At 36.4% G+C, this 72,089-nt stretch overlaps 1 protein-coding gene across 1 annotated transcript; it reads left to right on the top strand.

The window, feature by feature from the left end:
* The first annotated feature begins 13,142 nt into the window (after positions 1-13,142).
* LOC118851101 (protein piccolo-like) lies at positions 13,143-54,881 on the top strand. Its single transcript, XM_036760652.1, has 3 exons — positions 13,143-13,840; positions 20,721-22,029; positions 53,454-54,881. The coding sequence occupies exons 1-3, from the start codon at positions 13,581-13,583 to the stop codon at positions 54,879-54,881; spliced, it is 2,997 nt and encodes a 998-aa protein (XP_036616547.1). The 5' UTR covers positions 13,143-13,580.
* Positions 54,882-72,089: the final 17,208 nt, after the last annotated feature.

Raw genomic sequence — 72,089 nt, 5'->3', positions numbered from 1 at the left:
ACCACACACATTAATGGAGTATTGGTCAGGGAAGGGGTGTTTTGGTCTGGAAAGTTATAGTGATGGGGGTGGGGGGAGGTGGTTATAGTGAAGTAGATTGATATACTCTCTTCCTTTAGGAACACTAATAGAGTAGATCTAATCAGACTTTATGCTTCCAGAGCTGGAGAAGATGGCTATGGAGGAGTGTCTAAAGAGGAGGGAGTGAAGTGAAGTATTTATGTGGCTTTCCTGAAATTGGGTTCACAAAGAACCAATCACTAATAAGTAAAGCAGGGCACTAGTGTAGACATTCCCATAAGGTATGGTTGATTTTTGGTGTGACTAGCATGGGGGAAATACTAAGGGAGGAGACATTGAAGAGAAACAGAATCTTTCCTGAAAAAAAACCAAACAACATACTGTACAGAGATGCTATTTTTATGACAGCATGTATCCCTATTTTATAGAAAAGAAAATAGAGGTGCAGACTACAAATAAATGTCTGAAGTGGAATTTGAATCTAATTCTTCCTGATAACAGGTCTTGTGCTCTATCCACTACCTTATCAATAGAACATAAGAGTTTGAAGGTACCTTTATGGTTTATATCCTATGATCTGATGTAACCCATAATACTGTCCCATAGTATGGCCATTGTTAGAGTAAGTATCTAGTGTATGTTAATAAATCTTACAATGAGTTAGTCAGTATGTAGTTGATTCTTTCTTATGATGAAGACTTTTCTGGAGTATACAAAGAAACATAAAATAATCTGTGTCCTACAGTAATTTACAATCTAATTGGAAACCCAAAATATATATCCATGAAAATACTATCAACCATACAAAAGGATATATAATCAGAGGAATATAAATGATATCAACAGCAAGAGATAATTTATTAATTTTACATTTAATTTTATTTTTCTCAATTACTTGTAAACAAAAAATTTTACCATTCTTTATTTAAAATTTTGAATTTCAAATTCTTTCCCCCCTCCCTTTCTTCCCTCCTCCTTGAGATAGCATGCACTTTGATATAGATTATACATGTTCAGTCATTCATAATATTTCCATGTTAGCCATGTTGCAAAAAAAAAGCAGACAAAAAAACAAGAATAACAAAGAAAGTTTAAAAAAAGTATGTTTTATTCTGCATTCATACTCCATCAAGTTCTTTCTCTGGAGGTGGATAGTTTTTTCATCATAAGTCCTTTGGAATTGTTTTGGATCATTATATGAATAGTTAAATTTTTCACAGTTGATCATTATTACAACATTGTTATTAATGTGTACGGTGGTTCTGCTTATTTCACTTTATATCAGTTCATGTAAGTCTTTACAGGTTTTTCAGAAAGCATCCTGCTTGTCATTTCTTAAAGCAAAATAGTATTCTATCACAATCATATGCTATAACATGTTCAACCATTCCCAATTGATGGGCATCCCTTCAATTTCTAGTTCTTTGCCACCTCGAAAAAAGCTGTTATAAATATTTTTGTACATATAGGTCCTTTTCTTTTTTCTTTGATCTCTTTGGCATATAGACTAAGTAGTAGTATTGCTCAGTGAAAGGGCAACAGCTAATTTATTAAAAATAAATTTGACCTGTGATAGTGAGTGAAGGCTTAATCTAGGAACCAGCATATGAGATAGGCACTGAAGAATGGTGAATAAGTAAAGGAGGAAGAACATTCTAGTTATAGGGAAGGATATTTAAAAAGAGGTAGAAACATACAAGGTATATTTGGGAGATGTTGAGCGTCCTTGTCTGGTTTGATAAAAGGATTAGGGCATAGTGGGAGAGAAAGCTGGAAAGGTAGTTTGGAACCAAGACTTGTGGATTTCATGACTTAATGAATTTAAGTAAAAACATTACTTAATATTTGAAACCTATAATGAACATAGAAGATTAAATGTGGTTATTTGGGGAACTTATTTTGAAATAATTGGAGATAAATTTTAGTGTCTTAATTCATGCTAATACCATTTCAGTTTAGTTATTTAAGGGATTTAAAATATTGCTATTTTCCTCCAAAGATAAAAGTGCCAGTGAGATTATATAGCACAGAAACAGAAGAATACAAAGGAAGACAATATAATTGTTATTTATGGAATTTGGAACAGGTTGCTGCATAATAAGAATATTTGTATATGAGATTTTCATTGCATTTATTAGAAATTATGTTGGAAATATTAAAATGTGAAGAACTAAGCTAACTTTGAAACCAAGGGAAATTATCCAACCTCAAACTCCAAACATAAAATCGAGATTATTTTGTTTTTAACATCTCAATTATTTTATACAGTGATTTTAATTACAACTTTGACACATCCAAATGCAGATGTAATCCAGTTTCTAACTTTATAAACTAGTTTTATAAACTTAAATATTTAGAAGGAAGTCAATAGTATCACTCAGAAGAGATGCAAAGGAAGAAGCACCCAGTGGTAGCCTCTTAGTATGTTGTAAATGTATACAAAACTCATTAAAAACTTCAGAAAATCTCATTGAACTATTAGATGCTATAGGTATCAATTATTGCTAGTAATGTGTGTGTTGTGTTGAAACTGGGCAGGTAAAGGCAAAGGTTATAGATTCTTGGCAGAGCTATTTAATGCTTTACTTGTGAGATCTTGAAATGCTAGTTGAGGGGCAAGAAGGGGAGACAATTGCAATGGAGAGTGATCTCCTGAGAGCTTGTTAGACACATGAAACAACTTCCTTAGTTACACATAAGGACCAGGGGTCTAGGCCAAATATTTTTTTCCAAGTGAATGTCTTGGAAATTAAATGTGGGGAATAGATAAAGCAATCCTCTCTTTCTCTCTCTCTCTCTCTCTCTCTCTCTCTCTCTCTCTCTCTCTCTCTCTCTGTCTCTCTGTCTCTCTCTCTATCTCTCTCTCCCTCTGTCTCCATATATGTGCATGTATATAATTTTTTTTCTGAAAGAAGAGCAATTGCCCTGATGAAAAATCTCTAAACAAATCCCATTTCTCTCTTTTCTATGTCACATTAAAAAGACATAGGCATTCCACTTCCAGAAACTTTAAGAAAAACAATAAAAAATCACCCTCCCAACAATGTTATATATTTGATTTACAAAACTATTTTTCTTGCAGGAGGTCAAGTATTATGTCTGTAATCAGTGAGTTCTTTATTTTGTGAGCTAGGAAGATGAAAATGAGAATGAGGATAAAATTTGTGAAAAGTTAAAGCCCTGCTATTGGCCAAAGCAAAGGACTCAATAATTACTATGCTGACACTTTCTTGCTGATTTACTCCAATAGAGAGTATTGTTGTGGTAGTTACAGAAATATCAAAAGTTTGAGCTCCTTTTAAAAGAGACTGCTATAGAAGGTGAAGCATTACAATTATAGGCAAGTTATAGGCCATCTGCTAATAGTCGACAATGATGTTTTTATATGAGTAGTAAGTCTACTGGGAGAAGACTTAAGAAGCCCAAGGCAGAAATAACTCAAATCCTCTCTGTCTTCAGATTACTCATCAATAATTAATCAGACAAATTCAGAACTTATTTGGAATAAAATTAAACATTCCTCACATAGCTTCCATTGTAAGAGGAAAAAAGGAAACTAGCCTAAATGCAAGTAAGCAAATCCAAAAAGGCTTCTCTTGACCTTTGTAGATTTCTTACAGAATTGTTTTAGTTTATGGTACAGTCTTCCTTTCCACCTCCACCCCCACCACATCCCCAACTCCTCTTTCATGAGAGGAATTGTGGCATAGTGAATAGAGAGCTGATTTTGAAGGAAGGTCTTAGTTCAAGTCCTATCTCCAACAGGTATGACGGAATGGACCTGAGCAAGTCCCTCAAGCTTCTGGTGCCCCAGGCAACTCATTCAATTGCAAAGAAGCTGATTGCATTTGAAGAGGAAATCTCTTCATCCTAAAATTCCCTGTACCAGTGAAATTGTAGGTCTAAATCCTTAACTCTTTATGTACATTCAGAATTTTTCTCATAAACACATTTTAAAATCTTAAATGTTCCATTTTATTTTATCAAATGAAATACAGATTAACTTATTAAAGATCTATTTAGAATTTTGGGCAAGCATTATTTCATCTATGAAAAGACTGTATCCATTCACATACTAGTGTAGGAGAACTTCATAAGAGGTCAGAGCCATGGCCCAGACAGTCCAGTATGTTCTCTCTAATCCTGATACCCAGGGATTCTCCCCATCTATGTGTGAAGCTTTTTGAGAACAGCAAGGTTTCTTGCCATTGTATCTTCTTGTTATATATCTATTTTTCTTTAATTTACTTTGCCCATGTTTGGAAATTTGATTTTATTCTTTCTTGGATTATTGTTGTCAGACTCAAATAGAAACTACATAAGTATCACTGCAAGACATACGTTGACTTAGAAAGAAGCATATTAACATTAACTCTGTTTGAATGCATTTTTATTAATTTTGTTAAATATTTACTGAATTGCGTTTGAATCAAGTGCAGCTGCACTGAGGAGTGTTGTGGAGCCCTATACTGCTAGAAGGCCTCATATTTGACACCTCTGCCCTAAAGCATCTAACGTAGAGCCTGGAATGAACCTGTGTACCTTGTACAAAGAAAGTATTTTAATAAATGAAAAATACTTATCACACACCTACTTTGTGTTATGTACTATTAAGTACTAGGAAAACAAATTTCTCATATTTTGATTCAGTTGGGGAATGGGTCTAAGGCCTTCAAAATTTATATGAATTCTCTATAAATTTTTAAAACAGGCTTCCACCAATGGTGCTTAATACAAATATACTCTGCTATTGCATAGATATTCTTCATATTCTAGGTGAATTAATTTTGTTTATGCCAAGTATTTAAAGATTAAAAAATAAAATTATCTATTTTGTCTTTCATAATACCCTCAATTTTTCATATAGTTATGAATTCTTCAATGATATTTGTGAAAGACACAACGTCCCATTTTTAAATGTGATCTCTGATATTTAGAGTGTTTTTCTGTTTATTTTTTTAAGATTAATTTATTTTTAGTTTTTTGTTTTCAACATTCATTGCCACAGTATTTTGAGTTACAAATTTTCTCCCCATCTCTCTCCTACTCCCCAAATTCTCTCCGTTCTTCCCTCACCTCCCACCCTCACTGAGAAGGGAAGCAATTCAAAATAGGTTATATATGTGTCATTATGCAAATCACTTCCATAATAGTCATGTTGTGAAAGACAACTATATTTCCTTCCATCCTATCCAGTCCTCCATTTATTCAGTTTTCTCTTTTGACCTTGTCCCTTTTCAAAAGTGTTTGCTTCTGACTACCCCGTCCCCCAATCTGCCTTCCCTTCTATTATCCACCCCACTCTTATCCCCTTCCCCCCTACTTTCCTGTAGGGTAAGATATCCAATTGAGTAAGTATGTTATTCCCTCCTTAAAACAAATCCAATGAGAGTAAGGTTCACTCATTCCCTTTCACCTCCCTCGTCTTCCCTTCCATTATAAGAGCTTATTCTTGCCTCTTTCATGTGAGATAATTTATCATGGTCTTCTCTCCCTTCTCTGTTCCTGCTGGGTTGGTATGAAGGCAGCTCTCTGCTCTCACTCCAGGGCTCCATTCCATCCTCTCACTGCTCTGGTCTGGCTTCTGAATAAAATACCCTTTCAGGGCATTCACCTCTCCAACACAGTCCAGAGCTGGGCTAATCCACTTGAGCCCTGGCTCCAGCCATCTCCAATTCCCAAATGTTTGCTTTACTCCCACAGCTGTTGCTCCAACCTGTCTACTCAGAAGTGCTAGTGGTATATAGAGGGGGGAAGGAGAGGTTTTCTCTCAGGGGCCCTGCTCTGGGTACCCCAGAAGCTATTCCTGTCACTGCCTCACCAACTTCCTCTCAGCTCTGTTCCAACTGTTCAGCAAGCTCCTCTCACCAGAGGCTTCATGTCATCACATAGACCAGAACTCAGGTGCCTACCATTGGCTCCAGTTCTAGCCACTCCCCCCAGGACCCTGAGAACCCTGCCCTCAAAGCCCACTCAAATGGGCCTCGAAGATATTCCCATTTACTAGTTGCCTTTACATGAACCAATGAGTCTCCAACTCTCCTTCTGCTAACGGTAGGTCTATTGGGATTTTACTTCTCACTAGCTTGTTCTGACAAATCCTAGCATGGACTCCATCTCCTGGACTTCTTGTGTATTGCTTTCCTGACTTTTCAGATTTCATAAGGTTATTGTCATCTCCAATTTCCTGCACCAAACGCAGGAAGAAATTGACATAATAGTTACAGCATCAATGATAGTACCATGTATTCACAGGCCACATTGAATTGGCCACATTGGATTGATACAAGTCTGAGGTTGAGTCTTGTTTCAGTTGGACATGAGAGGCAGGAGAAAGCCAATGCCAAGACCTTGGCTCTGACTGTTGCCTTTTTAATGCACTCCAGTTGTGGCTCTGCAGCCAATTGATAACCTATCCTTTCATCATATGTTTAGTAGAACAGAACTAGGTACAAGCATGTGCACATATTCCAAACTGACGATAAGCAAATTTCCATTGAATGTTCATATGCCTTTCCAGAAGCAGGACTACCAGATCACCATATTATTCCAAATGGGTTTTGCATCAGTCTTTTCCCCCTAGACATATACTAATATATTATATAAAATATAATAGTTTTACATAGACATACAAATTTTAAAAGCGTGAGACAAAGATGAAATGAATTTTAAAATATTTGTCTTATTTATCAATGCTACAAAATGCCCTTTTGCTCTAATTAAAATATTAATAATAATGTTAATAATAATATTTTTAGTTAGAGCAATGTTACTGAATATGCTTCATTACTTTAAATAAATCCTTGTTTATGTCATGAGGGATTGCACTGGCCTGTAAATGATAATTGTTAGTAATTATGTATTCAGTTTATTTGATCAATATAGCTATCCAAATATGTAAATTTATGTTGTTCAAAATATATTTTCATTGAAATATATACAATGCAGCAATCATATAATAGGTCATAATTGTCAGTGAACATGTGATTTTCACCAGGATACCTTTTTCTCTTTGTGTAGACATTAACCACACTTGTTTTCAATCTGAATTCCTTGCTTTTTCTGTGGTCCTGCTTGATTGAGTATAGCCATCCTTATTTTCCTTGTTATGTCTAGATATTTCAGTTGTATTTTTATATAGGAGTGCAAGAAATTGTGAAAGCGTCAAATTTGACCATTGCATGTAGTTGGTTTGGACCAGGTTGTAAAATAGTTGAATGTCAAACAGAGAAGTTTATAATTGATCCTGGAATTGATATGGAGTCACTGGAGTTGACTGACCAAAGGGCTGAGATGGCCACATTTGTGCTTTAGGAAAATCTCGTAGGTGGTGTGTGGAGGATGAATAGGAATAGAGAGAGACTTGACATAAGGAGACCAGTTAAGAAAGGTATTGTTAACAGTCCAGGCAAGAGGCGGAAAGGGATTGAGCTGGGGTGGTGGCTGTGCAAGTGAAGAAATGAGACATATGGTTCTCATCAGCTCCTATGGATTCAACTACTATCTCTATGCTGATGATTCTCATATCTAATCCTTGAGCTCCAACCTCTGGGTTGACCTTTAGGCTCACATCCCAAATTCCTTTTAGACAGCTCAACCTTGATGTCTCATAGACATCTTAAACTTAACATGCCCCCACATTGGATTCATTAGCTTTCTCTTCCAAACCACCCTCTCTTCCTAACTTCCCTAGTACTGCTGAGAGTCAGTCACTCCTCCCAGTCACAACCTAGGTGTCATCTTCAGTTCTTCAGTTCCTCATTTTCTCACCCCTACCCCACATATCTAATCTGTTTCCAAGGCCTAGGAATTTTACCTTCTTAACATTTCTCAAATATGGCCCATTTTCTCTTCTGATACTGCCACCATCCTGGTTGAGGCCCTCATCACCTCATTCCTGGGCTATTTCAGTAGCATATTGGTTGGTCTTCTTGCTTCAAGTGTCTGCTCACTCTAATCCATCCTCTACTCAACTGCCAAAATGATCTTGCTGAAGCGCTCCCCCCTCTACCGCCCATGGTTAATAAACTTAATTATCTCCTATCACCTCCAAAATAAAATATAAAATCCTTTAGCATTCAAAGCTCTTTCATAATATGCCCTCTCTTTTCAATCTTACACCTTATACCACCACACATACTCTAATCTAGTGACACTGGCCTCCTTGCTGCTCCTTGTGCAGGGCATTCTATCTCCCTAAGTGCATTTTCCCTGGCTGTCCTCCATACTTGGACTCTCTCTTCATCTCTGTTTCCTGGCTTCACTGGCTTTCTTCAGTTTCCAGCTTAAGTCCGACCTTCCACAGGACCCCTTTTCCTTACCCCCTTAATTCTCTCTGTTAGGTTTTTTCCATATGTAATTATTCATGTGATAGATTTCCAAGTAGGCTCCAAGCTCCTTGAGAACGGGGACTTCCTTTGGCCTTTTACTATTTCTCCAGCACTTAGCCCAGAGGCTGGCATATGTAGATGCTTAATAAATGACTGACTGCATGGACATAGCTGAGAATTGAGGAGACATGGGATGAGATTTGACAGTTGATTAGGATATGTGGGAGAGCTGAAGACAAAACTTCATGACTGGAAGAATGGTGATGACTTTGAGTTGAAAAGTTCAGAAAATAGGTGGCTTTTTGGCCTGCTTTCATGGGTACCCAACAGAACCTTGAGATGACTTGGGGGGCCAGTGTGAGTATGCTTGGGAGTAGGAAAATACTTAGAAATATCGTTACACCTAGTTCTGCTATGAGTGTCCTGGTCAAGGTGAGGTTATAACTATCCTGAGGGATATATACCTATGGTGGAAGGGGGGTAGTTGAAATGGGATATATTGAAGGAATATAGGGGGATAGTAGGTGAAAAGTAACTGTAGTTGTATTTTAGACAAGCCCTAGGATATTTACAAGAGGAAGTTGGAAGGCCACTTACCGTTCTATTAGTTAATTCCATACCTCTTGGGCTCATCATAACTCTCCCACCCACCTATATTATGGCACAACCATCTAAGGGACCAAGAACTTTGAAAACTTCACCTCTAGATATCAAAAATAAGATTAATAGGTAGAAGTTAGTGGCAGCTATGTTTTGATATAATGTAAGTAAGAACTTCATAACCATCTGAGGTGTTAAAAAATGAAATAGGCTACTTTGGGAAATATTAAGTTCCCCATCACCAAAGTTTTCAAAGACTAGATGAACACTTCTCAAGGATGTTGTTGAAAGTATTCATATATTGTGTGAATCAGAATTTGTACAAATTACCTCTGAAGGTACTTTGAAAATTAAGATATTTTTAAATTAAGAGAGGATATTGTTAGCATTAAATGTTAAGTGTAAACAGGCTTTTCTTCCAGGCTTCCAATTTTTAAGCCCAAGCCTTAATGGATACTCTGAGATTTATTGATTCATAAATACTTGCTTATGGCATGTTACATTCTTTTAAAAGGAGCTGAAGGAGCAGAACCTGACCATAGGTATGTAAGCTAGGCATTCATTCACCTTGGGGTAACGTATTGGGTGGGGGTAGCATACAACAAGGAATACTTTGTAATACTACTTTTTTGATCACTTTAATAGAAATACTAGACAATTCCACTCTGATTTGCACATAAATGTTTATTCATGATAAGTCAAAGTGTATATCTTAACCCCAATACACAGGAGAAGTCTCTCCAGCCATACTTAGGGCAGACAAATTTCTTGACCTGGCCCTGGAAAGGACTCACCCTTCTGAACAAAGTATAGGAAGTTAGAAAGTTACTTCTTTTTGTAAACTTTGTTGTAATTGTGTAAGCTTAATTTTTTCTACCTCAGTATCCATAACTTCAAAATTAGAATAAATTTTTATTGCACAAATTAATGCTTTATAATTTAACAGCCATCAGTGCTCCAACTAAAATGTGCTTTCTAGTGGTATAAGAATTATAAATCATTTCTCTATCTTAACATCACAAATTCATGTGTCAAAAGAAACATGTAGTGTAAATTTTAGTGCATTACCTTGTGATATGAAATGACAAATCTATTTTTTGATGCTTATGAAGGGAAAGATGTCACCTGATATTTAAGATGTAAGGAGACAAAAATAAATTCCATCAGCCTTTAAATAGACATTATTTTTCTTTAACACTTTTTCCATGTGATTCATGAGTTGAGAGGCCTGTTCACAATCAACTGTGATCTCACTTGAATTCCTTCCACCATAGCTGTGAATCCCATTTTTACACTCTGAAAACAGAACTAAGAGAAATGGTTGAAAGGAGCAATTCAAAAGCAGTGCAATCATGTAAAAAGAAAATAAAAAAGATGTCTTGATCCTTGTTACAGCAGCATCCTGATCAGATAGATAAATTCTAAACTGTTTCAAGTTAGACTGAATAGAAGAACTATAACATAGTCTGAATACAAGTGCAAATGCCTTACATGTAAATGCATGTAGAATAAAATTGGTATAATCTCTGTTCTGAAAAAAAAAAGTGTGATGTATGAGATTGGGAGCTGGTAACTCTTTAAGACTACAAGCTGTAAATGAGTTGCCAATCTGCATCAGTGGAAGGACTGTCCATACATGGAGTTTCCTCCTCTGATGTAATTATATACCCAGATGTCCCCCTTATTCCCACAAAAAGGATGTTTCAATCATCAACATTCAAAATGAACAATCATAGAATACAGACAAGCAAGCTATGTTTTCGTTTCATTTTTAGGAAAATGAGTATTTTCTCAAAGAATGAACATTTCATTTTTGTTTATTTCTATGATATATAACTTCTTGCACATCAGCCTTATAATGTTGAGATCTTCCCTCTAAGGTTGATGCTTTTTTCACTTTTGCTTTTTAACACTTATTCTTAAGCAATAACTAGTCCTGAGGCTTAATACTTATTTGAATGATGTGTGTGAAGATACTATCAAAGGGTTACCCCATTCTATGGAAGCAACCTCTAAATGCTGTGTAAGTGCTAATAAACAAATTCAGTTTATGATTTTCTTCAGAAGTAGAACCATAGCTAGGTAAGGGGAAAATAGAGAGCAGTGAAGCTGAATCAGATCACTGGCATAGGTAAACAGGGAATTTTAAGATCAGGTTATCTAGAGATGTAGGTCAATACATCACTTGGATAGGAAGGTGATGAATAAGACAAGGTGAGACTAAAAATAAGTATTTTTGGTCAGTCAACTGTTTAAGTCCTGGTTTTAATCCAAGTTTCATGGCTAATGATTAATTCTGAAAAATGAGCAGGAAACAACTGAGATTTGGAAGCTTTCATCCTGAGAGTATTTGCAATTTTGAAAGAACTATTGACAATATTTGTGGAAGGAAAGAAAATGATATGTATGGTGTGGTGATTTTTCAGCCTGTTCACAGTAAAGCTTAAACAGGGAGAATAAGACAGAGATTTGCTATACAATTTTGGAGACTGGATTTGATTGATGTGGAGATGGGAAACAATATGATTCTTTCATTTTTTGCCCCCTCTTCCACCTTCTTGATTCTCATTCTCTTCACTTGGACACATATATTAAATTCTGGAAGTTCTGGGTATGGCTCAATTACATAGTGTCCCAAGGACTTGAAAGTGTGTCCTTGTTTATTTATATTTGTCTGCACAGAAGCCTAAGCCAGAGCTAAAAATCCTCTAGGAACGAAAAAAGGAATTGTGGTATTTTCTTACGACTGTGGTCGAAAGGAAGCTAAGTTACTTGGTTTGTTTAGTCTAAAGATTTATGATTCTATTTGTTTCTGATTTCGTCAATAATTTTTATCCTTATAATTATGAAAGTCACATCATAATACGCTTAAGAATATAATGTGTGATAGTAGTGGTTGTAAATGTGGTCCTCTTGTTCTGCTTTGTTGATGTGAAAAAAGTACAAAGATTTTTAAAGAAGTGATTTTATATTGTTAACTATCAAAACTTTTTTTATGTGGTGCAATGATTGTACCTTTAGAAGAGTATTTTGCTTGGAATGTAGATTACACTGCCAAGTGGATCAGATGTAAGTCTTGGTAACTTGATGTGCTCTTAGTTAAAAATGGCTGCTCTCCTAGACACCTGATCCCTAGGACATGGTTTATGCTGTGATTTTATTTTTAAACTGTAGAAAAAATTCCCCCTGCAGAAATTCAAAATGAATTTGTTTGAGGAAATGGACATTATGACAAAGTGTGTCAAAGTGGTTTTTAAAGTTTTAGGAAAGCAGGCAGGCAGGGCACAAATGATGAAACCATTTTGGAACCACTTGAGAAAGGAGGAATTATTACTTTTAAAACTAGAGGTTCATTAAGCCACAACTCTAGCTGTTCACCTTTCTCGGTATTGTCTTGTGTCTAATGTAATATTGTAGCAATCTTCCAAGGAACTATTTGAATAACACTTATATTTTAATTTTCATCTGTATTCCTTTGATAGTTATCAGACTTTTTCTTCTCCTTGACCATGGACCCACCTGGCAAGGAGAACACTTGGGGGCCTAATAGAGACAGCAGACAGGATTAACACCTAGCACCAAAGGAAAATATGTTAGCCATGACTTCTGTTTTAGCAGTCAGCAATATAAAGAACAGATAATCAAAGTCTGTTCCTGTACTGTGCTAGTATCACATTTGGAACTACGATTCCCACAATTCTCTACAAATGGGAGAATCCACAGACCTGGGAAATAAGAGCATTTATAAATATTCAACCTTGTTTGGTTTACCGAAAGTACACCATTTAAAGCAGCTCTTAATTAATGTGCTAAAGAGCTTGAGTTAAATGGACTAATTTGCATAATATTTAGAAACATAGTCCCCAAGAGGTGCTAATCTCTCTCTACTAGCCTCTTAGCTAATAAGACTACAATTACCTGAAACCTTTTCAAGGGTCACTTAGACTGAGTCCTTCCTGGGAAAAATAAACTACAAATCCCATGAGGCAAAGCAACCCATAAAGCCCCTAGACTTCTTCCAGTAGGCTAAAATCCAGATTAAGGCACCCTGAGCAATGCCTTAAAAAAAAAACCGCTGGACTTTTCCCCCTGGGCTGTTTCTCTACTAACTCCCTATACCTTTAAAAGCATTAGTGTGAGTTGGCTAAAGAAAAAAGGAAAATCGGAGTGGGAGTGGCCGGGGGGGTGGGTGGGTGGAGAAATCACCTGTTCTGAGAGGAGCATGCTCACTGAAGAGGGAGGGAGAGGAGGAGGTGGAGGAGAAAGGGAGGGAGGGGACGGAATCAGCCTGGCACAGCTCAGATCTGTTTCTTCTCTAGCTTAGGAAGCAGGAGCTGCAGCAGCCAGGAGGAATCTCTAGCAAACGTTGTTTGATACCGGCCAACATGGAGGAACCAATAGCGGTAGTTACCTGCGAACTGGACTAATCCACTGGCTTCCGCTCCCAGCCATCCAGCTGTGTACTAGAAGAAGGGAGGGAACCCTGATCCTTCACCCGTGGAGTCACATCTGTCTGTCTACACGCCCGACAGCAGGAGTAGGGGGTTATTTTCCCCTTCTGGCTGCCGGCATCTAGGCTAAGAGGCACAGGAGGGTGGGGAGCTCGCCTCTGTGGAGCCTCCCTGAGCCATGGGCAACGAAGCGAGCTTGGAAGGGGAAGGTCTCCCTGAAGGGCTGACAGCTGCTGCGGCGGCGGCGGCAGCAGCCGGAGGAGCGGACGGCGGGGCGGGGAGCACCTTACACACCATGATCCCGGCCGGCATGGAGGCGGATCTGAGCCAGCTGAGCGAGGAGGAGAGGAGACAGATCGCTGCTGTCATGTCAAGGGCGCAGGGGCTGCCCAAAGGAAACGTATCCCCCGCCGCAGCGGAACCACCTTCTATGCAAAGGCATGCACAGCATTATATGTATACATATATATGTCTATGCATACGTGTTACAGCTCCATAGGCACATATGTGTGAGCACGTATGTGTGAGTAGAGTGGTGCATAGATGTAACCTCCCTTTATTTTATTCTCACTAATGGGGTGGGGATACAGTGATCATATGCCATCTGGATGGGTGAGGGAAAAAAAAAGGATTTGTAGTAGAGTTTCGCTGAAATAGCCAAGCATTACATTATTGTGGGGTTTTAGTGTGGTTTTAAGTTGTAATTCTGATCTTTCAAATTCTTCTTATCCGATGACATCCAAAGACGTTTTTTTAAATATATTAATCTAGAAGTATTCCATTAAAACAACACGGAATGTGTTGAGCTAGAGTAGTATTTTTGCCTGTATCTTATCTTTGGTAATATCAGAAATTTCTTCCCATTGTACATAACAGTTAATGATATCTTTAATAATACCTTCCGTTCTCCTGGTGGCTGTTTCTTTTTTTTTTAATTCTTAAAGGAAATCAGGGGGTATAGTTCAGGTATAACTATTTTATGAGAATGATGAAGCATCCTGTAGCATATACGAATCAGTAGGTTAGTATTTTTCTAACATGTCTATTAGTATAATTTTAAATCTTATGAATCTACGCCTTGCATATGCCAAAGTATCACTTTATTTCATAGAATTACATGTTGTAACTTTTATTAAATTGGAAATAATTTATATACGTTGTGTAACATACAGTATGTATTTACAAGAAGGTTACAAACTCCTTAGTTACCTTCCTTAGCAAATGCAAGAGTTAAGACGATTAATAGTAACCTGCTAATATTCTCCCCACTTTCTTCCTTCCTATCTCCAATAAATTTTTTTTTCTTAATTAATAACAGTAAGAAGTGTGCACAATCATGGACAGAATGCTTGGCCAGTCCTCATTATTGTAAACAGGATCACCACCTCTGGGAAGAGAAAAGGGACCACTTCCCTATCCATGGTGCTGAAATGAGTCTTCCTCTGTTATCACAATCTAAGAGGAAAAACATTGGGGCTTTTTTTTTTTCTTTTTTCTTTTCTTTTCTTTTCTTTTTTTTTTTAGGGAAGGGGGCTAAATTTGAAGGGGAAAAAAATAAAAACCAGGGCATAAGTTCTTATTTACTTATCTGAAATAAATAATATTTAATTTACTTGAGATAATATGGGTTTATTGAAAGGATAATTAAAATAGGCAATTAATATATGTGTGTTTAGGAGATGTTGAAGATATTTTATGAAAATTTTATTGTTTTAATATTGAACACTTCCTTTCAAAATTTATTGAGAAGATTCCTTTTGATTAAAAAACCTTAATGTACCAAGAGAACTACAATTCCCATTAAACTTGTGACTCCTCTAACTTTGTAAAATATGTGATTTCAGCAATATTTCAAAATATTGGGAAACTGTTTTTGAAAATCATTCCAGTTTTTTCTGTGTCACTTTTATTTATCGAAGACTTGAATTATTAGAAATTATGAATTAGGATTCAATATTATTTCATAGACTAAAAATGCCACAGCTTCTTAGGAACATAGAACTGGAAAGGAGCTTCTTAGTAATTCACATCCAGTTCCATGATTTTACAGATGAGGAAATTGAGGCCCATCTGTCTTTCAAAAATAATTGTTAATACTAGCTGTGATTTTTATTTTTGCTTCTAATTTATTAAATCTTAAAGAACAGCATGTTAGTCTATGAATCTGTATGTAATAGATATGTTTTTGCCTTAGCCACAGTCACATAATTATTGCTTATACAACAATACTTTTCAGTCCCAAGATCTTAGTGTCAGATAGAATCCACAGAGAAGAAATATATAAGCTTTCTTATAACTACATTACATTTCCATTTTTCAAAGATATAGGCCTCTGTAAATGTCTTCAATCTGTTTCTCTTTTTTTGGAAGCTATTAGGAGACCACACAGTTTCTCTCAATAATGATAAAAGAAAAGAAACAAGTGTACATGTGCATGCCTGTGTAACCAAACTCACATGTATTCACACCTCTGGGTTCCAGATTGACCGTCCTAAGTTGTCCATAATAAATTAGAAAAATCACCTAATATACCAGTGCCATAGCATTTTCATCTATTAAATATATTTGATAATATCAGCCTCAAAGTATTATTTTTGTGAAGGTAAATTGTAATAACATCTACAAAGGTGTATATTGAAAAAGTTAAGGCAGTATGTTATTAGTAAGTGATATTAGTTGTATTCCAATCAGGTATGATTATGTTTCATTTTTTGGACTTAATACTTTAAGCATTTTGTTTACTTCGGTTTTTCATTGTCATAGTGGCTTGTTTTGTACTATCCATATATTTTATCTTATGTGAAAGGCACATATTCATTGACTTATGAAGAAGCAGCATGATCTCATGGAAGGATGTCTGGAGTTGGATTGAAGAAATTTAGTTCTAGTGCTTATTAGCCATTGAGAACTTTGGGAAAAGTCATTTATTCTTTCTGGACTTCAGTTCCCTCAATTTGGTTATCTCTAAAGATCAACTTCAATTCTCCAATTTTATGTACCTCAGCACTCTGCTAAGGAAAACTGGGAATTTGTAAATGGTATTGGATGTTTCTGATGGTTCTTTTATATCCCTCTAGCTTAAGACAGCTGCTATTATGTCTGCTGCTTAATATACCAATTCAAAAGATATGTATATTTATTAAAATTATTGTAAGATATTTTCTCCCTGTAATTAGCTGTCAGGGGAAATAATTAAAATCTAATGATAAAAGGGAACTGAAATCAAAAGAAGGGCCAAGTATCGGGAATTAGACAGCATGGTAGAAGATTATAGGTGGCACAGGAAGTGCTCCTGGTTCTTTTGATCCCTTATACACACATGAGAAAACCCAATTTTGTTACCTTTCCTTCTTAATATTTTCTTCAGCTACAGATGGGTAAGTTCCAAAGTACTTTCCTGAGAGTCACTTCTAATTAATAGGATATTGTGTTAGAAATCTGAGGTTTTCACTGGTACTATTCTTCTTTGATATCGTGTTGAGCATTTCTTTCAGCCTCTCCTAGGCAATGACTATAACTTGATTTCTCCTAGAGTGAGATAACATCCAGGTTTTAAGAGGAATATAGTATGTACTTATTTTTTTTATTTCAGCAGGTTGAAAGTGGACCTATGGGATTGGAGTTTTGATCACAGTAGTTGAGGAAAGGTTATAACACAGTATATCATTTATAATTCAATAAATTTTCTTTGTATTTTTTATTTAACTGCATAGGTGCTACATTAAGAGATTATTAACCACCAAACTAGGATTGGCCAAGATGTATCATTTAAAGATTTTTTTCTGGTCATATAATTGTATCTCCATTTCATTTTCCCCATATTTTACACTGCAGTAATATCACCTTTGACAGTTATTAGGCATTAATCACTTTGGTTCTTTTGCTGTCCATAATTATAACTATTAATAGCAGTGAGGTCAATATAGTGGTGTATATATTTTCTAACAATGAAGACTCTTAAATTTCACATAATTAGTGTTTCTTTTTAATTAATGCAGCTATAATTGCTGGTGAAAGTAACTTTCAGTAAGAATGTAGTCATTGTTACAAACAGGTCAAAATTTCACCATGGCTCTTTGTATCCTTTCTAGGTAACACACATATGAGTTGGATGTTACAAAATAATCTAGCCATAAGAAAATAAAGATTCATTTGTTAGAACTTCATTATAAAACTCTTTTGTATGAGAATATGATTCTGTATAATGATGGTTTGTCATGTATTCTGTCCAAGGAATTTTATTTACTGAATTACTAAAATAATTTGTTTGAAATTGGTATCAACTATAATGCAATCCCAGGGTATGGACCCTGAGAATATCATGAAAGCTCCAAAATATTCTGAATGAATACCTTTTATCTGTGGTTTTTCTCCCCTCAGAGCAGAGCAGCCAGAAATGTTATCTACATTAACACAGAGAAATTGCTATTTGAAAATACCTTAAAGTTGAGAATTTCAATTCAGTAATTGTATAATAATTTGCTCTAGGAAATTGCATTCCTTGCCAAATACTCCAAAAAAAGGTCAGTCTTACCCATAACTTGTACTCTGAGCTGAATATGATTTGTATTATTATATCAACTAACAATATTTTTATACAGTGGCCAGTGTAAAATTTGAACATTTAAGTTTTGAAATACTAAAGCAGTTTAGTGACCTATTAATTTTCCTCTTAATTGTTTTCAACTATTTCTATAAATTCTTTCAACTTTTTCTTGTTTAATTAAAATGAATTAGGACATTATCTCTAAAACGCTTGGAGAGCAGGCAGTTAAGTCCCAGGGAAAGGGATAGAGATGCAGTTGCTAACAAGGTGATGTTAATCAAGTTGAAGAAGGTGGTTTACTCTGTATTGAAGTGAGTGATGTATCCATCATAAACTCAGTGATTAAAGTAAATTAAAAACCCAGGTTTTTTCCCCTAAAAGCTTTAGAAGCTCTTTGACTGATTTTATGTTCATAAAGTGGTGAGATAACCTCCATTTCTAACTTATATTATGAGTTGCATATCTTTTTAAAAATATATCCCTTTTGGGCTTGTACTCTGATTTCTTGACATCTATGTAGAATGATAAATGATAAAAATAATGGTTCATAATTATATAGCATGTTAAAGCTTATAACAAAAACTTTTATCCCCATTTAAGAAGTAAGAAAACTGAGACTCAAAAATACTAAGTGATTTTCTCACAGTTTTTTTTTTATTTCTAGGAAGTATTGAAATGAAAATTGAATGTGGGACTTTAAACTTGGAAGTTTAGTGCTCTTTCCATTCCCCCAATCTGTGTCAATGAAAAAGAAAATAAAATCCTTTTTAGTAGATATAGTCATATAAAATAAATTTCCATTTCTTTTAGAAGTAAGTTTGTAAGTTGCTTTCTATGTGTATTAGATTTTCTAATTGTGCCCAGCCTTCTACATAGTGAAGTAGGTAATTTCTTGACAAGATGAATTTGAGCTAACTACTAAAATGCTCAATTCAAAGCTCACAGATTTATCACTCAACAAGTAAATCTTATATTCAACTTTGGCATCCACAGAACTTGAGGTTTTTTTGGTCCCAAGTTTTGGCTATCAGTAAACCATATTTGTGTGAATATACCACTAAACTGAGAGTAAAGAGATGTGGGTCCCAGCCTTGGCAATGACAAAGTTAATAACTTTACTACACCGGGACAAATCACTTTTCTCTGGATTGCATTGTCTTCTTCATTATCCTGCGATGGTTGGACCAGGTAATGTCTGAGGTCCCTTCTAGCTCTAAAATTCTTTGATTCTAAAATATTCTTTGATCCTAAGTTTCTTTGGTTCATTTTTAATTAGTCTTTCTTAATCAAATAGAACAGTTATTTGCTGAAATTAAAAGGCTACTCATTTACAAAGTGCATATTTACAATCTAATTTATTTCATGAGAATGAGTGTTTTTCAGTACAGCATGTTCTGGTAGCATCTTCATCAGTAGAATATCCATTATTTAAAAAGTTAATGTCATGGATCACTGTAGGAACCAAATGAATTAGGAAAAAAGATCAACCATTTGAAATATATAATTATAGATGTTTGAAAATGCATCATGTCATCAAAAGAGTCAAGTAAAATCCATCTTTTATATCTTTCTGTGCCCTGGAAAGAAATGTTAAAAATGATAAGGAAAGGAGAAATGGAAGGTAATTAACTAGGAAATTGCTCATCATCCTTTAATGCCAGCAAGCAACAGGTATCAACCATATTGTAAACATTTAGGAAAATGTTCATTATGGAAGTTCCTGATTCTAAGCAACTCATAGAGCCTTTTCTAGGGATAGATTGCTTAAACTCATTCTTCAGTATTAGCTAGACTCCAGGAGGCAGCTCTGAGATTTTTTTCTTGCTCATGACTTATATAGGAACAACTTTTTAGAAATCGTCCTCAATTAGTGGCATTGTCATGGGTAAAATAAATATTTGTAAGAAAGTTTAATTGTGAAAGAGCTTGTATAGGAACTCTAACTGTTTTCTGGAGATAATTTCAGCACAAAATGATGGGTTGCTGCCCCCCAGAATTTCTGAATGTTAATTTTTGATAAGTATATCTTGTGGGAATACTGTGTAAGAGCAACAGAACATCATGCATATGTTCCTGTACATATGTACATGTGTGCAGGCATTGTAGTCGACATATGTAGTCCCCATTTTATTTTTACTAAAGATGTTAGACATTCATTTATTAATACCATATAATACCATGTATGGGAATTAGCATCCCTCCTTTTCTCTGCAGCTAATTGGGAAATGGCCATAGGCCTTGTAGACACTTAACTACCTCTTTTCTGCATTTCATAGGAATCCTAGGATTTTACAGCTGGAAGGGACGTTAGAGATCATCTAGTCCAATGACCTCATTTTGTAGATGAGGAAACCTCAAAGTAAGGGCATGACTTCAAAGTATTTGATAATCTAGTCATTGATATGCAGTAAATTAGAAGAAGTATCATGTCAGCTACAAAGCAAATTTTGAACATAATCTGAATTCATCTAGTTATTCAAATTTACTTATTCAATTGTTTCTGTGTTGTAAATATAGTCTGCCATATTTTAGGAATGTCTCCTCCATCAATATACTTAATATTAGAATTGCTTATGTTTCTTAGAATCCCATAAGAATATAAGCTTCTTCAGAATAGGGAATTTTTCTATGTTTACTAATGCAAATTTAGTATTGGTATGTCCAGTGACTGGCACAGTGCCTGGCACATAGTAGGTGAGCAATCAATGTATACTGATTATTTGATTGGTAAATTCCATTATTTTAATTTCCTTTTCTCCTTTACTGTCTCAGGAAACCAGAGTTTGATACCAGTCATCATCCAAAGCAACCAGGGAAACCTCCAGATCCTGGGCGTCCTGGACAACCCACTCTCAGTAAAAGTAGAACAACAGACACTTTGAGAACTGAACAGAAATCCCCTGGAAGGAGCCCTTCTACTACTAGCTTGAGAGAATCAAAATCTCGAACGGATTTTAAAGAAGAACAAAAGTCAAGCATCATGCCTAGCTTTCTCACAGATTCCAACCCATTAAGTGCTGTCTCATCTGTTGTAAATAAATTTAACCCATTTGATTTGATATCAGACTCTGATGTAGCCCAGGAAGAAACTGCTAGGAAACAGAAAGTTACTCAGAAGGAACAGGGGAAACCTGAAGGAATCACAAAGCCCGCCTCTCAACAGCAGTCCCCTAAACCAGGTACAAAGCCGCAAGGGCCTCCCAAAGTTACATCTCAGCAAGTTGGTACTACCAAATCAATACCTCCTCAACAACCTGGAAAAACTAAGCCTCAGTCTCTTGGGACAGGAAAGCCAACTCAAGCTTTAGGGCCTACAGAAGAAGACACTTCACGATCAGAACAGGCAAAACCACCACTTCAACAACGAGGTCCGACCAAATCTCAGCCAGACCCTGCAAAATCAGATCCTGCTAAAACAGTATCACAAGGCCTGTCTAAAATATATTCCCAGCAACCAGGGCCTACAAAACCACCTGCCCAACAGCTAGACCCCACAAAACCACCTGCTCAGCAGTCAGGCCCTACAAAACCACCCACTCAGCAGCCCGGGCCAACAAAACCTCCCACTCAGCAGCCTGGGCCAACAAAACCTCCCACTCAGCAGCCTGGGCCAACAAAACTTCCCACTCAGCAGCCAGTGCCCACAAAACTACCCACTCAGCAGACTGGGGCTTCAAAGACCCTCACCCAGCAGCCAGGGACCACAAAACCATCTACCCAGCAGCCTGGCCCTTCAAAGACCCCCACCCAGCAGCCAGGGACCATGAAAACTCCTGCTCAACAGTCAGGACCCACAAAACCCCCCTCCCAACAGCCAGGACCAACAAAATCCCTTGGTCAGCAGACTACAAAACCATCAAGCCAACAAGCAGAGCCTGGAAAACCTTTGCAACCACAATCAACTTCATCTCCATCTACAACACTGACATCAGCACAGGGCCCCCCAAAAACCTTTTGTCCTCTTTGCACTACCACGGAACTTCTGCTACACACTCCAGAAAAGGCCAATTATAATACTTGCACTCAGTGTCAAACAACTGTCTGTAGCCTGTGTGGGTTCAGTCCCCCACAAATAACAGAGGTCAGTACATTTAATATACTCTCTCTTTCTAGAGTTAGTGAATCTAGATAATGCTGCCTTTATCATGAAATGGTATTGTACAAAACTATCTCATGGTTTTAATGTCAAGTCACTCTTTATTAAACACAGGATAAAAAGATGGAAAGGACATTAGATACTATCTAGCTGAAACCCTTTCCTTTGTATGTGAGGAAAATGAGGCCCTTAAAAATTAAGTGACATACTTCAGGCTATATATAGGTGGCATATAGCAAGTTAGGATTCAAATAGAGATCATGTCTAAAAATCGTTGCTCTCTCTTCCACTCCACTCTGCTAGGCACATTTTTTTTTTTAACCTGACATTTGTCACGAAACAGTGCATATAGTTCTTAGTCACATTAATGTGAACTATGTTCTCGGCATTATTGGTACCAATTCTGACATTTTTTTCCTGAGGTACTCTATGATTTTCAGACAATTTGACAGATGGTTTTGTATCACCAATCACGAATTTTATTGAATACTGTACCTACTGTGTATCTAGCACCATGCTAAGTATTATTTCTATCTAAAAGTAAAATGATGTGGTTTTAGTAGGTGGCAAATCCTTACCAGAGGAGAACATATTACATAGTAAAGTCATGAAGCCAGCCATTATGACATAGCAAATTGTGAAGGTTGTAGTAGTGATGGTAACCTAATTAAATAAAAGAGGGATGCTACTAACTTAGAGCTGAAAATATTGGGATCTGAGGTCTAGATTGTGGACAGGACCCAATTTATTTTCCACAGTGAATGGAATACCCCTGAAGGAAGGCAATGACATTACCTAATCAGGTTGGAGAACAGCTGGTAATGGGGCAGACACTGCATTTTGGCCTTGGAAACCAAGTGATGGATAGACAGTGGAGTGGATAAGTCTGAACTTATGTGGATGTTAATTTAAAGCCTTGTACAGTTTAAATATCCCCTGGAGAGAAGGCTCATGCACTATGGTCATAATGAATAAAAATCAGTAATAATCATAGTGTATGTTCAGAAGGTGCCCCCTTAATATATTACAGTCTCATCAGTATATTATAATGTAGATGACTACTGTCCATGCTGTTGTGTCTTAATACTAATTGTTAGTAATAAAATGGTGTTTATATAGTGCTTTAAGGTTCATGAAGTACAGGACTCTCCCCAAAACAGATAATGAAGTAAATGGTACATGTTTTTATACCATTTTTACAGTTATGAAAATGGAGTCTTAGAGAAATTAAGAGTGTTGCCTATATTCACAGTTATATTGTGTTAGAACCAGGTTTCCTGTTACCTAACTCACTGTTTTTTTTCTATCATGTAGCTAATCAAGCCAATAATAATTACTCAATCAATGCATTTTGGAACTTGGGACCTATCACATATTGGTCACAAGATAAAGATAAATGACACATTCTTGACCAGTCATGTTGCTTCCTAATTTCTGGTCGGGTTTCTGTTATTTCGTTGGCACTCCTATTGCTAAGTGGCTACTGCCATTAGTGAGTGATATTACTGACCATGTAGAAACCTCCCCTCCTTAAATCAAAATGTGAAAGGGGAAAAATAGGATTTATAAAATATGAATTTTTGCTACTTTGCCACATCACTCAGAAAAAAGAATATTTCAACTTGATATTAAGTTCATGCCCAGAATTTGTAAGACATGCCTTTTCCTCTCAAAAAGTTATGTATACAGATAGCAATATAAAGTAGAATGGGAAGCAGGAACTTGATTAAGGATTTTTGAGCTGAAGAATGACAGGTCTAGTTGTGCTTTAGGAAGATTAATCAGACTGTAATATATTGGATGGATTAGAGAAGAGAACAACTGGAATTTGGGTGACTAGTTAGGAAACCATTGTATTAGTGCCTACTAGAAGCTGTTGGATGCTACACACAATTATTTGGAGGTAGGGGATCTGGGTGTAAATCTTAGGACTAGGTGTGTGACTGTCTTCAATCTTTATTCATAAAAGAAGGCACAGGACTTCTATCCAGTCCTAAATCATATGATCTTAAGATGATACTGATGGAAATGTAGAAAATAGGACTGATGTGAGATTTCTTGTCAGTAGATTTATCAGGATTTGATGGTTGATTAGATATGGGGGATAAGGGAGAAGTGAAGAATGACTTTCAACTCTGGGTGAAGAAGTGATAAGTTTGTTAGAACAAATGATTATTTCTTCAAATGATTTGTATTGTCATTGATATGGGTACTTTTTCCAATGCAACACACCCACAATCCACTCACATCTTATTCAGGGAAGCCTTTACCAATGTTTTTCAATAAATCTGTCACCAGGGGTCAGTCCAATATGCTGGAGGCCTTCCTCTGGGTTCCTTAATATCATATACATATTTGTTGAGCAGATGAGTAGTTTATCAGTCATCCTCTGCTCTCACCACAAAATTGTCCCCCCTTATATTATGGTCATTCATCCTATTTGTGTGGCTTCCTGCATGCAAGTCAACATTGGATAAAATGCTCACCACATCTCCCTACAGTGACTTCTTGATAACCCCTAATTTTGATTCTTTAGAGATTTTGTGTAGGCTAAAATTCATAATCTCATAGCTTCACCAAAAGAATATTGGTTTTGAAAAGATGAGTTTTTGTTTCAGGGAGAAGCATGTATTTTTGAAAGGGCCACCCAATTCCTCAAATGCAATTCAGCTTGTTCTCTTTCTCCTCCTTAATTCTGGGCCCATAGCATTGTCCATTTTTGCAGTCACTGCCTGGAATATATGTATTAATATTCTACCTCACTAGATCATGTATATCTATCATAAATATCACGGTATGGATAATAGGTACTTTTTTATTCTCTTGTTTTTCATGGTAGCTTACCCTGAACTTTTTTTAATGGTTGGAAATCTCATTCATAAGTCTTTGTACTAACCTAGAACTTGCTGTAGTCAGCATGATATTATTTGTAAACAGCATCTGGAGAACTTAATCATATATAGGGACTTTCTCTTTCATTTGGACTCTGCTGTTCCCTTTCCACCTTTGGTGAGACATCTCTCCCTCTTTTATATTTTACTTCATCTTAATAATTGGGCCATTGAGGAAAGCTATCTTTGCTATGTCTCTCAAGAAATCCTATATAATGTCAACAGATGCATAGGAGACACATTTGAGAAAAGTCTTTAAAGCTTCATTTTTCACTATGAAATCAGATGTGATATTATATTTAATAAACAATAAATACTGGGGGATATTTTAGTCTCTGAACTATTAAGTCAGTTATATGACCGTAAATCTAGACTACTGTAGAAGATTATTTGAAAAAGACCTCATTTTTCGTCAAGTATGTGCTTGAATTCACATGTAGATTTTACTCATAAAGATTTTTGTAGAGGTGGAAGATAACTATGTTGGCAAGTTGTTACTGGCATCTTCTGAATTAACTTTTTGTTCCTTTGATTGTAGTATTATTTGAATTTTTCTAATAATATGTGGTCTTTGCCTCTTTCATATAGCTTGAGAGGCATTTTTTCTATGCATATATTAAGTAGGCATTATTTACTAGACACTGTGCTAGGCAGTGAGTATACAGAGACAAAAATAAAACTGCCTGCCCTCAAGAACCTTACATTCTCTCAGGGGAAGCAACATCTCTCCTGAAGAGTAAGTATAAATTAGACACAAAATAGATGTAAGGTATTTGGGAGAGGGGAGGGCTGAGGGGAAGGCTACAATCTGGATAGATTTTGTGTAGGAAGCACGACCTTGAGCTTTGAATGACAGTAAGGATTCTGAGAGGCAGAGAGGAGAGGGCTGTGCACTGTAGAGTGGCCTGTACAGACTAATGGAGAAGGAAGATGAGATGCCACACGTGGTAAATAACAAAGAAACCAGTCTGGTGAGAACATAATGGATGTGAAGGAGGTTAAACTGAAAGAAGCCTGGAAAGGTAGGATAAAGCCAAATTGGGAAGGGCTTTAAAAGTTAAAAAGAAGAAGGATTTAAAAAAAAAATTATTAGAAGCAAGAGAGAACCACTAAAGTTTCTTGAGCAGGAAAGTGGTATGGTTAAGGCTTGCTTTTTGAATATCAACTTGGTGGCTATGTGGAAGATTGATTAGAAAGAGCTGAGACTGGAAGCAGGGAGACCAAAAAGAAGGCTATTGCAATTTTGTAGGTGAAGAGTGATGAGGATCTGATCTAGAGTAGTGTCTATATGAGTAGGGAGCAGGGGATGAAGTGAGGTATTGTGGAGGCAGAGTTTACAACATTTAACAACTGACTAAGGAGCGAGGTAGAGTGAAAGTTAGGCATGAATTTAAGGTTTTCATCTTGCATGGCTGGAAGGATAGTGAGGCTTTTAATATAAACATCAAAATGAGGAAAAAGGGAAGGAAACCTTGAGAAAAAGATGAGTCCAGTTCTGTACCTATTATTTGTAAGATGTTTATGGGATATCCAGTTGGATATTTCCTATTTGCAGTTAATCTTGTGGGACCAGAGTTCAGAAAATAGATTAGAAATGGATATGTAGATCTGGGAGTCATTTACATCAAGATCATTAGTTGAATCAATAGAGGATATTATCACCAATAGAGAGACTATAGAGAAAAATAGAGGGCCCAGGAGAGAGCGCTGGGGTGCAGCCACATATAGAAAGTGATACATAGGAGCTGAGGCAGCAATGAACACTGAAAGTGAACAGCCATATAAGGCTGAGTATGTCACCAAAGGAAATCAGGAGAGAGGGGTGTCACCAAAATCCAGATTGGAGACTATCTAAAAGGCATGGTCAGCAGCCTAAAATGTCAAAAGAATCTACGAGGATGAAAACTGAGGGGAAAAAAAAAACTATTGTATTAACATTGTAAGCAGTCTTAGAACAGTTTCTGTTGAGTGATGGATGAGGTCAAAAGACAGTTTAGAAGGCATTGAGAAGTAAATGCCATGTGAGAAAGTTTAAAGTGCAAGTGGGGAAGCAATCTTTGCAGCGGTAGCATGGTGTAGTCATTAGAAAACTGTTTTCAGACTCAGAAAAACCTGGGTTCAAGACCAGCCTTTGGCAGTATGATGCTGGGCCAGAAATCCACCCTCTCAGTGGCCTCCAGTTTGTTCTCAGAGCTGCTAACTTATGCTGACAGTTAATGTTGCTGACCTGCATTAGTGGAGAGATTTTCCAAACTGGTAATTACCTATGCCAGTGAAATAACAGGGCTGTACCCCCTTCTGCCTTAGACCACATGGCATATTTTTTCAATTTAAATATTTTGAGAACCAATCCTTTAACATCTCCAACAATTTTCCTTTTAGCACCATCCTTCTCTGTCTGTACTTGATCTGGTTCAGCAGTTCTTGTTCTGATTTCCCTTAGCAGAATTTTCATTTTATTACACAGAACATGTTAGAGTCTAAATCTGGTGATTTTATTCTCAGCTGTGAAGAAAATTTTGATAGAAATATTGATAGCTGTCTTCCATTGTTTTGGTGTTTTCTTTTTAGTTTTCTTTTTAAGTGCTCTTGAAATGATTAAATCTTGCTTTTTGCAATCTTTATCACTCTACCCTCTGTAATTAGGTGTTACTGCTCATAATGTTCCAGCGTTCCTCTCCATAAAATTTTGAAAATGAGTTTATATTCCAAACTTGTTTTGCCTTAGATTAACATTTCTCCCTACTTAGCAAGGAAATCAAATAAATAATTTTTTTAGACTTCTGTTAATTTCCAATTTTCAGCAACAATAGCTTATTTAAGTAGGTTAAGTTGGTTTTGTTTTAATCAAAACCCGTATCTTGTCATCTTTACCCTTCTAATGAGCTCTGATCCAATAGGACAGTGGTCTATTCAGAGGTGGAGAACCTGCAGCCATGAGGCCACATGTGGACTTCTAGGCCTTCAAGTGTGACGCTTTGCCTGAATCTAAACTTCATAGAACAAATCTCCATAATAAAAGGACTCATTCTGTAAAACTTGGATTCAGTCAAAAGGCTGCACCCAAGGACCTGGAAGGCCACATGTGGCCTTGAGGCTGCAGATTGCCCACACCTCTAACTGTATATGAAAAGGAGATTCAGACACTGATAATTGTGTTTCCTGTCTATTACTATGTAGTCAGTTTTATGGTTTAAAAAATATTATTTGGCACTTTCATTGTGTAGCAATTTCTGACTCTTTTCTCAAAGAAAGCATTGATCAGATAAAGGTATGAGCCTCTGGGTAAATTATGTCTTTTGTTTTAGAATTTTGTTTCTTGATAATGAGCCACATAACTTCTAGTTAACAAAGTATTCTAACTTTGTCTACTTAGGCAGGTTTATGCCTGGGGGTGTGTGTGTGGGTGGAGGGGGGGGGTTGTAAAGGATGCTCACAATGGGAAAAAGGGATTATAAACTCTGAATTCCTTGTGATAGCTGCCTGATTCTAAAACTACAGGTTGTTTGGGGAGTCTGTTGCTGTTAATTAAGTGGATCAGGAATGCCAAAAGATAAGGTTGCATGACCCACTGTCTCCTACATTTCAATATGACTGTCATTTGTTTGTCCTCATAGTTTTGAAACTCTTTGTGTAATGGGATAATTATTACAAGAATATCTTGTTGAATATTATACAACCCAGGCTAATGTAACTACATTGAAAAAATAACTTTATTAAGTACTAACACATGCAAGAAATTGTGCGAAGTACTAGAGGATACAATGGATACAAAGAAGAACAAGAAGTGTCCCAAGATTTACATCCAGTTAGTAGGATACAACAAGTGCATTAAAAATTACAGCACAAAATATTATCTCATTAGTATATTAGAGAAGTACAAACCAGATGCCCTGAGGGATCTGGAGAGGGAGAACTTATTTCTGGCTGAGGCTTAAGGAGTAGCTTTGTGGTAGAAAGTAATGAGATGGGCCTTGAGCATAGGATATCAAGAGGAGAAGAAGGTATAGTGATGTGGCATAGCAGATGTCACAATGGATGATTTTATTCTAATAGAATATAACCTTGTTAGGGTTAGGGCTGTTTTCATTGTCATCCTTTTATCCCCAGCACTGAGCACAGTGCCTTATACATGGTTGTTGTTGTTCAGTCATTTCAGTTGTTTCTGACTCTTTGTGATGCCATTTGGGGTTTTCTTGGCAAGGATACTGCAGTGGTTGGCCATTTCCTTCTCTGGCTCATTTTATAGATGAAGAAACTGAGGTAAGCACAGTAAAGGGACTTGCCCAAGGTCACACAGCTAGTAAGTGTCTGAGTCCACATTCAAACTCAAGTCTTCCTGACTACAGGCCTGGTGTTCTATCCATTAAACTACCTTGCTGCACCAATTATACCTGATTATGCTGCAGGTCCTTAACAAAAATTTTCTTGAATTGGGTTGATGGATAATAGTCTAGGTTAGTAGGAATGTAGAGTAATATAGTCTTAGAACTGGAAGAACTTTAGAGATTATTTTATAGATGATGCAAATGAGACCTCTAAAATTGAAGAAACTTGACCAAGGTCACAGTTAGTAAATGTCATAACCTGATCTGAACCCAAGTCTGTTGACTTCTAATTTAATATTGTTTCTGCTCTTATCACATGGTAGGGTGGAGCCAGATTGTGGAGGGTCCTCATTTTAATTTTTAGTGAAGTTTGAGCCATATTTCTAAGGCAGTGGGGGTACATATTTAGGGCTAGATTAGGGTGATATGATCAGACATTTGTACTAGATATATATATATGGCAGTTGAGTGTACGATTGGTCAGTGTTCAGGGAGATTGGTAGTAACAGAGAAATATTAGGTGGTTTTTTTTTTTTTTCCATTTGAAAGAGTTCTTTTTTTAATAGTTTTCATGTAATTTTATAATCCGTTTGTCCTTTCTCAAAAAATTGAATAGTATTTATTTTTTTTTTTTCATAATATTTCTTTTTTTTTTTTTTTTTTTCCTTTATTTATTTTTAGTTTACCAAACACGGTTCTACATAGTTTTGAGTTCCAGTTTTTCTCCCCTCCCTCCCCTCTCCCTCCCCAAGACGGCATGAAGTCTCATATAACTGTCATGTATAACTTCGCATTGAATTAATTTATGCTCTATTCAAGTCGTGGAGAAGAATTTTGACTAATGGAATGAATCATAAGAAAGAAGAAACAGAACCAAAAAAAAAAAAAAACAACAACAACAAAAAAAAAAAAAACCCAAAACCAAAAACAAAAGAGAAGCAGAAAAGGCTAGCATGTAGTGTGCCTCAGTCTGTATTCAAACTTCGCAGTTCTTTCTCTGAATGAAGATAGCATTCTCCATCGTGAGTCCCCTGGATTTGTCCTTGCCCCTTTAGGTTGCTGAGAGAAGCGCAGTATGTCAGGGTTGGTCCTCACGGAATCCACATATCTGTGGCTGTGCACAACGTTCTCCTGGCTCTGCTCCGCTCACTCAGCATTATGTCGTGTAGGTTTTTCCAGGTTGTTATGAAGTATGCATCATCCCCATTTCTTATGGCACAATAGTATTCCATCACCTTCATATACCACAGCTTGTTCAGCCATTCCCCAATTGATGGGCATCCCTTTGCTTTCCAATTCTTGGCTACCACAAAGAGAGCTGCTATAAATATTCTTGTACATATGGGTCCTTTTCCCGCTTGCGTGATTTCTTTGGGATACAACCCTAGAAGTGGTATTACTGGGTCAAAGGGTATGAACATTTCTATAGCCCTTTGGGCATAGTTCCACACCGCCCTCCAAAATGGCTGGATCAGCTCGCAACTCCACCAGCAATGCAACAATGTTCCAATTTCCCCACATCCTTTCCAGCATTTATCATTCTCCTGATTTGTTATTTTAGCCAATCTGACAGGAGAGATGTGGTATCTAAGAGTTGTTTTGATTTGCATTTCTCTAATCAGCAGCGATCCAGAGCATTTTTCCATATGCCTGTAGATAGCTTTAATTTCTTCCTCTGAAAACTGCCTGTTCATATCCTTTGACCATTTCTCAATTGGGGAATGGCTTGTATTCCTATATATTTGGCTTAGCTCCCTGTATATTTTAGAAATGAGGCCTTTATCAGAGATACTAGTTGCAAAGATTTTCTCCCAATTTTCTGCTTCCCTCCTAATTCTTGTTGCATTGGCTTTTTTTGTACAAAAACATTTCAATTTGACATAATCAAAATTATCCATTTTGCATTTTGTAATGCTCTCTATCTCTTGTTGGGTCATGAATTCTTTACTTTTCCACAAATCTGATAAGTAAACTATTCCTTGCTTTCCCAAATTACTTAGAGTATCAACTTTTACTCCTAAATCATGAACCCATTTTGACTTTATTTTGGTATATGGTGTAAGATATTGGTCTATGCCCAGTTTTTGCCCTACCATTTTCCAATTTTCCTGATATTAGGTGGTTTTAATGAAAGCATGAATTCAAATAGTGCCAGTGGGATAAAGGTGAGAAACCAAGGACTGGGTCTGCTAACTGAATGTATGGTTAAGGTGAGGGAGATAGAGGAGTTAAAGGTGACTCAGGTTTTAAGCCAAATTAATTAAAGGATAATGATGCCATCAAAAGAAAAGTATAACCTATTATTATTCTTGGTTTTCTTTCTTTACATAGTTAATTCTCAACCCATTGAAATCTAAATTCTAATTCCACTACTCTATTGAAATTTTTGCAAAGGTTATCAATAATTCCTTGCTAATTTCAGTGGCCCTTTTCAGTTAATATTCTTCTTGACCTTTGTAGTTTTTGACAGTATTGATAATACTTTCCTTCTAGATATTCTTTCATCTCTTTGCATAGTATTGTTCCCTCTTTAATTATTCTTTCTTGATCTCATTTGTTGCTTTATCCTTTCTGAATTATCTTCTTTCTTAGTGTTCTATCCTTGGGTGATCTCAGCTATTTCTATGGGTTCAATAATTATTTCTTCAAAGAACACAAACACACACACACACATACATGCAAAAAATACACACACACACACACACACACACATATATATATATGTGTATATATATATATATATATATATATATATATATATATATACCTTAATCTGACCCCAAATATCCAGTCCTGTGTCTTCACATTTCTCCAAGCTATCTCACTTTGATGAGTTTGAGATGCTGACAATATAATTTCCAAGATGGAATTTGTCATATTTATCTGAAACTTGCCTGCTCTCTAGACATCTCATTTCCATTCTGGGTTTCACTATCCTGCTGGACAAACAGGAGGATAACTTTGGCGTCATCTTTGACTTTTTCACCCTTCTCCTCTCACGTGTCCCTAGCTGATCAATTGTTAACTATACCTCTACAACATTGCACACATCTCTTCATAGTATCATATAAATAATAGATTTAGAGCTAAAAGGGACTGTGGAGGCCATCTGTTCTAATCACTGGATTCTACAGACCAGAAACTGAGGCTGGAGAGGGGAGGAGGGAAGGAAGGAAGAAGGGAGGAAATAAGAATTTATATAGTGTATTAGTGCATAGTCTGTATTAGGCACTGTGCTCTGTCTTTTTTTTAATAAAATATTATTTCATTTAATTTTCACAACATGCCCATGAGGGTAGGTACTATAAGTATTCTCATTTTACAGTTGATGAAACTCAGGCAACCGGAGACTAAGTGACTTGTCCAGAGCTACACAGCTAGTGAATGTCAGAAGCCAGATTTGAACTCAGGTCTTCCTGTCTTCTGGCCCAGATATCTAACCACTACACTATCATCTGCCTCTAGTCAGTGATCAACCAAAGGTCACACATGTAGTAAGTAGTATAGTTGGGACTCCAGCCATATTCCTTTGACTCCAAATAAAGTGCTCTTTTGCACTGGCCTATCCTTTTTCCCACATACAGGCCAGTTTACTAATTATTTCCACCTATAGGATCTATCTTCTCCAACTGTTATTTTTTACAACTGTCAAAGTCTTCTTAAGGTACAGATCTGATCCATTTGAAAAATCTCTCACTGGATGCCTATTGCCTCAGGATAAAGTACAAAGTATTCAGTTTGCCTTTCCACAATTGGCTCCAACGCATCTTTTCAACCTTGTTTTACTTGATTTCCCTTCCTCCACTCTATATTCCAGTTAAACTATTTCCTGAAATCATAATTGCATTTCCCACCTCTGTGCAACTGCCCAGGCTACTCTCCATACCTCCAGTACACTCTCTTCTCTTTCTTTCAGAAATCTTGTCTTACTTCAGGGCTCAGATCAAGTATTAAATACTTATTGAAACCTTCCCTGATCTCTCATGTTAATGCTGTCTTCCTTCTCGAATTTTTCTGGAGCAATGTCCTTGACATGTCCATCATAAGGAACATCTCTTCTTGTGAAGTATAAGCTCCTGTGGGGAGGATGGTTTCTCTTTTGTCAGTGTATCTCTAGCAACTAGTGTGATATTTTTCAACTAGTAGACACATTGTGGTTGTCGCAGAGAAGCAGCATAGCTTGCTGGATAAAGACCTAGCCTCAAAGTCAGGATCACATGGTCTCTTCTACAGACTTACTAATAAGACCTTGAAATGGCAAGCAAAGTGGGGTATTTCCCTGTTTTTTTTCTTTTGGATCGCTTCTCAGCACTAAAGCAATCAAGTGCCTTTGATTGAGTCTTTGATTGAAGCAAGAGTCCTTGATGACCTGCGTAAGTCACAAGAAAGCCTATGTTTGAGTCACATGGTTTTGATGCCCTCTGACCCTAAAGAAGTATACATATATATATATATATATATATATATATATATATATATATATATATATATATATACACACACACACACTCAGAAGTTAGGATTTTACTTTGGAGGCTCAGTCATTTGAAGAGTATTCATGTGATTTGGCCAGCTGAGACTCTGGGTAGCCATTAAGGAACCCCCTCTGGCTTTGAAAACCCAGATGTTGGTGATTTTATCTCTGATAACTATGTATGTATTGCTATGGACAGTCTGCTGATTTGTGTTGTTTGCTCTGTTTATATAATTTCTGCTTGTAATTTCTGTTTGTGATTTTCTGAAGTTCAGGGTGCTGCTTTTTCCCCTGAACTAAGTGAATGATATATGTATGTTTATTTAAAGTGAGATTATAAACCCCTTAAAGTTGGTTTCCTTAGAAAAGCAGATCAAAGAACCTGTGTTAGCAGCCCTTCTGTGTGCTGATGTTGTTGGTCTTATACCTCCACAGCAGCTGCTAGTAACATTGTTGTTACAGACCTTGGGCAAGGTCTCAATATCACAGCATAATCTTGTAGGTTATACTTTGAAGAACAGCTGCTGATGTGCATTGATAGAAAGTTTCCTTAGTTCCCTACACCAATGGAAATTACAGGCCTGAATCAAAAAAAAGGAGGAGTGATATGGTGAGCTCTTGAATTGATTTGGATTGCCCATTCTGAAGAATTGTTGGTCAGAAGTTAGACATGGCATAATCTAAGATTCTAATTCAGGCTTCCTCACTGGGGAGCTTTGCAGATGTGGACAAGTCACCTGATGCCTCTAAATGTGTTACCTCCACTGTGAATCAGAGCAAGCAATATTTTCTCTTTCTCTCTCTCTGGTAGAGGCTGATAGGGAGATTTAACATTAAATATATGAAGTCACTTTTAAAATTATAAAACTCAATGTAACTACAAGATGTTGGAATATAGGAAGCCTTCATCTTGTGAATGAATTTCCTCCCAAAAGTTTATTTTTAAGTTGGTTGCTTGTGTTCCCGTAGGGATATTTTCATAAATTGTTAGAAAGTCTTGTGTTTATCCTCAATCAATAAATACAGATTTATTTAGAGCTTCCTATGTGCTAGCAGGTCAGCTAGGTGATATAGAGATTAGAGTGCTAGACCTTGAGTCAGGAAGACTCATCTTCCTGAGTTCAAATCTGGCCTCAGATTCTTACTAGGTGTAATACTGTGATATTGGCTGTGATACTGGCAAGTCACTTAATGCTGTTTACCTCAGTTTCGTCATCTGTAAAATGAGCTGAAGAAGGAAATGGTAAACCACTTCAGTATCTTTACTAAGAAAACCTCAGATGCAGTCAAGACAGATACAACTAAAAATGCCTGAACATGGTAGTCACTATATTTAGTGCTGAAGATAAAAAGACAAAAATGAAACCATTCCTATCCTCAAAGAGCCTTTATTCTAATGACAGAGACAACCTATACACGGAAGAAGATATAAATGCAAGGTTGTTTGGAGAAGGAGTATACTAATAGTTGGGAATGGAACCAGGAACTACTTCATTCCGAGTGTGGTATTATTTTTCCCATAAATAATGCATGTAATATAATATAATAATGCTTCCATAATGTAATGCTTCCACTATACCTAGAAATGGATAACTGTGTTCCTAGGAGAAAATGGTTCCAGAGTTCCAGCTCAAGATTAAGGAATCGCACCTCCCCCTGTCCTGACAATAAAAGTAGAGACCCTAGCAGGGCCTTTGGTGGTAGAGGTTTGGAAGAGGGTGATGTGGAAGCTTCAGAAGGGAGTCAGGTGGTCTAATGTTTGTCATACATTATACGGAAGCAGCAGTGTAGAAAATTGGGTAATCATGGGTAGTAGGAAATTCTTAACAATCTCTTAACTTCTTATGTCCTAAAAACTTTTTTTATTTCTTTATTCTTAACCATCTCTTAAAAGGATATAGAAACCCATAGATGTGGATTGATATCTTCTAGTATAAAAATATAGAAAATATATCCATACATAATATTGTATAACTAAATGTAGAAAGCACAGTCATTCTGTAATTGTTTTATATGTGGGAATGAGTCGGATTACCCCCACATGGAGCAAATATAGCAGTTCCAGATTAACATTCTTTTCTCCGAGGGCAGCTAGGTGGCACACTGAGTAGAGCACCAGCCCTGGAGTCAGGAGTACCTGAGTTCAAATCCGGTCTCAGACACTTGACACATTTACTAGCTGTGTGACCTTGGGCAAGTCATTTAACCCCAATTGCCCTGCCTTCCCCCCAGCAAAAAAAAAAAATTCTTTTGTCCTGCCCTTTCACTAGTCTTTCATAAATTTGTAACCATTCTTCATGAATTTACAAATTACCTGAGAAAATATAACCATATTTCCTTTCCTTAGGCTTATTAACTGATCAGAAATGTTATGCATTAAGACTCTATCATTTTGCCTTAACATTGTCACTCTATTCCAAAACAGTCATTAAGGGTACATGCAATCATGAAAATAAAACATCCCCCAAGCTCAGAGATAAATATTTAGTTCCTTAATTCTAAGCTACCTACTTCAGAAAATAAAGATTTACTTATTTGAGGCAGTGAACTTAGAGCTAGCTGCTTTTTTCCACTAGGAGATCCTTGTCTTCTCTCATCCCCTCCATGCCCGTCCATCTAGGGATGTGTAAAAGAGTGGCTTTTTATTGACCTGACATGTGTATTGAGACTAGAATAAATGAAATACTAAATAAGTCCTTACTGTCTTCTGTGTCAACTTGAAAATGTATTTATAATGGTTTACAATTTTGTCACTTCTTTCACATTTGGTGCTCTTAAAGCATGAATAAGAAGAAAGGTGCTAATCACTTTCTCTTTAATTTTCAATTTTATTTTTGATAATTAGTAACGCCTAATATATGGCCTGAAGTAGGATGGATCTAGGAAAACTAATGTAAATATCTGTCATAATCCAAGCGTTGTGTATTTCAATTATATTTGATAGATGCTTTTTGTCTTTACCTCACAATGATTTCTGGGAAAGGGAAAAAAGTTTCCTCCTTCTTCAGAATGAACTTTGCCTTGTAATAAGGGAAAAAAAAAACCAGTTAAGCAAAACCACATAATACAGTGACCACATCTGATGTGCTATATACCATTTTGCCCTAGTTTTTATCCCCCACAACTTGCCATGAGGGAGGAAATATGTTTCTATTTATTCTCAAGGACCATCAATGATTTTTTTCTATTATTCAGAGTCCAGCTTCCTTTTAGTGATCTTTTCATCTCTTATGTCATAGCTATTATATATGTATGTATATGTATATAATGTATATATGCATGCATGTATTTCTATTTATTCCAGTAGCAATTTATACAGATCTTCCTTTATTTCTCTGAATTTCTTATATTTGTCACTTTTTATTGCAGAATGGTATTTCATTATATTCATATTCCATATTTTTTAGGCATTCCCTGAAAGAGAGAAACCACTTGTTTACAATTCTGTGTTTTCAAAACATGTGCAGCTAGGAATCTTTTGACATATCTCTCTTTGATTTCCTTGGGGTATTATATGTCCCTTAATGATGTTTATGGGTCAGAAAGTATAGAAAATTTAGCCACTTCTCTTGCATAACTCCAAATTGATATTTAGAATTGTTGAACCAATTCACAAATCCAGTAAGCCCATCTTTTCACAGTCCTGCTGACATTGACAGTTGCTGGTTTTGGTCATCTTTGGCCAACTGCAGTTGTGTTAAGAGAAATCATTAAGTTTTTAATTTAAATTTCATATTAATGATTCAAATTATTGAAGCTATATTTTATAATTTTGAAAATGATTTTAAATGTTTTGTATGAAAGCATGGGCTTAATATTGGAAGCAGAAATTTATTGAAAAATTTTGGAAAGTTCCCCCCTCTCCCAGGACAATAAGATTATAAACTAAAGCAGAAAGAATTATTAAGCTATTATAAATTTAGAATCAGAAAGGACTTTGAGTATCATCTGGTCAGCTTCCTCCTTCATTTTACAGAGAAATAAACTGAGGCCCCAGAGAAGTTAATTGACTTGCCCTAGTTCATAGAACTAATTTCTAACTCATGTCCCATGATTCAAAGTTAAGTTCTCTTTATACCATACTCCAGAGATCATCTAGCCCAATATTTCTTATTTGCAGATAAAGAAACCGAGGCTTAGGGAAGTTGAATACCTTGGCAAAATTCATACAAGCAGGCAAGATTTGAACCAACATGCTCTGATTCTAGAAGTAGATGCTTTTCCATTGTGCAAGAAGCATGAAGAGAGGATATGGTATTTTAGGGAGTGATCAAGGATTATTTTGCCTAGGCTGTGAATCTGCAGTCAAGACATTCTGCTTTGTGCTGTGTCAAGTGTTTTGCTAATTTCACATAATAAGAAGAGCTTAGACTTGATCTTCAGGGCCTACTCCACTGGACTGTCCAATTTGTTATGTGTTATGTAATTCTAATTGAAATGCTCATACTTTGCTCTCTCTCTCTTTCTCTCTCTTTCCCTCTCTCCCTCTCTCTCTCTCTCTCTCTCTGTGTCTCCCCTTCTCTCTCTGTCTCTCTCTCTCTCTGTCTCTCTGTCTCTGTCTCTCTCTCTCTCTCCTTATATGTAGATATAGATATATGCAGATATATAGGTATATGCACATACATACCCACATATTTCAAGGTCCTTTTGGGATCCCATCAGAACAAAGTGGCCAAATTGTATACATTTTGATGATGATCTATGAGCACTTGATTTTTATTTGAAAGTTTGGCCCTGATGACCATAATGAAAATAAATCTGCTTTCCATTTTCTTTAGCATACTATTAAAGTCACTGGGATAGGAGATGATAAATCATGGATGAGAGGAAATACTTTGGCTCCAACTTATCTAAGTTTCTGCTGATGCTACTACTGAATAGTGGCTGGGATGGACATGGAGAGTTGGAGTTAAAGTCTTTATAGGTAGTCGGTCTGAAGTGGTGATGAAGGGACTGTGAGTCTGAATTGCCAGGAGTCAATATTTATAGCCTGGGAAGGGGGAGAAATGGGGTATGTGGGTAGGAGGAATCAGATATGGACCTTAGGATCATAATTGCATATAAGTACAGATAGAAGATATTTTGGAGGTCCTTTAGTTCACCTCCATCCTTCATTTTATAGATGATGAAATGAGGCCTAGGCATTGTAAGTGATTTGCTCAAGGTCACACAGGTAATAAGTGGTAGATACAGGATCAGACCAACAAATTCTATTGATTGACTTAATTGGTTCCAAAGAATGCAGACGATTCTTTGAGTTCAGGACCCATTCCAAGGAAGCAAGCAGGCACTTCTGTTCAAGAGTTATTTACAGTTGCCTATTTTTTAAGCCTGTTTACCCATCTAGGGCTGACAAGTTCCTGCTTGTTCCGAATAAAATCTACCTTTCTAGCTAGATCTCACACAACAACATCTCCCCTATCAATGCTCCCCAATCCCACCCTCATCCCCGACCCCAAACAAGCTACCATTTTGATACACTAGATAGCCAGACTAATCATCTATGCTTAAAAAAAATTTTTTTCTCCATACCTAGAACTCTCCCTTTTTCTGTCCCCCACTGATCAAATTAAATGCTTCTTCCTCCATGTGTCTTTCTTTGATAACCAGTGGAAATGATCTTTTCTTCCTATGAAAATTCATTCATTGTTCATTCCTTTTTTGTGTACTTATTTTTTTGTTCAGCACAGTTATTTGAATCAATCTCATCTCCTCTTTCCTCTACTAGATTGTAACCTCCTTCAAGAGTAGATATTATATCTTCTTTATCCATGCATTCTTTGTCATTTAACGTAGAAAACCTTTCAGATACAAAGTGTTTAATGAGTATTGGTTGAATAAATTCATAATATTCATAACATTCTACCTTTTTTACCTTGGCCAAGACCCTTGCCACACTCTCTTCATACTAGTTGTATAAGTAAATTATTGCTGATTGCTGTGCCCAAATGTCTGAGAAACATGTTTTACCTTCAAATTTTTTCATAACTGTCTAATGTTTTTATATAGCCCACTTTTAAAAGCTGTTTTAATCCTATACATTAATATGGCATGCATGTAGTAAAATGAATTAATTACATTGTTAGGAACAAAGTTCTACTATGGAAGCAGATATCTGTACTTGATAAATTCATTGTGGGATAAGGAAACTCTGCATAGTTATGATTTTATTCCTTTTCTCAATTTACATCTCTTAAAAACACATATTCAAACTGTATCCTCCCCGATTTCTAAATCTACATTTAAGATAAAAGTGAAATTTCATTCATTATCTTTTCAGACTAATTGAAGATAAAAAAGTAGAATCTTATCTATTTCACATTATGTCCCCAATGATAGGATGGAAAATTGAACAAGGAAGATAGTTGTCTTCCTGCTTTTTGTTTCGTATTTTTGGCCTCCCAGGAAGTAAATCTTATTAGTTTCTCCTCCTACCCGCTCCCATTTTCAGAGACTTATGGCATATTTACACAGTGCAACAAATGGTGGATAGAGTGCTGGACTCAGTCTAGGAGGTTGAACCCTACTTCTGTTACTTAACGATAGTATGTCCCTGTGCAAGTAACTTAAGCCCCCTGAGCCTTAGTTCCCTTATTTGAAAAATGGGGATAAAACACCCTTACAGAGGTGCTGTAGAAATCAAATGTGCAAGCAATGTGCAGAAGGTATTTTGCAAACAGTAAAGTTCTATGTATCTGTGAGTTATTTAAAATTAAATTCAGTGAGGAAAGATAAGTTTACAAATTGATTTTTAAAAACATTTACAATGGTTTCTAGAGTTGACACAAAGAACCATAAAGACCTTTTTATACTTTGTATATTCATTGGGCCAGTGGTTTCCACTAAACTAAGGGTGGGGAACCTGTAGCCTCAAGGCCACATGTGGCCCTCTAGGTCCTCAAGTGTGGCCCTTTGGATGAATCCAGCTTCACAGAACAAATTCCCTTAATAAAAGGATTTGTTCTGTAAAACTTAGACTCAGTTGAAAGGCTGTACCCAAGGAGCTAGAAGGTCACATGTAGCCTCTAGGGCATCAGTTCTCTAGCCCTGCACTAAACTGAACTGGCACCACCAGAGGAGAGATTATAGTGATGTTTTCTATGGTCCAAACATTTTGGAGAAATTAGCATGTTCTGAGTGATCAATGACAATATTGACACACTAGTGGAACAGATTGCTAATTTAAGTAATACAAGTTCTATCCAGCCAAACCACTTCTAGGGCTGTATCCCAAAGAGATCATAAAAATGGGAAAAGGACACACATGTACAAAAATATTTATAGCAGCTCTTTTTTTGGTGGAAAAGAATTGGAAATTGAGGGGATGCCTATCTAGTTGTGGTATATGTATATAAGGGAATACTATTGTGCAATAAGAAATAATGAGCAGACAGACTTCAGAAAAACCTGGAAAGGCTTATATGAACTGATGCTGAGTAAGGGAAGCAGAACCAGGAGAACATTGTACACAGTTACAGACACATTGTGTGATGACTGACTTTGATAGACTTGGCTCTTCTTAGCAATGTAAGGTTCTAAGACAGCTCCGAAATTAATACAGGTTCTCTTGTGATAGGAAGGAAAGGAAATATGCATTCTGATAGCCTCTACTATGTGCGAGGTACTTTTTACAAATATTATCTCATTTGATTCTCACAACAACCCTTTTTTCAGTTGAAGAAACTGAAACAAATGGAGGCACAATGACTTGCTCAAAGTTGCACACCTAGTAAGTGTCTGAGACTGGATTTAAACTCAGGTTTTCCTGACTCTTGATCCAGTGCTCTATGCACCGTGCTACCAACTGTCTCTGGACGACATAGATTAAAGACTGTAGAATTTCAAATCCTATTGGGAAGAATGATTTCTTGTATCTCTGTTTTCACTTCTCTCCCTTTCTATTTAATTGTGCAGTGTCATTCAACTATTTTGATTTATCCAGACCAATGACGTCATTGGTGCATGAAATTCCCAGAGAGACAACTCTATCTACTAATGAATATCTACAAGTCTCTGGAAATTTACTGTGTTGAGAGTTGCTTGGAGACCCCAAAGGTTCAGTGACCTGCTCAGGGATCACAGGCAAATGAATGTCAGAGGCAGGGCTTTAAAGAAGTCTTCCTCACTCAAAGCCTTGATCTCTGTACTGTTATAATTTCCATTTCTCTGTGTTTTTATGCATGTACATATGTGTGTACACACTTATTTGCGTGTGTGTTTGGGGTGTATACATAGAATATGGTTCACTGATGCATTTCTGCAATAGTTATTGAACTTAAAGGATTATAAAGAGTTGCCATCAGGCACTAAAAAGTTGTATTACCTAGTCACATTACCTAGGTGTGTCAGAAGCAAGACCTTTTTAACCTGAGTCTTCCTGACTGAGGTTACTAAAACACATTGCATTTTTCTCTTAAACTTTAAATAATGTAAACATAAATAATATTAGGAAAATGTTAAGGATTGAGTGATGTACCTTTTCATTTTGGCTATGAACTGCTAAAATAGCTAGAATTTATATAATGCTTTAAAATTCACAAAGCACTTTGGATTTCTTTAATCTCACTTGATGCTCACAACAATCCTTTAAGGTAGGTACCATTGTTATTCCTATTTTACAAATGAAGAAATTGAGGCTGAAGATAGTTAAATTACATGCCTGTGATCATATGAGTATTAAGTGATTGAGGTATATTTTTAAGTCAGATCTTCCTTTATGCCAAGTTCAGTGCTCTAGCCATCGTGCCACCTAGTTGTTTAGTTGCTCTGATTAGATTAATTTGATCAATCTACTTTGAGTTTACATTACTAGAAGAAAATTCTTTCTTGGTTTTGAGACACAGAACTGGTAGTACTCTTTTTTTTTTAAGTTTAAAATTTTCATTATTTATTTGTTTTAATGTTCATTTGAAAAATTTGCATTCCAGTATTTTTCCCCCCTCCAGTCTCTCCCTCATCTACAGAGAAGGCAAGCAATAGGATATCAATTATACATGTGAAATCATATAAAACATATTTCCATATTAACCATGTTGTAAAAAATAGTCAAGAAAAATAAAGAAAGTGAGAAAATATGCTTCAAATATATTTAAGAATTCATCAGTTCTCTCTCTGGATGTAGATAACATTTTTCAGCATGAGTCCTTTGGAATTGTCTTGGATCATTGTATTGATCACAGTAGCTACATCTTTCACAGTTGATCATCATTCTAATATTGCTGGTACTGTGTACTATGTTCTCCTAGTTTTGCTCACTTCACTCTATATCAGTTCATATAAGTCTTCCCAGGTTTTTCTGAAACCATCCCTCTCATCATTTATTACACCACAATACCATTACAAATATATACAACTTATTAAGCCATTCTCCAGTTGGTGGGCATCCCCTCAATTTCTGATTCATTGCCACCACAAAAAGAGCTGCTATAAATATTTTTGTACAAATCAGGTCCTTTTTCTTTTTCTTTGATCTCTTTGTGATTCAGACCTAATAGTGGTATTGCCAGGTCAAAGGGTAGGCACAGTTTTATAGCTCTTTTGGGCATAGTTTTAAATTGTTCTCTATTAGGATTGAATCAGTTTAGAACTCCACCAACAGTGCATTAGGGTTCCTATTTTCCCACATCCTCTCCAGCATTTGTCATTTCCCTTTTTTTGTCATTTTAACCAATTTGATAGGTGTGAGGTGGTACCTCATAGTTGTTTTAATTTACATTTCTCTAATCAATATTGATTTAGACCATTTTTTCCTATGACTATAGATAGCTTTGATTTCTTCTTCTGAAAAGAAAAGGAAAATTTAGGCACTAAGTGTGAGCCCCAAGAGATAGGGTTGAGGATGTGTGTTTGCGGGAGGATGGTACTGAGGCTACATCTCTTATAATTACCTCTGTCTTTGTCCTACTTTGTCTTATGATCTTACTAAACCTCCCTAGGAAGATTCCATATTATGTAAACTTCAGTTTTTTTCTCAATTCTTTATTATTAATTAATTAATTTATTTATTTATTTAATATTTTTAGTTTTCAGCATTGATTTTCACAAGAGTTTGAATTACAATTTTTTCCCCATTTCTACCCTCCCCCCACTCTGAGATGCCATGTATTCTGATTGCCCTGTTCCCCAGTTAGTCCTCCCTTCTGTCACCCCACCCCCCATCCCCTTTTCCCTTACTTTCTTGTAGGGCAAGATAGATTTCTATGCCCCATTGCCTGTATATCTTATTTCCTAGTTGCGTGCCAAAACTTTTTTTTTTGAACATCTACTTTTAAAGCTTTGAGTTTCAAATTCTCTCCCCTCTTTCCTCCCCACCCACCCTCCCTAGGAAGGCAAGCAATTCAACATAGGCCACATGTGTATCATTATTCAAAACCCTTCCATAACACTCATGTTGTGAAAGACTGACTATATTTTACTCCTTCCTATCCTATCCGCCTTTATTCAATTTTCTCCCATGACCCTGTCCCTTTTCAAAAATGTTTGCTTTTGATTGCAACCTCCCCCTATCTGCCCTCCCTTCTTTCCTGTGTGGTAAGATACCCAACTGAGTGTGTATGTTATTCCCTCCTCGGGTCAGATCCGATGAGAGCAAGATTCACTTATTCCCCCTCACCTGCCCCCTCTTTCCTTCCCACAAAACTGCTTTTTCCTGCCACTTTTATGTGAGATAATTTACCCCATTCCATCTCTCCCTTTCTCCCTCTCTCAATATATTCCTCTCTCATCCCTTAATTTTATTTTGTTTTTTTTTAGATTTCATCCCTTTATATTCAACTCACCCTGTGGCGCTGTGTGTGTGTGTGTGTGTGTGTGTGTGTGTGTGTGTGTGTGTATTCCCTTCAGCTACCCTAATACTGAGGTCTCATGAATTATACACATCATCTTTCCATGTAGGAATGTAAACAAAACAGTTCAACTTTAGTTCCCTTATGATTTTTCTTTCTTGTTTACCTTTACATGCTTCTCTTGATTCTTGTGTTTGAAACTCAAATTTTCTATTTAGCTCTGGTCTTTCCACTGAGAAAGCTTGAAAGTCCTCTACTTTGTTGAAAATCCATGTTTTGCCTTGGAGCATGATACTCAGTTTTACTGGGTAGGTGATTCTTGGTTTTAATCCTAGCTCCATTGACCTCCAGAATATCATATCCCGAGCCCTTCAATCCCTTAATGTAGAAGCTGCTAGATCTTGTGTTATCCTGACTTTATTTCCACAATACTCAAATCGTTTCTTTCTGGCTGCTTGCAGTATTTTCTCCTTGATCCTGGAGCTCTGGAATTTGGCAACAATATTCCTAGGAGTTTTCTTTTTGGGATCTTTTTCAGGAGGAGATCATTGTATTTTTTTCCATTTCTATTTTACCCTTTGGCTCTAGAATATCACAGCAGTTTTCCTTGATGATTCCTTGAAAGATGATATCTAGGCTCTTGTTTTGATCATGGCTTTCAGGTAGTCCAGTAATTTTAAAATTATCTCACCTGGGTCTATTTTCCAGGTCAGTGGTTTTTCCAATGAGATATTTCACATTGTCTTCCATTTTTTCATTCTTTTGGTTCTGTTTTATACTATCTTGATTTCTCATGAAGTCACTAGCTTCCACTTGCTCCAATCTAATTTTTAAGCTAGTATTTTCTTCAGTGGGTTTTTTGGACCTCCTTTTCCATTTGGCTAATTCTGCCTTTCAAGGCATTCTTCTCTTCATTGGCTTTTTGGAGCTCTTTTGCAATTTGAATTAGTCTATTTTTAAGGTGTTATTTTCTTCAGGATTTTTTGAGTCTCTTTTATTAAGTCACTGACTTGTTTTTCACAGTTTTCTTCCCTCACTCTCATTTCTCTTCCCAATTTTTCCTCTACTTCTCTTACTTGCTTTTCCAAATTCTTTTTGAGCTCTTCCATGGCCTGAGACCAGTTCATGTTTTTCTTGGAGGCTTTTGATATAGGCTCTTTGAGTTTGTTGACCTCTTCTGGCTGTATGTTTTTGTCTTCTTTGTCACCAAAGAAAGATTCCAAAATCTGAGTCTGAATCTGAGTCTGTTTTTGCTGCCTGGCCATATTCCCAGCCAGCTACTTGACCCTTGAGTTTTTCATGGTGGTATGACTGCTTGTAGAGTACTCTCTAGAGTACTTTGTCCCAAGCTTGAGGGGCTGCACTGTTGTTTTTCGGGCTATTTCTACACAGCCAGCTCTGCCACACCAGTGCTCCTCTTCCCCCAAGGACCACCAAGGAAGACCCCAACTCAGGTCTAAGCAGCCTGTGAGCTCCTGCTCTGAACCACCACTTAATTCCTCCCACCAGGTGGGCCTGGGGCCAGAAGCAACTGCAGCTCTAGCTCTGTAAGTAATCTCAGGCTGCACCACCTCTGCTGCGAACTGTGAACTCCTTTCATTTTGTGCCTGAAGTTTTTCCCACTAACCTTCTCTGTTGTCTTTGGTGTTTGTGGGTTGAGAAGTCTGGTAACTGCCACAGCTCACTGATTCAGGGCACTAGGGCCTGTTCTGCCTGGCTCCCAGTCTGGTTGGTCCGAGTCCAGCCCACACTGGGCTCTGCTCCACTCAGGTCCCAGCTCCCTGGGATAGACCTTCCCCTGTGACCATCCAGGCTGTTCTGGGCTGGAACCCTGCTTACTTCTGCTTTTTCGTGGGTTCTGCAGTTCTAGGATTTGTCCAGAGCCATTTTTATAGGTGTTTGGAGGGCCCTGGGGGAGAGCTTTAGGTAAGTCCCTGCTTTCCAGCCACCACCTTGGCTCTGCCCCCAGTGGTAGTACTGTTAAGCCCGTTTTTCAGTGTATTGGTGTATGTGTGTATATATATATGTATATATATATATCTCAAAATATTTTCCTTTGTATAAGAAATGGAAAAAAATAGGGAATTTGGAATTCCTAGATTTTAATCTTATTACTTCCATCAAAGGGTCACGAGGCACAAATTTGAAAATAAAAGTGCTTATAGTATCATAGCAACATATGCAAGTAAAATAAGGGTAGTAAGATTTCATAGTTTTCAAAACACTAGGTAGGGCAGCAGTGAAAAATCCAAACAGAAAGAACCTAAGAGGTTGTCCTGGTGTAAGGTAAGATATCTTTGAAATTTTCTAGGAGGGGGAAAAATACCAGATGATGACCCTGGACGAGAGATGTGATGAAAGACATATAATTATATGAGTCATTTTATGTATTTGCACTTTTGTTTGACATCTGTAAAATGGGGATAATAAAGCTTACAACCAGATGGGGCTTTTAAAGGACTTTAAGCTGCAAAGATGGAATGTACTGTTAGATATTTTTTTCCTAAACTACTTACTGAAGAAATGGAGTAGATTGAGCATAAATAGATTGGCTTTTCAGCCTAACCTTTCAGGAACTTTCCTTTCTTAAGAATAACTTCAAAATATATTAGGTACCTTTTTCAAGGAATCCAAGTGTTTTTTTTTATAATAAGCAAGCACAAAAAAGCAAAAACCTTTTATAACTTGAACAAAATGACTTTTGAAAAGAGATTAACTCTGTGATGGTTTTAGTTTTTAAGCACAGAACTTTTGGAAATACAATGAAATACATTGCAAAAAGAGAGTCAGATAATCCTTGTCTCCCTTTGAAAGACAAAAACAAAGACAAAATAGATTTTTTCACAAAGATATTAAGTATGGTTTTAGCCTCTCTGCCCTTAGATTCACTAAAATAGAGAAAATATATTTTTGGGTGGAGCATTTAATGTTGTATGGTGCCATATGGAGCAAGCTCCATGATATAAAGCACCTGGGTTATAAATATAGGTGTCTACACATACTTCAACTCAGGGATTACTTACATGAATTCATTTGGTCATTGCCTGGTTAGACCAATTTTGTAGTTCGACACAAAATGAATCAATGTACAAGAACTCATTAAAACCTTCCCTATTATCTGCCAGGAATTGTGTTTCAAACTGGAAATATAGACGGGGAAAATGAAAAGATCTCTATTATCAACAAACTTATATATGGGAGAGACAAAGTGAATGCAAAATAAATACAAATTAATTTCAGAGTTAAAGAGTTTAACTGAAGCATCAGGAAGGACCTCATGTAGGATGTTGCTGAGCTTTAAAGAATATTAGGGATTCTTGAGTCTCTATAAGAGATACAATGCATTCCATATGTGAAGGGACAGACTATACAAAAGGATGGAAAGGTGAGACATGCTGATATAGATCAGCTCAATTGGACCATAGGGTAGTAAAAAAGGAGTAAATGAGTAGTTATCCTGAACCAAAACAAAACTGTATTTGGATATTATCTTGCCACAGGATGCTTTGCTTCAAAGATATAGCCCCTATGTGTGCACTCTAGGCAAAATGTGAAATTCTTATGCATTGGAAAGTTGCATAACTTGTATATTATTGCTCAATGGAGACGTTATGCCTGTAGCAACAATTCAGCTACCAGCTCCTGTGGCTGTGTAAAACCAACAACCAGCACACAGAGGGCCACTAACACAGGTTCTTTGATCTGCCTTACTAAGGAAAGTAACATTAAGGGGCTAACAATCTCACTTTAATCCAACATACAAATATCATTCACTTCGTTCAGGGGGAAAAGCCAGCAACCTTAACTTCAGAGCAAATACAAACAAATTACAAACATACATTATAAACAGCCCAAATACAAATCATAGTTACCAGGAAAGCATCGACATCTGCATTGATAGGCTGGGAGGATCTTAGGGTGGCTGCCCAGAGTCCCACACCACTCTTCCAGTGACTGAGAGCCCCAGACAGAACACCAGCCTTTGAGCTTTTATGCTCTGTTCAGGGCTCAAAAGATTCACACCTAATCAGCAAAAGGGCATGAGCCTGGGGCTTTACACTTAGTTAGCAAAAGGGTGTGTGCCTGGAGCTTTGCTCCTAGTAAGACTCAAAGACAATTAATTTAGCATTCTAAAAGGGTAGAATAGTCCCACCTTAATTAACAATACAATGCCTTCTTTTTAAAATGTGCCACATAGTTTGTCATAAATATGTACCATCAAGATTTCTGGTATTTTAGGTATGTTGAACAGTGTATTAATTATCATACCTAGATTAGGGTATGCAGCCTTGCTACTGTGGCATGTCAGTTTTTTTTGCCTCCCTGGAAGACAGCTCAGGATCATCTAATGCTCTACTAAGTTCAAATTGTTGGAGACTTCTGAGTAAGAATAGACAGGAAGAACGAGAGGAAAAACAGATCAGTTATTTCCTTCCATCCTACCCCCAAAGTGCCTGTATACATACAATTATTTGAAACATACAACAGTCATACTATCCTAAAGAAGCTCCCATGATGTGGATGATGATGAAAAAATAATCTCTGGAGCTAGCTTGAAAGGACCTAGGTCGATTGGAACTTCTTCTGTCCTAGGAGATATAGCAGCTGGGCCTAACTACACAGACAAGTATGTTTTGAGCAATTATAATTGGATTGCAGTCCCTGGAGGGCAAGGATCATTTCTTATACTAATATGAAATGCCTTCAATGTTTAGCATAGTATCATCTGCAAAGTAGGTACTCAACAAACATTTAATGAATGACTAAATATGCTCTAGATCTAATTAGAATTGTCTCAGAGGAATTAGACATATTTAAATATAATTTCTCAAAATAAAGAAACTCATCATTTTAAGGGATATATACCAACTTTCTATGTCATTTAACTCTAGTGTATTAACAAGTCTTTGAGGGATACGTCAACTGTTTTTTGTGGTATTATATATAAAGGCCATTCAAATAGTCTCAAAGCATGTTTCACATGCTACTGCTTCCCCAAATATTTCAATAGATAGAATATTCACAACTTGGAAGTAGATAGTAAGCCTGGGTATTAGATAATAGTACCTTCATTCCTCCAGATACATTGCTGGTAACATTGATTTTCGTTACAACCCTTTATCTGTATTTGCTGCTTTGAATGTACCTTGGGGACATGTTGCTTCCTCTCCTTTAGGGATATGATGATACATGTAACTGTGGCCCCAAATGGTTCATCACTAATATTTCTTTGATCCAAAGGGAAACTGACATTTGAAGGACTGATATGTCCTCTCATCCACTGGCTCAGATTAATGTTAATAAGGGTAGTGTATTTTACAACCTAGAGCAGAATTAGGTCAATGTTATGGACAGAATGTTCAAAAGAGAGCTATAAGGGATTTCAGAGGCCATCTAGCCCTATCACTTCATTTCACAAATGAGGGAAACTGAGGCTCAGAAGGCTTAGTATTGCCCAAGGTTAATTTTCATAGGTTAGGTTTGAATCCAGATCTTCTGAAACCTTAATCAGTGCCCTGTTCACTGCACCACTTAAACATCTTCAATTAATTAGGTTAAAATTCATAGGGACATTGCTGAGGAACATAACTTTTATTTTAAGTGGTATGGGATCCAGTAGGTGAAGTGTAGAGCTTGTTATAGAAATCCCCCCCCCCCATTTTACAACATACAGGTAAATAAAATCCTTAACATTGACAGTTTTCTCTTTATTGAGTTAGAATGAAATGGGAATACCAGTGCTTTCAGTAAAAAAACTGTCAAAATCCTGAGGAAAATAAAATACATTGCATAAAAATACTTTTCATTTCCAAGTATTTGGCCTGTGGAATTAGATTAAATACGAAAGAGGCTGTTTTCCAAATCTCTAGAGGAAGACAACTTTTTATATTGTGAGAGAAGCAGAAAGATGACTTTAACTTGTGTTCCAAGAGTGTCAAGGACCCTCTAGGTTGTGATATATTTCATTTGTAGAAACTCAAGAATGAAAGACTATTGGGTGAAAGGTCAGGATTCTACAGGTTGACTAGGAGGAAGGAAGAGAAGGAGAACTTTGTGCATTTGCTACCAATGGAAAGAATATGGGGTCAATATCCATTCACCACTTCCAATACTACCACCAAGAGGAGAGAGAGAGTACCATATCTGGTACAAGTATATACATGTATATACTTGTACCAGATATGGTAGTATATGTCTGTAATCCATTCTATTGGGGAGGCTGAGTCTGATGGATTGCTTGAGCTTGAGAATTTCAAGTTGCAGTAGGGCTAAAGGCTATTGATTATTCACATCATGTCTAGTGCCAATGTGAGCTCTTGGTAGTGGGAGCCACTAGGATGCCTAAGGAGGGGAGACCTGGCATAGGCAGAAAGTGGAACAGGTCAAAACTCCTGTACTGATCAGTACTGGGATTAGCCCAAGAATAACTATTAGACTTTGAGCCTTGGTGATGTAGGGAGAGAGTCTCAAAACCAAACCAAAGAAACAAGCAAAAAAAATAAACAAAAAAAACAGATAAAAAAGCCTCAGGTATTGGGATGAGACAGAGCATATACTATTAAGTATGATGATGTTTTTCTCTTCTACCAATAATCTAGAAAAATCCAAAGATGAAACTAGAGGGCACATTAAAACAGGTAGTATGTGACATTTGAATGGTAAAACTGGAAGCAAATCCTTGGAGTTTTTTTTTGATGTGTATAATAAATGCAAGAAATTTACTTGTTATCAAAAATAATCTTAGAAGAGGAAAACATAGACAAATTATTAATGTGTGGTTTGAGCATATCATTTATATGTAGGATTTGATAAAGTGAATAGAAGGAACCAATAAGGAAATGCCCCCCCCCCCCAAAGTATTTGATTTAAGAAGGTTAACACAACTGTAGACACGTTTCAAAAATAGAAGTTATGGTATCTTTAGAAATTTACAAAGGCTTATAGCAATGCAATAGAAAAAAGCATTTATTTAGAATCAGAGGAATGGAGTTTCAAATCTAGAATCAACTACTTGTGACTTTGGGCAAATAATTCAACCTTTAAGGGCCTGAGTTTCCATATCTAGGAAATGAGCAAGCTTCACTGTAAAATCTTTATGTTCCTGACCAGTTTCCACATCCTTTGAATTCATCCTTAATTTTATTGCCCAGCTGAGTGATTCTTCCTTCCCCTCCATTCCCTTCTCTTTATTTTTTCCTTTCCTTGGACCAGGAGGTGAGTGGGAGATTGTAAAAGAGTTGAAATCAAATTTTGGAAGAGAGGGACTTATAAGGAGACAGCAGAAGAATAGGGCTGGAAATTAGAACTGGGGAGATGAATTGGTGTACTGAAGTGTTTTCACAGATCATTCCACATAACATAGATGATGGAATGATTGCTTCTTGGGATTTCTGCTCCCTTGTAATTGGTGCCTTTAGAAAGCAATTTAATCTGCTTTGAGATTTCAAAGGTTTAATATTGATGAGAATGAAAAGCAACTGTTGACAGGAGAGTTTAGTTCTAAAAGCATTTAGTCATGAAGTGTATTTTTAGAAATATACTCATGAGATAGATTTTTGTATGCAATCCATATATTATCTGAGAGTGGTCCAATCCTCTTCTGAAGTACACAATTATCCCCAGGGTGTATACTTTCATAATAAATGTTATTTCATTCTAGTTAGAGATCATATAGGCATTTTTATCAGCTTTAAGATAAGTCATATAAGCCTTTTACTTAAGTTCTTTTTGTAAGAAACAATTTTATAAACTCTGATCACATCATGTGGTTGATGATTTTCAATAGAAGAGCTATAGATGGACCACATGGATGAACTGACACTTTTTTCCTGTCATCTGAGCAGGCAAATTTCATTCTCTAAACCTACCATGAGAGATCATCTAATTTATATTTTAATTTGAAGAATCATAAAGTTATAAGATTTGGATCTGGAAGGGACATTAGAGGTCATTTAGTCCATTCCCGCCTTCCCACTTCATTTTCTAAAGGAGGAAATAGACCTAGAGAAAGGTAGTGATTTGTTTAAAGTCACACTGCTGGTAAGGGAAGAGAGCAGTGATTTAAAACCACATTTTCTGATTTTAAGTTCCTTCTACCATATCTCACTGAGTAAAGCATATGCATCTTTTTGAAGAGCTTCGTTCAGGACTTAGAACTCTGTACTGGATATCACTGGAGAAATCTCTTGTAAGCCTTATCTGTAGGCTAATCTTAGGAATTTTTAACAACCTTTTTTGTGTGCCCTGATTTCTGCCTAAATCAGATCTGGTTGGAACAAAAGGACAAATTTTATACTAATTAAAGCAAAGAGTTTACATACAAAAATGTGTGTATGTGTGTATGTATGTATATATCTATCTATATCTATATCTATATATATATATATACATGTGTATGTATGTGTGTATGTGTTTGTGTGAGTATATTTCTGTGTATATATGTGTGTGTATCTATACATATAGATACATATGCGTGCACACACACACACACACACACATATATAATATATATATATATATATATATATATATATATATATATATATATATATATATATATATATATATATATATTGCCTGAGAAGGAAATGCACTATCATATTGATCTTCAATATCTCCTTTTCTTCAGAAACATAGCTTTTTCACATTTTACAGATCTCCAGTTTTTAATTCCATTAACCTTTTTGGTTGTAATCAATGTTTTGATTCATTTGGGAGATGCTCATTTGTTTATTCTACAAATATTTATTGAGCACATGTTAAGGTCTAGGCATTTAGTGGCACACGAAGATGAATAAGACATAGCCTCTGTCCTCAAGGAGCAACTCCTTATTGTGAATATTTATGTGATTCTTGCTTATTTACCAATTTATAATCTTTTGAAAACCCTCTGAATTGGTATTTTAATTACATTTATTTTTGTTCCTTACAGGTTAAAGAGTGGCTTTGTTTAAACTGCCAGATGCAAAGAGCATTGGGTGGTGATTTGGCCCCAGTTCCACCAACTCCTCAGCAGAAACAGAAGGTTAGCCCTGTGGTTACAGCATCTTCCGTGACTAAACCAGCCCCTCCATCCCAGCAGCCTTCCCTGAAGAAAGATGTTACCCCTAAACCAGATCTTTCAAAGCCCCCTGAGATGAAAAAGCCTCCGCCACTCACAAAACAACCATCCATTCCAGGCTCTCCTCCAGCAAAAGCCAAGCAGCCTTCCCCCAGAGAGTCTGTAACCCAGCCAAACCCTCACCCAGAGCCTTCTCTGAAATCCGAACAAGCCAAGGCACCAATGGCTGATGACAAACCCAAACAGCCAAAGATACAGAAGCCTACAACAGATGTTGTGGCTTCCTCGTTAGCTTCAGTGAAACCAGATCTCCCAGGCTCCAAAATACAATCCCAGGTTCAGGAGAAAACAGCACAGCCTCCTAAAACAGATTCTGCCAAACCAACACAAATTATCCCACCAGTGGGGGATAAAGAAATCCCACCTGATTCTAAAGGCCCATCAAGTACTCCATCTGATTCCAAACTCACTCCACAACCTGGGATGATCTCAGAGAGTAAAAGTCAAAAACAAGTTGATGCAGTTCAAAAGAAGGAAGACCCTAAGAAAGCACAAACCAAAATGAGCCCCAAGCCAGATGCCAAGCAAATGCCAAAAGGATCGCCTACCCTCCCAGGCACAAAGCCTAGTCCTGGACAACCCACACCTATTGCCCAGCAGCCCCCTAAGACTCAAGAGCAGTCAAGACGGTTCAGTCTTAATCTGGGAGGTATTACGGATGCCCCCAAATCACAGCCTACAACTCCCCAAGAGACAGTGACTGGGAAGCTATTTGGATTTGGAGCATCTATCTTTAGCCAGGCATCAAATTTAATTTCCACAGCTGGCCAAGCAGGAACTCAAGCACAAGGTATGCCAGGGGCTCCAACCAAACAACCCCCTCCTCCTTCACATCCACCGGTGTCTCAGGTACCACCTAAGCCCACCAGTCAAACTCCACAAGCAGTTCCTAAAACCACACCTGTTAAAAAGGACACAAAAGCTCCAATTAGTGAAAAAACTGAGGTGCCTAAAACTGAACAGGTTGCCCCAATCAAAGGCACAGAATCAGAGAAGAAGCCTCTTCCCACAAAGGATAGCAAACCTCAAATGGTAGAACCACAAAAAGCTGCTGGTCCTCTTGAATCAGAAAAGCCCACCAAGCCAAAATCTACTTGCCCCCTTTGTAAAACTGGCTTAAATGTGGGCTCTAAGGATCCTCCCAACTTTAATACTTGTACAGAATGCAAGAATGTGGTGTGCAATCTCTGTGGATTTAACCCGACGCCACACTTAAGTGAGGTAGGAAATCACATTTAATTTTCTTTTAATCCTAAGATGTTTTAGTGATCAATATTATGAGATGAGAAAATTGTACTTCTGGTGAGCAAAACAAAATGAATAATGCTTTAACTATGAAATGTTTTAACTGTTTATGAAATTATACCATCATGTTAAAAAGTGGTTTGATTTACCTTCTGGTTGGTTAACATATTTGGAATATTAGGATAAAGAAAAAAAGAAACATGGGAAATTCATATAATAATGGTTCCTTAATTTTTTGGAATTATAAACTTATGGCTTAAATAAGTATATTATTTGTTATTGAGGTCAGTATTCAATAACTATGTCAGCATTGTTGGTCTAGGGTATCTTTTCTTCAATCTGAATTTCAGTTAATGTGAGTCTATAACAATTTAAAATCCATTATATATCAATTTTCATTTCCAAAGAAAGCTCAAGAAATAAGAGTAACTTAATAAGGTTGATTATAGATGGGGATTGGGAAATGAAAATGGGCAGATGTATTTTTCATATAGTTCTTAACTTTTGCTATCAGAAATTTTTTATCATTGCTATAGAAATATACTTTCTAGGTACTGTAAGATGCTATCTGCATATGGAGAAAGAACTGAGAATAGAAGAATGTACAGAAAGATTTTACATGTGTAAGCATATATGTGCGTGTATGAGTAAACATACACAAATAATTGTATCTAGGGGAGAGGGAGAGAAGAAAAAAAGGGAAAAAAGTTACACAATAACTTTAAAAAATAGCAAGCTGTACATAATAGATTTGCAGTTTTATGCACAATCATCTTTATTCTTCTATTCTGTTATGGAAATGCCTGTTTTATTTAAGTTCAGAATAAAATAAAAAAAAACTTTTTAAAAAGGATGTAGGAAAGAAATGGAAAATTAGACCCTGAATTATAAAGAATTCATAGTCTTAGTTAAAACAGGAACCACAACATACACACACACACACACATTACGTATACACACACACATATATATACACACATACACATATATGCACAACACATGTATATGTGTGTATATATGTAAATATAACATATATATGTACATGCATATAATATATTATACAAACATTAAAATTACCCAAGAATACTTAGGAATATGTGTAATTAATAGTCATTTGAAAATATCTGTACTGATTAGTGTGGTGTGCTGGATAGGGTTAATGAAGAGGATGGACGTGTACAAAAAGTGATATTAGCAATTTTGACAACAGTGACAAAAGTTTATGCCAAGAATTCTGGACCTCAGATTCATTCAATAGATTTCAAATATTATTCAACATGTTCTTTCCAGTCACTTTATCATTCCACTCACATATCCCTTATTTTCCAATTCTTTGGCATTTAAATCTTAATATTAGCTATTGCAATTAATAAATGAGCATGTTTAATTTTTTGTTTTCTATACAACATTAAATAAACTCTTTTTCACAAACTCAAGTACAAACCAAAAATTGTCATTGCCTTTTGACCACCAGTAACTTTGACCTAATGTGAAAAGTTATATATAAATGAGTCACCTTTACTTTTTATCTGAATTTATATCCTATTTTAAATATTGGGAATACTGTTAAATTGCACCTATCTTAGATACGGGTATAAAGTTATATTTACCTCATCATTAAGAGTGGCAAAAAACTTTATTCCAATTTGTACTGTTTTGTTTTTGAGATATTCACTCTCAAAAACAATTACCTAATGTTATTTTAGGATTTTCAACATTTTATTCTTTAAATAACATCTTTAGGATAATAGTATAAGGCAAATATCTTAAATGTTTAAAAGGAGAATAATAACATTAAGGTAATAAAAATTTGAAAAGTACAAATAGTAAACTATAACCACTATATTGTATAGAGAGTCAACTCTACGACATGCTTATTTTGAAAAATTGGAGTATATATGGAAAATAAGGGGCTAGGTCCAACATGGTTATTCTCTGACATAATTTCAGTAATTCTTGAAAGAATACAAGTGTTTGTTCATGCCTAGATGAAGCTTTTTAGCTATTCTGTGTTTTTTAACTATTTAATTTCATTACTTGAGATATAAGAATAGGAGAGTTATTTCCTGCAGGGAAACACTGAGGGTGAATCTTATGCTTTTAGAATGTTAGAAGGCTTAAAATATTCTTATTAATAAAGGTTTTACTGCAGTCTTTCCTGAACGCAGAGGGTCAAAATTAAAATGTTGTTTTATGCTTTATACTTTCTATTTTCTGCATTGCCCCCAAGTCTCCATGGCAGTATTTACCAAAAGTTCAGCAATCATCTAACAATGCTTTGACAGGGAAACCACATCTGATAACCCAGAAGGATTCTTTGATCGGTTGATTTGTAAAGGTGGTAACATGGCTTGCTGGGAGAAGTAGTGCTCTAGAATTTATGAACATATTTTAGTAAAAGTAGAAGACAAGTGAAATTAATTTCTCTCATCATGGCCCTTTTCAAATAGAAGAGGAATAAGGAAAACACCTAGGCATTTAAATTTCTTGTGCTTATTCAACCCTTTCTGCTTTCTGCCAAAGGATTATTTCTTTCTCTGGTCACATGCATTTTGGCAGTCTAGAATTTGTGATGTGGACAGTGGTGTGTGTGCATGTGTGTGTGTGTGTGTGTGTACACAGAGATTGATTTATATCTATCTATATATCTTAATGTCTATATCTGTATGGGATGGCACATAGGATTTTCCTGTTTCTTATGAGAAAGTTGTTTTTTATGTCACAGAGTACTTCCTGTGTAACCTGCGACAAGTTATTTAATCTTCCTGGACTTAAATTTTCTCAACTTTAAAATAAGGGGGTTGTCTTAGATGACTGCTAAGGTTCTTTCAAGATCTAGACTTAAAATAATGTGGTCCTATGGCTATCTCTTCATGGTATGTATCTTAGCTTGTAGATTTTGTTTGTTTTAATTTTCCATAAGTAACTTTTGAACTATGGAAATAAGATACCTTATCTGATCTGATTTTATTTTTTGATTAAGTCTAAACGTCTCTTACATTTTGTGAAGTTCTAGCATAGTCAGTTTGTTTTGGAGTGATGTATCCAGGACCTAGACAAGAACTCATCACATGGTGAACTTTAGTCCAAGATATGGCAAAATTATGTAATTGAGTTCCCGGAGAGCCTTGACACTTAAGCTTTCAGGCTTCTCTTTTCTCTGACAATATTAAGTATGGAATAGGTAGACAATGGGTTGGAGCTGAAGTATAAGGATGATTCATTCTTACATTGTGTTTTAGGTTTTCCAAAGCCATTTCCTCATAATCGCCTTCCAAGGTAGGTAGTATGTACATTATTATTCTCATTTTAGAGAGAATTGAAACTAGCAGTCAGAGAGATTTCAGTGAAACATAGTGCATGTTAGAAGCTGAATGCAAGTTATCTGAACCCAAGACCACTTGCATTTTGATTATAGTGTACTGTATATCATGGTGAGTTTTGTCTTTTCTTATAGACTAGATCATAAATAGGAATGTAGAACTAAGTGCTGTATACTAGAGGTGATCTTATGTCCTTAATGAATAATGAGAGAATTGTTTTGGCTAAAGTAGGAATCTGGAAGAACTGAGCTTGTCTGGAAATTCAGAGTCACAATAGTTAATGCTGCTGTGGGCAAAATTTGAAATAAATTTATTGTGGCAGATGTCCCTTTTTTTGTTTTTATCCCTTGGTTATATTCTGAGGGTCGTAGCATATGGGTGTAGGATAAAATGATGTTGCTGACTATTCATCCTTTCTGTGAACTTAGAACTATACTTTTGTCATGCCTTTAAAAATATAGTAAATAATAGAACAAGAAAAAATAGAACAAGACTACATATGAAGGGACATGTCCTATCTTTTCCATTAGGAAAAATGATGTTATTGACAAATAAACATCATTCAAAGGAAATCTTGGAGACCCTTGGAATTTGGCTACTGTGTGGGCCATTGTTATCAGTGGTCAACCATTATCATTTCTGTTTACATTTAGAGTATTGAATGATCCTCAAGGCAAAAAGGTAGGTTCTCCTAAATTAAGATGCTTACATGATTTTTGTCACAATTTCAGCATTGACCACAGCCATTGAAAATGAGCTCTGGTTACAAAATTTACCTCAAGAAGTACACAGAGAATATAAAGCAAGCATGCAAATTGCACTATATTTTTATTTTATTTTACCAGTAAGCATCAAATATTTCTTATGACGAAAGTAGAGTGTCATGTAATGTTGGAACATTGTCTTTATTTATTCCTGTTGTTTATTTGTGTCTCCTTTGCTACTTGTGAAGCCGTTGTGATTTCCTATATCTTAGATTTCAATGAAATAGCATCATCTATTTAGATTTGAAAGGGACTTTAGAGGTTATGCAGTTCAAACTCTGTATTTTACAGATAAAGAAACTGAAATCCAATGCGGTAATGTCACATACCAACAATAACATAGGTAGTTAAGCGAGAGAAGCGTCATCTAAACCTAGGTCCTCTGATTCCAAATGCAATATTCTTTCCACTGAGTCATGTCGCCTCCCAAAGTATTGGGAGTATTAACATTGCATCTTGTCAAATCTCATTTGTCACACGATGATGTGTATGGATAGGGAATATGGAGAAGTTGATCAAGTCTTGCCTTCTATACGGTATCTGTGTGACTATGGGAAGATCACTGTACCTCTGCACTACAGACAACTCTCTAAGTTAATAGTTATGGATGAATGGTTAATCTGCAGATCAATGGTCATTCTGCAGACCTTTCATACATGGAGGGAATTTCCATACTGGGAGTTCCTCACATTGATGACGCCTCAAATCCAGAACAATTTTAAGAAATAACACTTAGGATGCTGGTAATACAATACTAATGACTTAAAAATGGTGCAAAACCCCACTTAATGTATGGATTCCTACATATTGTTTGGGAATAACATTTATATCTGATTTTGATGTTGTTAGACCCTCTGATTAATTTAATACCATTTAAGAGTGGTCATAGTATTTCAGATAATATTCCTCTCCTTCTACTGCATGCTTGTGAATATCTGGCCCTGTCTTAACCATCTCGAAATTGTAGACAAAAGCAGGCCCTGATAACCTCTTTGGTGCCCGTTTTCTTACCTTTTCTACACTACCACTTACTGTCTCGTTACTCCTCCCAATTCCCTTCAGAGCAGGCACAGAGAAGATGCAGTGGGTGGTATTTTTATCTATCTGCTGCCTGAATAACACCTCTTGTGACTATAATTTGGATTCTCTTTGTAGGAATTTGCAAAAAGAATACAAGTATAATCTAAAAATACAGGTATTATAATGACCTGTTTTGCGAGAGTCCAGAAGTCATGATCAAATATAATTGCTCTTAACAAGAAATTAAAAGAATAAAGTAGTTTGTAAAGGGATAAAACACAAATACACCTTATAAAGAGGATGAAAGCTACCTTAAAATCTGTGGGGTTTTTGGGTGGGCTGTATATAGTTAAAGTTTGGAGGATGAGACATTTTTCTTAATCTATATAATAATGATCTGCTATACATTCTTCAGAAGATAAAAGAAAGAGTTGTGATTCTAAGGCAAACATTGATTTTATGAACAATCATGTGATTGTTCATCTAGCTTAAAAGGGATCGATTGTACTGACCACCACAATATTGCTGATATTGACAATAGTACCCTGAACAATAATGGTTTATAGATGGTTGGTTACTACACCCATGTTATACTAGATGTAGCTCATTGCTGGAGAAATACGGGAATTTCAAATAGAATACTGAAACAAGATAGTTTTTTTCTTTAAGATTGTTCAAGTTCTAGGTTGAAAATCCTTGTGGAAAGGGAAAAAAGACATCTAATAATAAGCTCCTCCTATTGGTAAGGAAATGGAACTTAAAATACAACAAATGTTTAATTCTGGATGTTGACGTATAGGGTGATGCATATTGATACATGGCAGTGTGAGTCACTTTTTCAGTTTCATTTTTAGAAAAGTGAGATGTTGTAGCAAGAGGAAGTATAAGCCGGAGGACTAGGAGCATGCATTTACCATGACATTACTTTAGGCGTGAAAATAAGCACTAGCTGGCATGCACAGAGACTAAAACAATTAAGGCAGGCCTAATGAACATTTGAATATTCTCTCCTCTGTTTTACTACTTTTTTGATTTAATGAGAAACTGTAGTGGGAGGAAATTATTTGTTGTAAAAAACACCTGGTCTGTGTTTTATACTCACCAAAGTCCTTAGCACAATGAGAGGTTTAGTAACTTCTCCAGAGTCACACAGCCTGTTTGTATCAGAAACAAAACTTGAGCTCTTCCTAACTTGGAACTCTCTATCCCTATGTAACACTTCAGATCAAAGATAACAAATCAAATCAAGTCAACAAGCATTTATTAAGTGCCCTCTCTATGCCAGGCCCTATCTGAAGGAGCTCCCAATCCATTGGAATATTAGTCTTTAATTTATAGTTATATTCCTTAATGCAGCAGAAAGTGGAGCAGCAGAAAGTGGGCCAACAGCAAAACCAGCACCACTTTACAGTTATTTTTGAACACTATATGCGTACTTTTATTATCCACTGCTAGGGATCATAGGCATGCAGTTGTTGCAATGAATTGAAGGATCATTTGTAAGCGTTTTGCCATTCTGTCAGTGGAGCAAGGTTTTAAATAGAGATCCGTTCTTTTCATGAAAGTCACAAATCTTATCCAATTCTATTATCGTGATTGCTTCTGTTTACATTCCTCACTTCCACCCATCCTGTTGCTTAGAGTATGTTATTATTAGTTTTGTTGTCTTAGTTTACTGCCTGTCAGCTTTTTCTTTTACAGCTCAGTGTAGGTGTCCCCCCACTCCCCAGTAGCATCCTGTATCTTGGAATGTTACTGAAGAAAACAAAAAAATGTATGAATAAATTCATGCTATTTAATAGATTTCAAAGGGCCATAGAGCTTTAGGAGACATAGTGAATACTAAAAGGAAATCAGCAAGCATCCTCTCTGATAGTTTACTCAATGAGAAGGCACGTTGTTTACTGACACTCTAGCTTTCCTTTGGAAGTGTAGTTCAGGTGGAACTGTGCTATTTTTAGCAGTAATTAAAAGAAAACAGCCAGTGGGATTGATTTAGGATGATGAGAGTGGCTGAAGCTTTTGTTATAATTAAAGAACATTTCAGTTACTGCACTACTGGAATAGTAAGAAAAGCCTCCACACTTACATAGCTGTCTGCACAGAGTAAAACCATATTCTCTTCATAGCTTTGTACACAGTTGGTACTAAATAAATGAATATTGTTTGAGAAATGGGATGTACTGTAGACAAAATTTGGAAGTTGGTGATGTTTGTCTTCAGGAGTCCAGATTTTTTGGGGGGGTCCTCTTACCTTTTTTGGAGGCAACTCCTCTCTCCCATTTGGCATCCAGCGCCTACCTGCTTGTTTTCCCCTTTGACATAGAGAAAAATTTATTCTAGGATTTTCCCTTTCCTCATATGAATTCAACAAATGTTTATTATATACTTATGATATGTAATAGACTACTTCAATATTATCAGATGAATATTTATATTTTTAGGAATAGTTGATACTTTTGGACGTATTATTTGTTGATATTTTGAGCATGGTGGACAGATTGTGGGCTTCTGGATCAGGAAGGCTCGGGTGGAAGTTCTCCCTCTGATACATGCTGAATTCCTTTTTCTGAAGAAGTTGATTCACCTCTCCATGCCCTTGGGAACTCTTTAGGATTATAATTTGCAGAGCAGGCGCAGATGTGCATTGTGTGTGGACTCCAGGATTGTTTCCACAGTTGTTGAGAAATTGTTCTAGGGAGGCCCTCAAGAAAAAGCTTTCAATACACTAGGAAACTTCAGCCTTCTAGAGTTAGTGTGGATGAGGGATGTCTGATTACAATGATGTGTCTGATTAAAAAATCAATGTGTTATACTACTTCAAAATGTACCTTAGTTCTCTCAAATGTAAATTTCCAAGAAAATGAGAATAAAAATGTCAGATAGCTAAGATTTCAGCCAATAACTGATTTTTCTTTCTGGCCCTTACCTAATTTCTTTTATCATCATTGTTAACACTTACCTGAATAGTGGTACTCCACAACTGTGTCTGTAACCACATTTCCTCTCCTTTATTAGTGGGGATTTAGTGACTGAACTCCTGAATGAAACTGAGCTACACGGCTAAAATGAGAGAAGCAAGTTTAGAAGTGCATAGTAGCCATATTAAACCAATTAGCACAGTGCATGATAAGATATACATTTTTTGGAGATTAGACCAAGAAACTAAACAGATATTCTGAATAGAATGTGTTTCTAAGCTGAGAAATTCTGCTTAACCTTAATACACCTTATTTTTAAGCACCCAAACTTTACCAGAAGTCTGAAAGATTATCTTGACGTTCATAGAATGGGGTGAAAAGTAATGAGCCATGATTCAAATAAAAATATTTGAATTGCTCCTTTATTTTATTTGTGATGACAGCATAGCTTCTGTTTTTACTTAGTAAAATTTAGTGTATGACTGGTGTGTTAATGATGGCCATCTCAATGCTTGAAGAGAAGAAATGAAAGGTTCTTAAAATAGCTTTATGATGAGTAAGAGACTGAGAAGTTTAGAAAATACTTATCAGGGGATCATAGATCTGAAGTTGAAAAAAGGCTCAGAAGTCACATAGTCCAACCGCTTCATTTTACTGATGATGCATCTGAGGCCTGAGGAAATGAAGTGATTTGCCCAAGTCCCAGAGATGAGAAATTTGAATCCAGGTCCTGTGGCTTCAGAATTAGTCTGTTTCCTTTCACCCTCCCCCACCAGAATTTCTTATCAAATAGGGAGATAGATAGATAGACAGCTAGATATAGATCTATCTAGTATGTGCTTCCCTAGATAGATAACTATGAAGATATAGATATTTCTTTTAAATAAATTATTATTGATGTCTTTTATTTTCTATGTAAGTTAAATTTTCCCCCTGTATCCCTGCTCTTCTTCTTCGCAGAGCCATCCTATATAACATTGTTTTTAAGTTAAAAGAGGAAAAAAATCAACCAAATAGATCAACACACTGAAAAGATCTGATAATATGTGCAGTGCTCCACAACCAGGAACCCTTCCCCCCACATGCATACATTTTTTTCAAAAGAGAAGAGATGCCTTCTCATACTTTGGGGCCAAGGTTGTTCTTTGTAATTTTGAAATTTTTATCTTCAGTGGTTTTGTTGTTGTTCTTTCCATTTACATGGCTGACATTGTATTTCCAGTTTCTTGGCTGTACTTCATTTTGCATCAGTTTATGTAATTCTTTACAGGCTTCTAGGTAGTAATCATATTCACTGCTTCATACAGTGCAGAAATATTCCACTATATTAATGTACCCAGTTTGTTTAGGTATTTATCAATTGATCCTAATTGATTCTACATTATTCCCCATTCTTTGCTACCCCTTTCTTTGTTATAAATAATTGGGTATATAAAGATTTTTCTTTTTGTCAATGACCCTCTTAGGACTAGCAATAGAATCCTTGGTTCAAAAAGTATGGACATTTTATCCACTTTATCTGTATAATAACAAATTGTTTCCAAAATGGGTATACTAATTTGCACCAATAATGTCTTAGTTTCGCTATCTTTCAGCATTGACTATTCCTATTTTTTTCCAATATGGTGAGAGTGAGGTGAAACCTTATGGCCATTTTGATTTATATTTCTCTTATTAGTGACTTGGAACATTTTTTCATATGGTTATGAGTAGTTTATAATTCTTCTTTTGAGAACTGTTCAACTGTTCATTCATGTTCTTTTACCATTAATCAGATATGGTTTTGGTTTTGTGTATTGCTATTAGATATCTGTCTCTAAATCTTTTGGATACCAAACCCTTATTTGAGAAATTTGATATGATTTTTCCCTATTTGATTATGTTTAAAAACTTTTTAAACTTCATTTAATCAACATGATCTATTTTTGTCCTTTGTACTTGCCTCTATTCCTTGTTTAGTTAACGATTCATCTCCTGAGTCCATGGCTGTTAAGGGCATATAATCTAGCTCAGCCCTCATTTTATTTATGGTATGACCAAGAAAGATGGTGTGTCCATAATGATTTTTTAAAAATGTGATATAAGGTATTGGTCTAAGGTGTATTTCTACCAGGCTGCTATCTAGTTTTCCTAGCATTTATTAAACATGGAATTCTTTCCTAAGTAGTTTGTTTGTGATTCCCCCTCCCCACTACTGCTTATTGAGTGCTATTATTTCTGATTCTTCCTTTTCTAGTTTGCTTCATTGATCCACTTCTCTATTTTTAACGACAATAATTGTTTTGATGATTTCTACTTTATATTATATTTTGAGGACTGTCTGGGATAGTCCTCTTAATTCTTACCATTTTTCTTTATTCTCCTTGGTATTCTAGATCCTTTTTTCTACTACAAATGAATTTTGCTATTGTTTTCTAACTAGTATATCTTGTAATGAGAAATGATGACTGGGTTTACTTATCTATGGTTGGTATGGCCTAATTTTGATTATATATACACATGTGTATATGTTTACACATAGATACATATATTTACATTTTGGCTGTAGTCTTTGGTCATAGAAAAGTTATATTTATGATTCTGCCAAATAGGATATAGAAACTAGAATTGTTATAGTGATTCACCAGAATTCTAAAAAATAGCAGACATTTGCTGATTGCACTGATCTGTCACCATCTTGAAATTGTGAATGTCCTTTTAGACAGATAGTTGACTTTGAAATTTTTATAAAAATTAACTGACCATGTCATTTGTGATTATTGAAACAATGTGCCTCAACACTATATTTAGAATATTAAGTTAATTTTACTCCAAATTGGAATATGTGGTTAGGAACTGACATCAAGTAGAGCAGGTTAGTATTATCAGCTTAAGTGGTGAAATAAAAACCAACGTTCTTCTGCAACAAAGTCATTGATTTCTGGGCAGACATGCCTAATGCATAAGTAAATGAAGCAAAGGGAAATCCATCTCTTTCATTGATTCTTCAAGTAATTCATGCAAAAATTAAGAAACCTAGAACTTTGTACATTGGAAGGACCTTTACAGAGTTGAGTAAAAGGTAGTTTTGTCTTGGACCCCTCTGAGACACATTTTGAGGTATGTTGGGTGGGGTTTCGTTATTGAAGTACCAAAAGGACTTCCTTACCATGCAGTCTCACCAGCAAATTTTTCAGCATGGACTCTGAGGACGTTCATAACACCTCCACTTTATTACTTTTTCTTTGGCCATCTCCATCAACTCACTACCCTACCATGTACACCAGAGACAAGGAACTGGAAGAACTTCTGGGACCTGGCTCTCCTGATTCATGGCTACCTCTTCTGGCACACTATTTCAGGCAGCCCCAACTTTAGTTTACTTCTTTCCATCCAGCTACCTCCTCCATAATCTCCACATCAATCTCCTTGCCTTTATATAGCTTCACTCTCCTCCCCTCCCTTTTCATTGAATCATGAGACTTAATCAAATAAGCCTGCCATAGCAGGCCTGTTATTCTAAAGTGCAATAAATTCATCCTTATGTATCTAATGAAGACGTTTAAGACACTCTTACTTACATTTTATAATTTAATCTTTGACTTTCTACTGATTGGTCTAACTTTACTACTTCTTAGTTTCGTGTTTCTATTAGAGGGAAAGGGAGAAGCCCAAGATTTCAGTGATATGGAGAAAGCCTATGTTAGAAAACTCCCTCAATACAAGGCAGAACTTTTTCTGCAATTTAAGAGATATGTTCAGAGCACTGAGAGATTAAGTGATTTATACAGGGTCACACATTGTTCTCTATTATTTAATAATGCTTTTCATTGCCAGTAATACATTTGAAAAACCCAATGTGCCAATCAATACTGTGAGTTCTGTACTCCCTCTCATGGAACAAGATTAGACTAACACAAACCTTTTGAAGGCTGGATATCCTTTAATGGTTTATACCTGGAAAAAAGATATCTCTTTTCCACAACATCAGGTACTATTGCTGTTTAGACCATGATCCTAAATGTAAATAATAATTTAGCCCTAGAATGAGGCATCATAGCTTATTCAGAATTAACTTCCTGTGCTTTAGGAGAGGAGTAGGAACTTCTCATTTATAATAGCTAAAGATGTTTCTAACTCCAGTAAATTGATTTTTCTTGTTCCAAGAATTAGTTTCGTTAGAGATGTGAAGTCACGAAAGAAACAGAAATAGAATTTTCTAACATTCACATCTGTTTGGATATATTGAGGAAGTCTCTTGTAGGGAGAGAGAAGACAACTAAATTCATTTAGTGAATTTTGTGAGTAAAGTAGTTTGATAAAGACCAGATTTTCCTTGTTTTTCTAGATCAAAGAAAATAATTTTATTTTGTAGTAGTCACCCTTCAATATCTCACTCTAAATTGTGTCTAATAGTAAGAACATATGGAAATATATTTTCAAAAAATCAAGTTGAAAATTTAGGGAACATTTTAAATCTCACTCAGGTGCAAGATATTTTTAAAGTTAGGCCTTAAAAAGTGCCAGCAGGTCAACTCTTCATATGAATTATTGTTCATTTTCTTGCTTACCCAACTACTTTCCTGATTTTCTCTTGATCCATTTGGTGAACCCCTTTAATCAGCTTTGCTGCATGTCTAACACTGTAGTTTCTAGTGCATTCAGCAGTAGTGATGTACACCCTTTTTGAAATTACTACATGTAATTATATTTGAGACACAATTGGATGGGAAACCAGCCCTCCCTTTTCCCTTTTAACATACTCTCACTTGGCTCCTTATAATCTTGAGATAAAAAGAAAAGCCATAACAAACAAACAAACAAACAAAAACAAAACTGTTCCTTTTCTCAAGGAGCTTGCAGATTGGTAGGGGAGACAATATGCAAGCAATTATGTAAGGACAAGTTATATACAGGCTAACTTGAATCAGGGGAAAGAAGGCTTTAGAAGGTGGGTTTTAGCTAGAACTTGAAGGAAGCCAGGGAAGGTTGGAAATAGAACAGCAGGAAGAGAATTGTAGTCGTGAGCAACAGCCAGTGAAAATTGAGGAAGTCAGAAGATGGAGTGATGTGCAGAACAGCAAGGAGGCACCTGTCACTGATCTCAGAGCATGTAGAGGGAAGCAAGTGTAAAAAGATTAAACAGTTGGAAAGGGACCAGGTTGTGAAGTGCTTTAAAAGACAAACAGAGCATTTTGTGTTTCACCTTGGAGGCAATAGGTAGCCACTGAAGTTTACTGAATAGGGGAGTGACATGGTCAGACCTAGGCTTCAGGCACATCAGTTTAAGATAAGAGAAAAGAATGAACTAGAGAAGTGAGAGCAGTGTCATGGAAACAAAGTGAGGAGAGAGCTTCCTGGAGGTTAGGGTCTGTCAACATTCTGAAAAGTTTCAGATAAATTAAGGGAAGATGAGAAAAGTGCAAAGGATTTATAGTTAAGAGGCCACAAATAATGGTTGAGAGAGCAATTGACTTGTATGGTGGGGTTGGAAGTCAAAGTGATAGGATTTAAGAAGTGAGTGGTTTGTGAAGAGTGCTGTAACAGTTTGGATAGGTTTCCCTTTTAGGACTTTTTAGTGAAAGAAAAATGTAGACCAACAACCCAAGGGGATGGCATTGGAGAAAACTAAACATGTTTCTAGGCATTGGTGATGGAGATAATAGATATGTGTAAAGGAAGATAGAGAGGGAGGAAGCAAGGGAGAGAGACAGGGAGAGCAAGGTATAGGAAAAGGGAAATTATGGAACAAAAGGCATAAGTAAAGGGCCTAGCCTTGACAAAGTGGATTGCATTCTTATGAAAGACTGGAATCAAAAAAAATAAGGATATAGAGGAGATATGAGGTGCAGAGTGGGTGCAGTGAAGAAGTTCATGACAGATGGCCTCCATTCTGTTGAGGAATAAAAGGACGGGGAGAAGTGTTGGAGCTTGACGAGAGAAAAGGTTTGAAACAGCTGCTGCACAGAGCAGAATGGTTGATGTGGGAAAAATAAAAAAAGATTACTATACAGTGGAAATCTAGGTCATAGAATTAGAGAGATGATGAACTGGGATGTCCAGGGCACATCTCTAGGAAACCCAAATATGAAAAGGGTTGAAGTAAAGAGGAAGAATGTGATCCAGGTACTAAACTTGAGAAAGGAAGAGCAGTGACTTGGACACTAGTCAATGACAGGAACACAGATCTGTATTGGATGATATAGACAGATACGTAAGCTTACTGAGTGATGGTAGAAGAGGGAAGGTCTGGATGCATCAGTTGGATGCAAGGATCTGACTAAATTCTCTTCCATATCCAGGAGACAGACCATGAAAGGAGAAGTTAGTCCCAGAAAGGGAAGTCAAGGGTGAGATATTATTCAAAGGAACCCAAGTTTCTCTGAGTACTAAAGGATAGCAAGAGTGTCAAACAGGCGATCTATGATAAAGGGAAGGTTTTAAAAAAGATATTAAAGGAGTTCTAGAGTATAGAGGAAGATAGAAGCAATGGAATGCTATGGATCTCTTGAAAGAAGAGTGGGAGCTATGCAAAGGGATTTTTATTTGAGCAGGTCACAACTCTCTGTCATGGGAAATAGGGTGGGGTTAGATGCCATGTGTTTATATAGGACAGGGAAATTACCAGTTGGTCAGAATAATTATTAGATAAGGAGAGTTGATAGTTATGGTGGTTGATAAATTAGTGGAATGAAGGAGGACACTCAGTATTCCTAGACATTATGAGTGCAGGAAAACTCACTTTTCTGTCTGTTTCCATCACAATATTTGAATAGATTTGGTGACAATCTCAGAGTACGTCAGGAAAGTTAACATTAATGGCCAGAAGGGTTCTATGGTATAAGATGCTTCTAGTCTCAGCCACAATGGGGGTAGTATCCTCTCTCTATTACTGTCTTAATAAAGTGCTAACTAAAGCCAGCGTACCAGCACTGACAGTAGAAGATGTGGTGCCTCCTCTCTTCTGCAGGAAGTGACTAATTCAGTTGATTAAATATTTATTAACCTTCCAATTTGGGATACAGCTAAAAAAGAAATGTAGCCCTTGCCTTCAAGGGGTTTACATTCTGTCGGAGTCTGTATGTGGACACCACATGCTTACTCATAAGTAAATACAAAACATGTGTAAAATAAAAACAACATGCTTTTGTGGGATGTGTGGGGCACAGTAGCAACTGGCAGAATTAGGGAAGGCCTCTTCAAGGAGATGGTACTTGAGCTAAGCCTTAAAGAGAACTAGGGTTTCTAAAAAGCACAAGTGAAGGAGGACATTCCAGTCTTTTGGACATTATGCAAAGCCATGGGGGCAGGAGATAGAATGCCATGTAACAGCAAATAGGCAGTTTGGTTTGACCATACGGCATATGAAGGAAATTCATATGGAACCAAACTTGAAAGGTAGTTGGGAGGCAGATTGTGAAGGATTTTAATTGTCAGACAGGGGAGTCAATATTTTATCATCGAGGTAACAGAGGATCACTGAAGCTTCTTAAGCAGAACTGAAAAAAAAGAGTCCACTGCATTTAGAAATAAAGAGGTTACTGGTCACCCTGAAGACAGTGGTCTCATTTTCGATTGCTAAATAGTTGCTACTTCCACAAATGGTGGGCCACAACAAGGGTGGCTGATCTCAACTACCTAAGCTTTTAGACCATTGCAACTATAGATTATTACACTAATATTACCAGAGCTGGTAAATGAAAGTCTCCCACATACAGAAGTGGTCATTTTAAACTACTCAAGGCCACACATTTTCTATTCTTGTTGTAATGACCACTGTGAGCATAATCTCAAAACACATGACTGTTAATAAACTAATGCATCTTCTTCAATTTCCTTAAAAACTCTTTCTATTCACTTGGAATTATCATTCAATGTATGTTTTACTTGGCAATAGTGTATAAAGCTTTCCTTTTCACAGTGTGTCCCTTCATAAACTATGTACCTATTGGTTTAATTGATCTCAGTGGTCATTAGTTGAGGAAATCTGTGTGAATAATATTGCCAAAAGTCAAGAAGACCACTTCCAAGCATAATTTGTTTACTTCTAGTTCATTCTTTTTGCTTAATGTCACTTATTAAGCTATAAAAATGAATAAGTATCCACCAAATATACTGTATATATGTATGTGTGTATTCATTTATATACATATACACATACATGCGCACACATACATGTATACATATACATACACACATGTCTTCAGGAATCAGTTAAAATAAGAAACCAATAGGTTGTTTTTCATGAACTTTGTCATCATTAATTACATTTTCATGGAGTTTGCAATATGTTACTTAACCAACTTGTTTCAGTAGAAGATAGATAGGTGAAAGGATGAATGTCAAGTCTAGTCCAAGCACAATGCACAAACTGATCTATCTACAAAAGTTCAAATCACCAAACATTTTAAAAGTACCTGTGGAGTACTAGCAGTATCTCAAAGATAAGGAGCAACTCAGCCCCTGCTTTTAAAGGAGTTTATATGTTCCTGTATCTGATAACATCCTTTTAGGACGAAGTGGTTTTTTTTAAACCTATTTGTATATCAGCATTAAGGGACATATTTTTAGGTATTTAGATACTTTTGCTGAAGGATATTTCAGTTGTGGTTTTGTGTATTTTCACAAATATGGAATAGGTTGGTGAAAATTCTCTGGCTAGGAACTGAAGAAAAATCAATCCATAGTATTCAGTCAGCAAACATTTTTTAATCACTAACTATGTGCCAGGTACTGGAGATACAAATATATATGAAAAAGAAAGAAAGCCCCTGCCCTCAAGAAGCTTAAAATCGAATGAAGGAAGACAACATGCAAAAGGAAGCTTAAAAGGGTAAGGGGAGAAAAGGTACTCTGTGATAGGATGATGGAGTCTAGTGCAAAGGAGTGCAACCAATAGAAAGTGTAGAAAATGCCAGTGTGGGAGCACTCTTTAAATGGAAGCTTTGGGAATAATTCTTTGCTATAACATCCAGCCCTCCAATCATAGGGGCAGAGGGTACTGAGGATACTGATAAGGCATGAATACCAAGACTGATATAGTTTCACAGAATGATGAGATTTCTGAATGGGTTCATGATGTATTCCAATTCATGGGAGTGCAGCTGGAGATAAATTAGGAGATTACTGTCCTGGGAGCCCCCTTTGAATAGAGGCTCCTCTCTTAGCCCTTCAGCTTTCCAATCAGATGAGTAA

The sequence above is a fragment of the Trichosurus vulpecula genome, chromosome 5 (genome assembly GCF_011100635.1).
Source record: "Trichosurus vulpecula isolate mTriVul1 chromosome 5, mTriVul1.pri, whole genome shotgun sequence".
Taxonomy (NCBI): Eukaryota; Metazoa; Chordata; class Mammalia; order Diprotodontia; family Phalangeridae; genus Trichosurus; species Trichosurus vulpecula.
The sequence above is the reverse complement of the archived record's forward strand: the minus strand, read 5'-3'. Positions and strand labels throughout refer to the sequence as shown.

Excerpts from the sequence above, each read along its gene's own strand:
- LOC118851101 (XM_036760652.1), top strand. The coding sequence starts at position 13,581 with ATGGGCAACGAAGCGAGCTTGGAAGGGGAAGGTCTCCCTGAAGGGCTG. Across the intron at positions 13,841-20,720 it reads GAACCACCTTCTATGCAAAG|GAAACCAGAGTTTGATACCA; the intron begins GCATGCACAGCA and ends TTACTGTCTCAG. Across the intron at positions 22,030-53,453 it reads GTCCCCCACAAATAACAGAG|GTTAAAGAGTGGCTTTGTTT; the intron begins GTCAGTACATTT and ends TGTTCCTTACAG.